The sequence below is a fragment of the Impatiens glandulifera genome, chromosome 8, assembly GCF_907164915.1.
Source record: "Impatiens glandulifera chromosome 8, dImpGla2.1, whole genome shotgun sequence".
NCBI lineage: Eukaryota > Viridiplantae > Streptophyta > Magnoliopsida > Ericales > Balsaminaceae > Impatiens > Impatiens glandulifera.
Genome location: NC_061869.1, coordinates 6,426,503 through 6,497,585, shown reverse-complemented (window position 1 = coordinate 6,497,585; position 71,083 = coordinate 6,426,503). Strand labels below are relative to the sequence as shown.

The 71,083-nt window shown below is 30.9% G+C and overlaps 8 protein-coding genes across 14 annotated transcripts; 3 read left to right on the top strand and 5 right to left on the bottom strand.

Annotated features, from left to right (window-relative positions):
• Window positions 1-11,030: 11,030 nt before the first annotated feature.
• Window positions 11,031-22,399, bottom strand: LOC124911837 (protein CHROMATIN REMODELING 4-like). 4 transcript variants are annotated; one of them, XM_047452363.1, is made up of 11 exons: window positions 21,881-22,399; window positions 20,207-20,410; window positions 19,425-19,526; window positions 18,547-19,299; window positions 16,535-16,636; window positions 13,820-16,456; window positions 13,587-13,729; window positions 13,395-13,497; window positions 13,238-13,335; window positions 12,701-13,115; window positions 11,031-12,495 (listed from the first exon to the last, which is right to left on the bottom strand). In XM_047452363.1, exons 2-11 carry the CDS (start codon window positions 20,384-20,386, stop codon window positions 11,173-11,175), a joined length of 5,856 nt encoding a protein of 1,951 aa, XP_047308319.1. In that variant the 5' UTR covers window positions 20,387-20,410; window positions 21,881-22,399; the 3' UTR covers window positions 11,031-11,172. The 4 variants fall into 4 exon arrangements, with proteins under 4 accessions (XP_047308319.1, XP_047308320.1, XP_047308317.1 ...); XM_047452364.1 differs by having other exon boundaries at window positions 22,119-22,399; XM_047452361.1 differs by lacking the exon at window positions 21,881-22,399 and having other exon boundaries at window positions 20,207-20,488.
• Window positions 22,400-23,297: 898 nt separating this feature from the next.
• LOC124912358 (potassium transporter 10-like) lies at window positions 23,298-30,650 on the bottom strand. 2 transcript variants are annotated; one of them, XM_047452967.1, is made up of 9 exons: window positions 30,403-30,650; window positions 29,837-29,967; window positions 28,142-28,367; window positions 27,179-27,424; window positions 27,017-27,067; window positions 25,855-26,115; window positions 25,598-25,765; window positions 24,986-25,240; window positions 23,298-24,516 (listed from the first exon to the last, which is right to left on the bottom strand). In XM_047452967.1, the coding sequence occupies exons 2-9, from the start codon at window positions 29,960-29,962 to the stop codon at window positions 23,534-23,536; spliced, it is 2,316 nt and encodes a 771-aa protein (XP_047308923.1). In that variant the 5' UTR covers window positions 29,963-29,967; window positions 30,403-30,650; the 3' UTR covers window positions 23,298-23,533. The 2 variants fall into 2 exon arrangements, with proteins under 2 accessions (XP_047308923.1, XP_047308924.1); XM_047452968.1 differs by lacking the exon at window positions 30,403-30,650 and having other exon boundaries at window positions 29,837-30,384.
• A 1,345-nt stretch (window positions 30,651-31,995) lies between these two features.
• Window positions 31,996-35,227, bottom strand: LOC124912010 (glutathionyl-hydroquinone reductase YqjG-like). The gene is made up of 6 exons (XM_047452564.1): window positions 34,926-35,227; window positions 34,615-34,839; window positions 34,357-34,533; window positions 33,405-33,629; window positions 33,175-33,303; window positions 31,996-32,465 (listed from the first exon to the last, which is right to left on the bottom strand). The coding sequence occupies exons 1-6, from the start codon at window positions 35,022-35,024 to the stop codon at window positions 32,229-32,231; spliced, it is 1,092 nt and encodes a 363-aa protein (XP_047308520.1). The 5' UTR covers window positions 35,025-35,227; the 3' UTR covers window positions 31,996-32,228.
• Window positions 35,228-43,526: 8,299 nt separating this feature from the next.
• LOC124911963 (glutathionyl-hydroquinone reductase YqjG-like) lies at window positions 43,527-45,804 on the top strand. Of its 2 annotated transcripts, XM_047452507.1 has the most exons (7): window positions 43,527-43,611; window positions 43,789-43,837; window positions 44,318-44,542; window positions 44,679-44,855; window positions 44,934-45,158; window positions 45,239-45,367; window positions 45,452-45,804. In XM_047452507.1, exons 3-7 carry the CDS (start codon window positions 44,330-44,332, stop codon window positions 45,683-45,685), a joined length of 978 nt encoding a protein of 325 aa, XP_047308463.1. In that variant the 5' UTR covers window positions 43,527-43,611; window positions 43,789-43,837; window positions 44,318-44,329; the 3' UTR covers window positions 45,686-45,804. The 2 variants fall into 2 exon arrangements, with proteins under 2 accessions (XP_047308463.1, XP_047308464.1); XM_047452508.1 differs by lacking the exon at window positions 43,527-43,611 and having other exon boundaries at window positions 43,685-43,837.
• A 513-nt stretch (window positions 45,805-46,317) lies between these two features.
• Window positions 46,318-46,733, bottom strand: LOC124912383. The gene has a single exon (XM_047452994.1). It carries the CDS (start codon window positions 46,673-46,675, stop codon window positions 46,403-46,405), a length of 273 nt encoding a protein of 90 aa, XP_047308950.1. The 5' UTR covers window positions 46,676-46,733; the 3' UTR covers window positions 46,318-46,402.
• A 2,553-nt stretch (window positions 46,734-49,286) lies between these two features.
• Window positions 49,287-55,630, top strand: LOC124911278 (protein NARROW LEAF 1-like). Of its 2 annotated transcripts, none has more exons than XM_047451736.1 (6): window positions 49,287-49,470; window positions 49,941-50,447; window positions 51,162-51,305; window positions 53,431-53,671; window positions 54,265-54,765; window positions 54,877-55,630. In XM_047451736.1, the coding sequence occupies exons 2-6, from the start codon at window positions 49,950-49,952 to the stop codon at window positions 55,311-55,313; spliced, it is 1,821 nt and encodes a 606-aa protein (XP_047307692.1). In that variant the 5' UTR covers window positions 49,287-49,470; window positions 49,941-49,949; the 3' UTR covers window positions 55,314-55,630. The 2 variants fall into 2 exon arrangements, with proteins under 2 accessions (XP_047307692.1, XP_047307694.1); XM_047451738.1 differs by having other exon boundaries at window positions 49,299-49,415.
• A 1,362-nt stretch (window positions 55,631-56,992) lies between these two features.
• On the top strand, window positions 56,993-61,783 carry LOC124911489 (phosphatase IMPL1, chloroplastic). The gene is made up of 11 exons (XM_047451984.1): window positions 56,993-57,434; window positions 57,543-57,610; window positions 58,393-58,526; window positions 58,636-58,724; window positions 59,548-59,605; window positions 59,684-59,736; window positions 60,154-60,252; window positions 60,336-60,449; window positions 61,267-61,368; window positions 61,443-61,563; window positions 61,655-61,783. Exons 1-10 carry the CDS (start codon window positions 57,108-57,110, stop codon window positions 61,539-61,541), a joined length of 1,143 nt encoding a protein of 380 aa, XP_047307940.1. The 5' UTR covers window positions 56,993-57,107; the 3' UTR covers window positions 61,542-61,563; window positions 61,655-61,783.
• A 915-nt stretch (window positions 61,784-62,698) lies between these two features.
• On the bottom strand, window positions 62,699-64,456 carry LOC124912482 (myb-like protein AA). The gene is made up of 3 exons (XM_047453111.1): window positions 64,111-64,456; window positions 63,016-64,025; window positions 62,699-62,941 (listed from the first exon to the last, which is right to left on the bottom strand). The coding sequence occupies exons 2-3, from the start codon at window positions 64,008-64,010 to the stop codon at window positions 62,893-62,895; spliced, it is 1,044 nt and encodes a 347-aa protein (XP_047309067.1). The 5' UTR covers window positions 64,011-64,025; window positions 64,111-64,456; the 3' UTR covers window positions 62,699-62,892.
• Between the last annotated feature and the right edge of the window lie 6,627 nt (window positions 64,457-71,083).

Here is a 71,083-nt window from a genome sequence, read left to right as displayed (position 1 = left end):
TAGGTAGATTATTTTCATCGAACCACTTTGGTAGGGTTTCAAAGTTAATGTTGCGATCATGATAATAAAAAAGTGCATAAATGATTTTTTTTTATATTTTAGTGTCACGTTTTTAAAACCTATCAATATTCAATACGGAACCTTTATACCATCTAAACTATTCACTATATCATTTTAATGAATGTTCCTACAAATTAAGGTTTACAATCTAGGATTACATAAACTTTCATATACAACATCATCGTTAAAGATGGTACATACATATCCTCTCACCAAATCGAATATACTCTGAAGCGTTCTTTCATTGTTGAAAAAAATGAGAGTTTTACTTTGTGATGGTAATTGTTTTCATCTCCCTCTTATGTCGTGTCTCTTGTCTATCTGTCCGGAAACCATTGCTACTGGCCAATAGGTCGGACACCCAATAAATCCCACATTCATTAGTCGTATGAATAAATTTTCAAAAAGACGATCTTGATACCATTTAAATTAAAGCGTTTTTAATTAAAATGAAATGTGATCAATTTTGGACTCATGATAATTAGATTTTGTATATGTATTATTATTTTGTTTTTTGAATTTTTAAGAAACTAACATTTATGTTGTTTTTAGTAAAAAACAAATTTAAGACAATTTATTTGTTAGAGGTAATTTATTTTGTATACTTTTATTATAAGCTTATTGAAGGATATTTATATATGTATTGGATACAAATGAAAACAAAAATTAAAAGATTTTAAGTGCACTATCAAAATAAAAAATTCATTAATTTTAAGTTGGTAGATGAAGATTGAGAGACAATTAATGCTGTCAAAGTTAGACCACAATCCCCATCTAATTTAGAAACATTCTTTAATAGGTCCCATATCTTCTCTCAACAATGGAACTACAATAAATGATTTATTAAAACAAAATTAATACCATTAACAATTTTGATCAATGTCTTTCTTAATATGTAATTATCAATAGAGTACCTAATAAGGTAAGCAATTAATTTATACATGTTCTCCAAAAAAATCATTAAAAAACTTTTGAAATCACACCCATTATTTTTAAGGTAAAATTACATGTTTTAAATCTTCACTATTATACAATATTTTACAGATTAAATAGGGATGATAATGAGGTTGAAAAAGAGTGAGGAAATTCATTTACTATTCCCGTTATATTCTACTTCGAATATTTTTTTACTACAATTTATGTACCATTTGATTTTAAATTTTTTTTTGCCGCACCGAATAAAAATGAAAATAAAAAAATATCCCGAATAAAAATATTTTTATATCTCTGAACTCTTGAAAAAAATGTATAACACTTTTATAATATTATTATATTGGTAACTTATCATCATATAATTAATAAAAATATTTGCAATTTTTATATTGATCGTAAATTGTAATATAAGATAATATAATATATTTTTATTGTTGAAAAGTAAATATATGTGATTTTGTCATGTTAAACAAGAAAAGCTTAGGTTAATGTAAATTAGGATTTTTGTTTTGTTTAAGGTAATGGACAAAATGGAAATGAGTGTGAAATTGATTGGTTGAGTTAAATTTTGTCTCTCAACGGTACTTAAGTTTTCTATCATTATTAATGAGAGTTCTCGAGAATTTTTTGAGAGCTCTAGAGGGATTAGACATAGTGATTCACTATTTTTTTTGTTCGTCATTATTATGGAAACTCTATAAAAATGATAGTTTTCGTAGAAAATTCGGAATTTATCCGTGGAGTGAGTTGTGGGTCAAGAAGATATCATTTTGTCATATCACATTTGTTTTTCGCTAATAACACGTTCTGCATGGTTCAGGCTACCTATAGTAATTTTAAACACCTTTAAAATATTTTATGGTTATTCGGTGCATGTTCAGATCTTCGAGTTAATCTTAAAAGTTAGACATCATTTTTTTCAAATTCTGTTTTGAATAGAAAAGGATGAGGTTCATTGAGGTTCAGAATTTGTGGTCTTCTGTCAACATATCTTGGTATGACATTAAATGCTAAATTACGATCCAAAGTTTCTCGGGACTCGATTATCACTTAAATGGAATGTAAACTTTCTAGATAGAGAAGTGAAATAATCAAAGGGGATCGATTAATCCTCATTAAAAGTGTGTTGTCATTTATGCCCACATATATGATGTCGTTATTCATTCTTTTTAAGAATTTTTGGCGGAAAAATGAAAAAAATAATGTGTAAATTTCTATGGGAAACTTTTAACTCATCGTTTTTTGATCTAGTTAGTTAGGATAAAGTTAAATGTTTTAAAAATTAAGGAGGTCTAGATATTCAAGATCTTATTTCTTTTAATAAAGCTCTTCTATAAAAAAAAATAGTGTAGTAGATTTGCAACGGAGTCGAGGCATCGGTAATCAGATGTAAACATGGTCATGATTTGTCTAGTTGATTCACCAAAATGTCTAATTATCGAGTATGGTGTAGCATTTGAAGGGGAATATATTTTATATGAAAAAGTTTTCGTGAGTAGTCTAAATTCATTGTGGAGATAATTCTTCGATTAGTTTTTGAGACAAAATTTGATGTAGTGTTAAAAGTCTAGCTACGATGTATCTTAAGCTTGCTTTCATTGCTATATGTAGAAATGACACAGTTAAGGACATGTCTGATTATAATTAGTCTAGTGGTTTTACTAACCGAATTAGATATAAAATGAGATTAAATATTATGGAGACTTCGTCACAAAATACAATTTTACTTTTAGTGACGCAAACAAGTGTCCCCGTCTGAACAAGACGTTTTGCGTTGACAAGATATATATAGTTTCCATTTGGAGCATTGTTACAAGTTATTCGTTAAGATAATTCCACATAATTTTTGTTGGGAAAAACTTTGAGAGCCAAAGATTTCATCCAAGATCTCGTTCTTTGGATGACGCATTATTCACGTTGCAATTCTAACGGATGATATGTGCATGAAAAAGTTATATTATAGTTAATCGTATGTGTCACGAAGAGGTTGAACTGGTAATCTCATTTACTTTTTCATTATCGATATGTGACTAATATTTAAAATCTTTTGTGGAGTATTACTGAGATTCATTGGGTGATGCCCGAGTCTTTAGGTAGTTGCTGAGAAGTTTAAATTGATGCGACTGATATGACAGACCTACATATAAATATTTGGGTTACCACATAATTATTTTTTGGTAGACTATCTGGTTGGAGATAAATCGTCGAACTTTCAATGATCATAGTCGTCTGATGCGTATCATTCATAATGTTATTATTATGATATTTTCTGAAATTCGTTCAGGGGTCAATATAGTCTATCGGGGGGAGTTAATCGTTTTTCTCGAAAATTTACGAGCTCGATAATTTATTAAGTACCGTTTTTATTTTTTTCATGTCATGTCATGTTTTGTTGTTGTGTTTAAACGATTTTTTTCATTTTTAATAATAACAATATAATTTTATTTTAATATTATAAATTCATTTTAAAAATAGTAATATTTTTATTATCAATTATTACTATTATCCTTAACATTTATGTTTTAAAATTATTATTATTTATAATCAATTAATAAAGTTTAATTAAAATAAATTTATATATGAACAAAACATTATGTCAAAACCATACATTATAATAAAATTCTATATATTAATTCAAAATCCAATTAATTGTAAAATATATTAAATAATTATATTCATAAATAAAATAGTTGAAAAGAGTGATAAAATCTTTGAATATGAAGAAAAAAAAAAAGTTCATTCTTGATAGTTATTTTAATCGCAAAGATAGTATATATATATATAACAATTTTATAATTTATGACACACTAACTCTATAGCATAATTCAACGATTAAGGCTGGTTCTCGTTAGATAAATAACTCAAATTCAAAAAATATTTTTAACTACTATTTATCTATTATATTAATTAATTTATTAAATAAAATATTAAAATTATTCTTTTTATTTTATCTTAATATATTAATACTCTTTAAATATTTTTACTAAAAATATTATATATCTCCTCAAAATCACCGTTAATCATTATTTTTTAATTCTAGGCCTAAAATTAAATTGTCTTAAAAAAGCAGCAAAAGAATCACTAAAAACACACTTAATTTAAATTAGGTATGAATTTTAAATTTATAATTTTACTAGGTTCATTGAATTATTAATGTTTTTCTTTTAGGGTGTCAATTCAGGTAAGTTTCAGGATAGCGGATTCGGGTTGACAGATTAACGGAATCAACGATTCTAACCTAAATCTGACATGTTTAACAATTTGGGTCAAAATTCTCTAACTTAAACCTGACATGTTTATTTGTGTTTGACCTGAGCCTGACCTGTTTAACCCAATTTATCTAACTCAACTCGAACCAAACTAAATGTAATTTTTTTTATATATCTATATTTTAAATTAAAATGACATCAATACAAAATAAAAATGAAGTTAAATCACAAATTTACTTATACAAAATTTTACAAAAGAAAATGAGTGATTAACTAAGAAAGAATAACACAAAACTCAACAAAAAAAAAACTAATAAACGAGTTATCGGGTCTACTTTGGGTCATGTCAGGTCGACCCAATTTTGACCTGTTTATTAATCAGGTTAAACAGGTCGACCTGATTTTGCCCCGAACAAAAAATACATAACTAACCTTATTTTTTCGTGTTTGGTCCGTGTCGTGTTCAAAATTGTCGGTCCTAGTTTTTTTTTATACTTATAAAAATATATATACATTATTATATATACTTAATGAATAATATTTTTAAGAAAAATTGACAAAATCATAAAAAAGAGGTGAGTGTCAACCATAACCCATCCAAAATAATTAAGATTAAATATTAGAGTACATTATAAACATAAAAAAAATGTAATCTTAAGATAAACAATTTACACTTAATAAAAATACTTTGAAACACTCAAGTCAAAATTTCCAATATCAAAAATCTTCAAAAATATACTAATAAACACTACAAATTCACAATATATAAAGAATAATTTATACATTTTCTCTATTTTTCAAAACTAATCACTCCTCTAATTTGATTATTATTTTTTTCTAAAAAATTGATCATAATAGTTAACACACTGATTTATTAAAATCCTCAATAAACTTGGTTTGACATAATATTGTCAATTTTATTATTAAAAATAAAATAACAAGTTTAATTGACATGATTCTAAATCACTATTATTATTGTTACGAGGTTATAATGAGTCTCAAAAAATGGATCAATGGTCTTCTTCAATAAATTCAATTCATTGTATCATGTCTAATGAAAATGTGTGTGTGAGATAGAAAGTGTGACAGTGTGTGTGAGAGAAAATTTTGAAATTATGAATTTTATGAATAAAGCTGGCGTGCATGTGAACTGTTGAACCCAATGTTTATTTTAATAAATTTTATTTTATTTATTTTTTAATTCATATGTTGCAGACAGACAAATTCCGCTATATCTGGGTGGCAGAACGGATAAATGTTACGTACTTACGTTCATGTTTTTTTTTTTCCTTAAAAACAATATTTTATTTTTACTTTTATAGTTACATGCATGTGATAAGTAGCCTAAAGCCCTCACCCCCAACAAGGCACAAGTAACCAAAAAAAAATTCTCATTTAGTTTAAATCAGGGTTAATTATATTACACCAATATATTATTAATGAATATATATATATTTTTGGATTCTAATTTGAATTTTGAGAGAAAAAAAAAAGTAAAGTTTCTAGCAAAATTTTTTTATAAACATATATATATAATATAAGGGTGCGAGTTAGAGAAAATAGAATAAATGATAAGTAGAGATGAATGAATGAGAGAGAAAGAGATAATATGAATAATGATAGAAGAGAGATTATATTTTCTATGTATATATTTGATATTACATTAACACTATTTATATACATTACATTCATTGAAAAATTAAAAGAATAATAAATAACAACACTAATGATATACACGATTCAATGTGTTGGGAAACAACATCATTTATTAATTGGCAGACCCTTGGTAGGTGTGACGTTTATTTGTGAATGAATGAGACTTCATGTTTTCTAGTCTCATTGGAATGTAAAAAAACATCCTTATCTTTAATAGCCTTCATATCTTCACACACCCTGAGTTTGTTACGAAAAAAATGAACCGAGGTGATGACAATCATTTTGTAAATATGTCAGCAATTTGATCATGAGTCGGGACATACTGAATAAGTAAAGATTTTTTAGTCATTTTCTCCCTAACAAAGTGGAAATCAATCTCAATATGTTTGTACGAACGTGAAACACTGGATTTGCAGAGAGAAATGTTGCGCCGATATTATCACACCACAAAGTCGGTGGATGGATTGATGAAATTCGTAATTCACTCAAAAGAGATTGAAGCCAACAAAGTTCGGTAGTGGCATGAGCTAAGGCTCGAAATTCAGATTCAGTACTTGATCGAGCAACAACATGCTGTTTTTTGGAGTTCCACGAGATGAGGTTATTACCAAGAAAGATACAATATCATGTAGTGGATCGACGATCATCAGGACAACCTATCCAATCAGCATCAGAATAGGCCTCAAGGGTGAGGGATGTCGATGGACGAAAGACAAGCCCACGGTGTGGAGTATGACGAAGATATCGTAATATACGTTTGACCGCAACCCAATGGGTGGATGTTAGAGCGTGCATGAATTGACAAACACGATTGACCGCAAATGCTAATTTAGGACGAGTGAGAGTTAAATATTGTAGAGCTCCCACAATACTTCTATATAAAAAGGGATCAGAAAGGGGATCACCATCATATCTAGAAAGTGAAGAACCAGTAGAGACGAGAGAATTAAGTGGTTTGGAGTATTGCATGTCAGCCCTAATAAAAAGGTCCTGAATATATTATGACTGACTTAGAAAGAGCTCATCAGATTAGCGAGAAGCTTCAACACCGAGAAAATAATGGAGTTGTCCATGAAGAAAGGCGTTATTAACATCAAGTTGGTGAATATGCCAATTTCGGGACACATCAAGTGCAAGAATGGTCCTTATGGTTGTTGGCTTAATAACTGGACTAAAAGTCTCAACACAGTCAACACCAAGTTGTTGATGAAAGCCTTTCGCCATAAGACGAGCTTTATGACGCTCAATTGAGTCATCCGCTTTTCGTTTGAGTTTGTAAACTCATTTGCAACCCACAATATTTTGTCTAGAGTTAGGATGAACTAGAGACCATGTCTGATTCTGAATAAGAGCATTATATTTGGAGTTCATGGCTGAACGCCAAAAGGGATCTTTATTGGTAGAGGAGAAGCATGTCGGCTCAAGGGTGATGGTTGTGAAAAGGGCGGAAGAAAAAGGGAGACGGGACTTGGCACGGTTGCGCATAGGATGATTGGAGCAAGTAGGGGCTTTGAGAATTAGAGTATGACATTGATTGATGATGGGTGAGGGGGTAGTAGGTAGTGAAGAATATGGAATGGGTGATGAAATATTTGAAGTAGAGGGTGAACTGCTTGAGTTAGGTGAAGGTGGAGGTGATGAAGAGGGTGAACCGTTTGGGTTAGGTGAAGGTGGAGGTGATGAAGAAGGTGAACCGCTTGGGTTAGGTGAAGGTGGAGGTGATGAAGAGGGTGATGTGGTTTCAGGTGAACTAGTGTGTTCAGGTGGACTAGGGATAATAGATGTGATAGGTAATAAAGAATGAGGATTTGTTGTTGGTGATGTATATATAGGTTGTGGGTTTTGTGGGGGAGAGGATGAGTTGTAGGGAAATGTGGTTTCATCAAAAATGACATGGCGTGAAATAAACATGCGTCCCGTGGGGATGTGAAAACATCGATAGCTTTTATGTGAGGCACTATAGCCCAAAAATAAGCACTTTGGGGATCGAAAGTCAAGTTTGTGCTTGTTGTAATCTCGAATAAGAGGATAGCAATGGCATCCAAAAGTGCGCAAAAAGTTGTAATTGGGAGTTTGATTTAACAATACTTCATAGAGAGATCGATTACCCAAGACAGAAGTAGGTAATCGATTGATAAGATAGGTACCTGTGGAGAAGACTTCATCCCAAAAATACAGGGGAATAAATGCATGAGCAAGTAGAGTAAGAGACGTTTCAGTAAGATGACGAATTTTACGCTCGGCTACTCCATTTTGCTCACTTGTATGAGGGCATGAGAGTCTATGATGTATACCATTAAGAGAGATAATATGTCCAAATGTACGATATTCGCCTCCCCCATCAATTTGTAGAGTTTTTATCTTTTTACTGAACTGGTTTTCAACTAATGTTTTAAATTGAATAAATATTGTCAACACATCAGATTTGCGTTTGAGCGTATACAGCCAAGTAAATTGACTACAATCATCAATAAAAATAACAAAGTACTGAAAACCATTAGAGGAAAAAAATTGGAGCAGGTCCCCAAACATCTGAGTGAATAAGCTCTAAAGGTGTAGAAGAGCACGTTTTGGATAATACAAAAGGAAGTTTATGAGTTTTCCCAAATTGATAAGCATCACAAAATTTAGTATGCATATTACCTAACAAAGGTAATTTAAAATGAGACATAACATAAGTAGAAGTTGCAGGAGACGGGTGACCCAATCGAGAGTGCCAAACTAATGGAGTTGATTGGGAACTAATAAATGTTTGTTTGGGTGCACTCTTTGAACTGAGTAGTTGATATAATTTCCTTCTTCGTGACCTAATCCTTCACAACACAAAAGGTGGATAAAATTCAAAGAATACATTATTGTCGGCTGTATCGAGCCACACTAAGCAAGTTCTTCGTAATCATGGGACATGCAAAATATTCTTAAGATACATAGATCTGTGCGTACCAGTAAATGACGAATGTCTAATATTAGAAATATTTAGCTCATTTCCATTCCCAACTAGAATTTGTTGCTCGTCATTGTAAGGAGAATGAATGGAGAGATTATCGAAGTTAGCGGTAAATGATCAGTTGCTCCAGAATCAAGGTACCAAGCTGAGTTAGATACAATAGATGGAGTTGTCATCATAGCTGCCGATGAGGAAGATGAACAAAAATTTTGGACGAATCTACGTCGACAAGTTCCCACAGAATGTCCTAAAATATTACAAAGTTGACAAATTAAACCAGAACGACACATATTAGAGAGATGTCCAAAAAGATCACATGTTTGACATTTAGGCCGATTTTGATTTTGATGACCACGATAGGGACGATGAGGGCGAAATGGGCCAGTCATTAAATTAAAGAAATTTGATGGCTGACCTAAAATAGAAGATGTAGTATAGGCACTCTGTTGTGAGTGAAAAGAGCCACCTGGTATCGATGGACAAATAGCAGATCCAAAAGAGGGAGAAAATACAACTTTATCCGTATGATTCGTAGTCGCTAAAGTTTCGCGACAGCTATATACAACATTAGCAGTTAGCGAGTTGGCATAGAAAGACTCAAGTCTGATTTTATGTGTGAGAAGTAATCCAGAAAGATCGTCGACATTAATAGAATATGGACGTGTAGTAACTGCGACTAGAAGGGATTCATACTCAGGTCTAAGGCCGCCAAGAACGTAGAGAATAAGATCTTCGTCTGCAACTTTCTGCCCGGAAGCCGCAAGGTTATCAGTTATGACATTGATATCTTGGAGATATGACTCCATAGATGATTCTCCTTTTTTGATAGTTTGAAGTTGAATGCGGAGCTGCATTAGTCTAGCTTTAGATTGAGTAGCGAAACGTCGGTCAAGTGTTTCCCAGAGGTACTGAGATGAGTGTTCCGAGGAGCCAGCTTAACAAACGTTGATCTTGTTGTTCCCAGGCCTGAAGCTCAGTGGAAGTCGATGCTTCTTCGGTTTTAATAGGAACTGAGAGATCTCCATTGACAATCCAAAGAATCCATACCCTTTAAGAGCAGGTACAACTTGAGAACGCCAGAGAACAAAGTTTTTTTGGTCGAGTTTGATAATAGATGTATGTTGAAGAGAGTAGGCATTATTTTGAGCCATTTGAGAAGGGGATTGATGTAAAAATGTAAGAGGGTTTCCCTGATTCCAAATTAGAGAAGATAGAATAAATGATAAGTAGAGATGAGTGAATGAGAGAGAAAGAGATAATATGAATAATGATAGAAAAAAGATTATATTTTTTATATATATATTTGATATTACATCAACACTATTTATATACATTACATTCATTGAAAGATTAAAAGAATAAATGATAACACTGATGATATACAAGATTCAATGTATTGGGAAATAACATCATTTATTAATTGGCAGACCCTTGGTAGGTGTTGACGTTTCTTTAAAAATGAATGAGACTTTATGTTTTCTAGTCACCTTGGAATGTAAAAGGGGCATCCTTATTTTTAATAGCATACATATCTTTAATAGTGCGAACCATGCAATATCAAAAATTTTGATATATGATAATATCAGTACCCTACTAAAATCTCAATACGATACTAGTAACATACCGACCAGAAACAATAAAATGTTAGATGAGAAAGAAAAGAGATTTACTAGTATTAGAGAAAAATAAATATTTAAGAGTTAATCCTAAATCTTTTCAACTTTTTTTTATATTAAAATTAGAGAGAAAATATAAATATTTATGTATGAATCTCAAATTTATTCCTAGAAACAAAGCTTATAACATGTGTGAATCTAATTCAGGAAAATGAAAATTAAAACTTTGTTATTTATAATTTACATAGTTATAATTTATTTATAATTCAATTTTTTCCATATTTATGTATACTAATAATTTAGTCAGTTATTGCCAAATTTTTATAGTATATTAAAAGATCAATAGTTTATGTTACAGAATTTTAGATATATCAAAATTATTGATAACTTTTTTACCCCTAAGCATATCTCAAATTTTAAATTGAATTTGAATAATAAGAAGTAAAAAAAAATAGAAAAGGATCATTCTTAACTCTAATGCTTAAAACAATATTAGCCTGGTTAGATATTCCTACATAATAATAATAATAAAATAGAGAAAGAAAAACAACCATATTAGCCTGGTTAGATTAGATATATCTACATACATAAATATATAATATATAAGACTAACAAAATAACTAACTACATTTCTCTTGCACAATTCTTTACAAAATTACAATAAAATTATATAAGCTTTCCTTCAATGGATAAGTAGTTATCTTGCTTCTCTAGTCAAGTCTACAAAATTTTAAACCAAAATAAATCACATTCAATCGCAATCGCGATGATCCGACACAGTCCCTTCTGATGATATCTCCTCCTCTACCATATCCCCCTTCTCATCTGACTCGATTTCGCTAGACTCCCCAGCCACTTTCTCCTCGGAGGGAAGATCGGCTGCAGCAGCAGCAGTTATCACATTTAGGTTTAAAGGGTCATCCGAAGGAGCTATTTTCGATTCACTTGACTTGTGCTTTCTTTTCTTCTTTATATTTGCCAGCCTAGGATCCTTCGGTTCTGAAAGGGGAGGACCAGGCACTAAAAAAGGCGGAATAGTTGCCCGATTTTCTGGCCCGTACAAGAGGCGAATCGACTGTGTAATTGCTGATACAGTTGGTGGCAGTTGAGGATCTGGGGATTTCTGAGGAACAGTAATAACTGCTTCCCGAAGCCAATGAGGAAGTTTACTACTGATGTTGGAACAACTGCCCACAGGTTCTTCACGGGCAGTCGACTGTAACAATGATGTACCGGGCACATTCAAACTGGGCGGGCACGGGGTTCCAAATGAATTAAAATGAAACGGGTGGGCCTCGACTTGTCTATTATTGATGATGCCCCCCATAGGAAGAGCGTCGAGGCCCAATTTCATATCTGTGAGGTGACCTTGGAACCTCGATGGACTGAAGAATCTACTCCCCTGCAATGCCCTAGCCATCATTGCGTCCGATATAGATGGAAACATGGACCCAGCTTTTGTCTGTTTCGGAGGAGGCCGGAGGAAAGGTTTCGAATTCGAAACCGTAGGCCCATTCATCAGTTTGGATTGTTCTTCATCCCATCTTGCTGACATGTCTTCAGCGGTTTTTAACTTAGAGAATCTCAACCTAGGATCTCGCAAAATATCGTCCCAGTTTCCACGACCGTGTCTCCTGACGCCAACCCACAAGAAATCGAGTTCTTCTTCGGACCAAATATCCATTCTTGGCCCTGTTCTCATCATGATGGTTTCAAGAACCCTTCTGTGGTTCTCGGGAAACGAAGGGAATGGAGGTTGCATCGGTCCTGCACCTAAACCAAACTTCGAAGTCCAATTCCTGTCGGGTAAGTCTGGGGGGAATTTCAGATTTGGGAACAACGGCATTGTTGGTAAGTCATGAACCATGGCAGCCTCGTTTGGATCTGTAGTTCTGGTCCCAAGTGATAAATTTGGTATAAAGTCCGGAAGTAAATGATTGGTGGGAAAAGGAAACCTTGGCGGCAGAAATTTTTCGTCGAAAGGTAATCTAGGGAGAGACATCTTTCCTTGAGAAGAAGAAGGACCCAGATTATCGAATAGCTCAGGAGCTTTCCCGTGTGAGATTGGTGGATGCTGTTCATAATAGAAAAAAATAAAAATTAATCCGAAATTAGTGATCTAGATATATTAGTATCATGATTGAGATGATTTCATAAACTTTGAGATGATTTCATAAACTAAAATGTAGACTTGTGAGGATTATGAGCAGAGGAATCGAAGAACATAAGAATGAAAAGCCTTTTTATTCAAAAAAAAGAAAAGAAAAAAGGTGGCTAACCTGCAGTTGCAGATGTTGAAATGTCTGAAGAGATGCCTCCAAGGATGGTGCAAGTCCAACCCTATCCGATACTGGCTCATGATTATTAAGATTGATGTCGACACGAAAAGGAAACTCTTTCGGCACCACCATTTGCTTTCCTTGTCTTCTATAAGATTTGGAATACCGGCGATTTGATGAATCGATTTGATTAGCATTTGGAGCACATAAACCCAGGACAGGCAATAGATTGTTGTTGGTTGCCTCAACAAGCTCTGCACTAGCTTTCTCTTCAGCATGTTGAAACACATTATCATGTTTATGGTCAGATACATCAACTTGAAGCGACGTCTTCATGTCAACTGCATGGCTAGCAGCAGAAATTTCGTCATTTCTGCGAGCCAACCGTTCCTTTTGCCGGGCTCGTAGCTTGGTACTGTTCAAAGAGACAAAACAGTTAAAACAGCACTCATTGGGATGACAATTTCAATGTCAAAAGTTAATATTTTACTTTTCAACTATTGCCACATGCAGTTAAAGAATAAATAACAAACTCACTATTTTGTTTTAAGCGCTCTTCCTGCTGCTGAATATTCACGTTCTGGCTCTTGTTGTTCCGCCTCTGGCTCTACTTCTGGTTCATTAACACCAATCTGCTACAACAGAACTCAGTTTTATTTGAAGATGACTTACAAGCTAAGAGAATTGAAATTACCTCAGTAGATTGTGGAGCATAAGCCTCCCTGTATGAAACCGCTTTCCTTAGCCTTTTCCCTCTGCCAAGAGACGCTTCCTCTTCATTTTGATATCTTTCCCACCTAGAGTATATATATATATATATATATATACAAGCAAGGGTAAGAAAAATTACAGACAAATCTGCTACAAAAAAACGCAAACTGTTTACCTCACTCGGAGAAGCCTATCCCATTCATTTTCATCGCTAATACCAACTGAAACGTCCTCTTTTTTCTCTGGCTCTTCAGCCAGAATGCATGGAGATTCAGCTATTCGCGGCTCATCTATCGGTTCACCGTTCCATTCCAGAGACTACTCGGGGATTCAGTAGCCAGAATAATACATGAAACACAGAAAATAAGCACTCTTACAATCAGAAAGAAAAAAAAAGTATGTTCTCACCTTTACGGATCCAAGCATATCATTTTCGAGATCCTCTTCTCCATTTTCAGCTGAATTAAACTGGATATTTGAACGGTCAAGCAATTTGAGGATCGACGTTTCATCCCATGTTATTTTTCCACTACTACCATCTGTACATTTATCTTTATAGACATCCCCTAATCCACCGGTTCTCCTTTTCTTGTGTTCAACATCTGCAACTACTTCAACCTTATTCTCATCATCATTCATGGGATGATCGTAAAAGAGTTCTTCTGTGCCCCATCGAATGATATCCTCAACCTCCTTCTGCGATCCCGATTTGTTCACAAAAAGTTGGTCAAGCATTAATTTCTTCTTTGCAAGTTGTAAAATACGTTCCTCAACACTAGCTCGAACAACTAGCCTGTAAACCAAGAGCCTGTTCGATTGGCCAATACGATGTGCACGGTTCATTGCTTGAATATCCGCATGAGGGTTGAAATCCGAATCGTAAATAACAACAGTGTCAGCAGTCGCTAAGTTAATTCCGAGGCCACATGATCGTGTCGATAACAGGAAGACAAATTTACTCTTGTCTTGATTGAAACGCGCAATTGCTGTTTGCCGATCAGCAACAGAAACAGAACCGTCTACTCTCTCGAACGTTTTTGGCCCAAATTCAAACGTTAAATAGTCTTCGAGGATATCGAGAAGTTTTGTCATCTGGGAAAATATAAGGACTCTATGACCATCTTTATGTAATATCTTGAGCATCGAATGCAGCAAGGCCAGCTTAGCCGAAGCTTTTATACGCATTTCGTGAAGGAATTCAGCAGATCCTGAATCGGGTTCAGTTCCCGGTATAAGATACGGATGGTTGCAAACCTTTCTCAACTGCATCACAATGTTGAGCATCGACTGCTGAGGAACTCCTTTCCCCAAATTCCGTAAAATCTGATAGTTTTTTGTTAACATCGCTCGATAATATTCAGCTTGGATGGACGTTAGTTCAACAGGGACCATTCTCTCGGTTTTTGGAGGGATATTTTGCATGGCATCCTTTTTAAGCCTCCTGAGCATATGCGGAGCTACCAGTTTTTTCAGCTCGTCGACTTTTTCTGCCGTCGTTAGCGCATTAAAATTCTCCTCGAAAGACGAAAGAGAAGGAAACGCAGACGGTTGCAAGAAATTCAGCAGGTTGTACAATTCTCCGATATTATTCTGAAGAGGAGTCCCTGTTAGCAACACTCGGTTTTGAAAAGAAAACGTGTTAAGCAGATTGAAGAGCTTACTGCTTGAATTCTTCAAACGGTGACCCTCATCGACGATAAGAACTTCCCAAGGAACTGCACGCAGATGAGACGAATCGGCGAGAACCATCTCGTACGTCGTTAAGAGAACGTTGAATTTAAAAGCGTTCTTGTATTTCGGATCGTTACTGTGCCACTCGTACTGACGAATCATAGCTCTCGCTTTTGCACATCCATGATACTCGACTACGTTTATATTTGGCGCCCATAATGCAAATTCGGCCATCCAGTTGGGCATAGTCGAAAGGGGAACCAAAACTAAGCAAGGCAGCTTAACCTTGAACTCGAAGTAAAGCGATGACATGAAGGCACAAGCCGAAATAGTCTTCCCGAGCCCCATTTCATCGGCCAATATCACATTCCTTGATTTGAACCAACATTTACGTAACCAATTCAACGCTTCAAGTTGGTGCGGAAACAACGCACCTCCTTCAAGCTCCTTCGGTTGTTCAGTGAGCATAGTGATCTCGGTTTGCTTACTGTTGGATTTAAACTTTGGTTTACATTCCTCTGAAACTTGTCGTTCAAACTGATTGTATAAATCAATCAAATGAGAGGCATTGGAAATAATTACAGGCTCGTCTAGTTTTTCCCAAGTGGATTCATAGTAAGATAGACCAGTCCATTTAACTAAAGCTTCGGAAGAACGCATGGAAATCACTTTCTGTGGGAGCTTCCACCGTTCTTCACATATGTTTATTAGTGTTGTCCCATACTTGGCCTTGTAATTTTCAAGTTTCCTCTTCGCAACAGCTTTCAGCTGAGACTCGGAAATCCAACTGTTGTGAATGTTGGACTTCCCAACCCATTTGACTAAAAATTCATATGATGGGATTACTCCATTAGAGCAAACAGATCCCAATTCATTTTGGACAGTGTTAGGATCTTTATCGTTTCTCACTTCAACAATTACCTCCTTCACTTCACTGGTTGACTGAGGAACATTCTTCTGACTTGAGTCCAAGTTTATCTCATGGCTCGTTGAAGAAGAATCATTTTCCTTGCCCACAGAAGTCACCTCTTGATTTTTCTTGTTTAGAGATATTGAACTAGAGATACTAGTGCATTTCTTAATAGAATCTGGGGGATCTCTATTTTCTTTACTAACAGATCTTCTGTATACCAGAATTTTGTCCACTCGACTACCTTTAGTGCTGCTCTTAACCTCATCAGAGTGATTGACGGCAGTCTGTTCAGCTTCCCTATCGAGAGAAGTATCAGAGACAGGATTGACATTTGCTGCAATATTTGGGTTATCTAGCAGAGAAACGCCATCAATGACCAGATCAGTTGCATCAACAGTAGAGATTTGACATATAGACCGTTTTTCATTAATTGCTAGTCGACAACCTAACACTCGATCAACCTGTGATAGTTAACAATATGGTGTAAGATTATAAAGCTGACACAGACAAGAACGTATAGTAATAGTTTAAATACACACCTGCTGAATTTCACCGGGAAGAGTTGTTTTATTAAGTGATTCATTTTCAATTACTTCCGCTTCATGCAACTCGTTCTCTATGACTACATCTTCCTTAACAGCCTGCAGCTTGGAGTAAAATGATTTCATTAAGCAAAGCCAAACAATGCAAGGAATGATCAAAGAATTTGGAAAAGAAACAAAAAAAAGTATGCATTGTAACCTTAATCTACATCCGGAAACATAGCTCCATTTGGAACAGTTTGTTATTGTTTTGTATATAGTTACAGAAACTAAACTTAGTCAGAGACTATTTAGAAATTTATTTATGCTTCTGTATATTTATCTGGATTCAGATACAGGAATGGAACGGTATCCAGATACAGAAACAAATTTAAAAAAGTATACCAAATGGGGCAAATACAAACAATACAAGGAATCATCAAGAAATTTGGAAATAAACATAAAAATTGCAAATCCAATGTGTTGATGGCACTAATAAACCATGCAACCGAGTTGCCAAACAAGTTCACTAGTATTTGCATACTCAAGTTTAATGATGAAAATAAAGTCCAAATAAGAGAGCATGTAAATATCCGCTCTCAAGATCAAGCATTGTAGCCTTAATCTACATTGGGAATAGCTCCGTTTTGAAACACTTGTTACCTTTTTTTTGTATTTGGATACAAAAACATTTAGAAACTAAACTTAGGGAACAGATTCAAAATTTTCTTTATGTTTTGTATGGATTTAGATTTAGATATAAAAATGGATTTGGATCCAGATTAAAAAATAAATTAAAAGGTATCTCCAGAAGGGGCTATAACAAACATATGCACTTGTTTAAGCTACAAATATTATCCACTAGAAACTAGAAAAACCAGTGAGAAAACTCCCATGATGGAATGGTTTGACATCTCTTTAGATTAAGAAAATATTTAGGCAACTCAAGCTGCTATTATTTCTAATAGGAGAGACCCCAATCAAATACCCATCAAAGCATCCCACTAAGGCATGAACGCATGAGACAAAAACTTTTTTCCTTTTTAGGAGGCATAATGATCCCTTGTTCTTTTTTTGGGCAAATGGCGAACTATTTATTAAAAAAGAAACCCAAGAGTTTACAGACTTGTAAATGAAAAGGGGAAATAAGTTCTTGATGTGTATGGCTACTGTTGGCTTGGTCTTTCTCGATGAGTCTTTAATGAACGTCAAGCTAAATAGGTGTCATTTTTTTATCTAGTTCTCTATGCGCACATAATCCATTCTTATCTCTTCTAATAATGTTAAAAAAAAACGTCTTAATGTATATTTATAGCCGAGGCTGTAACCAAAAGTTTAAAAGGGTAATGTTTTTACCTAAAAAACACAAACAAGCAATGACATCATGTCACATATTTTCAATGTTGTTGTCTCTAACTAGAAACAAAACGAGCTATTGATATAGAGGCCACAAGAGACAAAGCCTATAGAGAGGGAAATGAAACCTGTAGAGAGAGAGACACGAAGCCTATAGACCGAAGACGAGGCATAAGATAAGAGAAAAACAAAGACATTGTTATTAACTTGGATTTAAGGAGATTATGTCATTATAATAATCTCGTAATATAATACAAGATATGATATAATTGAGAATGATTATTTTGATTTGTTTCGGTATGATATCCTATAAATAAGTGATCTCTATGTAAGGCAATACATTTATCAATACATTATTCCAGAAGGAAGTGTGTAGTAGGTATTTTGAACAATATTCTTAATAGATCAAAGGTATTAAGTAGGTGATTTGATTAGGTATGGTATCCTATAAATAGGTGATATCTATGTAAGGCAGTACATTATTCCAGAAGGAAAAGTGTAGTAGGTATTTTGAGCAATATCCTTAATAAATCAAAGGAAGGAATAATTGTCATATAAAACAAGGTTTGCCAAGTAGATAATAACAAATGCACAATTAAACAACAAAATTTAATTCTTTAAAAACAAAAACATCCAATTCCATCAAGCACTAGATAGGAAAAAAAGACTAGTACCTCATCTTTTATGTGCATCTCAAAATTCCTTTTCACAATGTCCTCCTTTAAGCCAGATGTAGAAGGCCGGTGATGAATACTTCTACGTTTTTTGCACAATTTACTCATTTTGGGGCATAAATGGTCGTCTTTCATCCCGAGTTTTGGGGAAATATCACTTCTGCATTTCTTCTTAGCATCACCAATGTGGACCTTGCGTTTTCTTTTTCTATCTTTAATAGTGATAGATTCCTTAGAGAGTTGTTTATCTGGATTTCCATTATGATCAGGTATGTCTGATTTCTTATCTGTTGTAGGGTCAGGATCTGATCTTGAGACCATTAACTCAGATACTAAAACAACCTTTGTTGTAGGAGAAGAAGAAGGTCTCTTTTCTCCTTCACCAACTTGTTCAGGTTTACCATCAATACCATCATCCACACATTGTGCATCCTTAACAGAAGCAGCAGGAGAGGTTTGAACATGCTCTGTAGAGACACTAGTATCGGCGGTCCCTAGTTTTTCTTCAACAGCCTGAATTTTGTGAACAAGCAAAGACTTTCTCTTACTAGACGATCTCTTCTTTCCACGAATAGCAGTCCCAAAAAGTTGAGGTACTTTCCGACTGGTTGGTGATTTAACGGAAGATTTAGAATTTTCTAAGGCTATCTTTGTTGACACTTGTTTGGGTTTGAGATCCTGATGGTCAATGGGTCCATGTGAATCACTCTTCTCGCTGCAAGTAGGGCAATGCCACTTCCCACTTGGAATCCGCTGAAATTAATGAATTAAAGAGGCAATAAAAGTACATAAGAGGGAAAAAAACAATAAAACAAACTGTTACATGACCATAAAATGGAGAATAATGGTATTACTTATAAATGTTTTTTCTTGAATACCTTTAATGGAGGACTAAGACATTGAATGTGATAAGTTCTTGGACAGCGATCACAGCAAAGCAAATTGCCACCGACATCACAGACTACACATTCGTAGTAGTACTGAGAAACAAACAAAGTGTCACTATGCCTTAGAATAAACAGGTTCTGATGAAGAATGTCTTGTTCAATAAAGAAAATAAAAGACAGAAATTCATTTTGCTTCCTGAACTTGAATCAAAGACTCGTTTTCCCTTAATTTGTGTCGGGTTCATTTCGCCTCCTGTAGATGGCTCAAATTACTAACAGATTCCTGCCCGTCTGTTCTTGGTTAAATATGTTTTAAGCCATTAAATTATCTCTACACATTTTTTACAGCTCCATAATTGGCTAAATTATATCAAGACATTGACGGAGTTAACCAAAAAAAGAAAAGTAATTTGAGCCATTTTAAAAGTTGAGGAAGCAAAATGAATATGTGTTACGCATGCTAGGGTATTCCACTAAAGGGACAGAAAGTTGTTTTGAGAATCACAAACATAAATTAATAAAACAAATAATTACAGAAAATAAAGATAGATGAGGGACTGAATAAATAATTTGGGACATGTGTCTTTTTTCAAAAATACCCTCTGTCCTTTTAGTGGAATACCCTAGCATGTGTAACAATATGCTGCAAGTTGAGAAAGAAAAATGAGCTTCTTTTAACCAATATTCCTAGTTTCATCCAAGCAGCCTTGTACTATGTTAAAAGTACTTTAGAGAAATGAGGAAACAAAGAGAAAGTGTGAAAAAAAACTAACCCCATCATTCCCCTTCTTCTTGCTGGAAGCATTTTGACGTGTATTTCTCTTGCGCTTGGACGAAGAACTGCTACTTGGGGACTCAGAAGCAGGAGGATTAGCTTCTTTGTTATTTAGTATATTTGCACCAGATGGAAGCTTCCGTCGTTTGCGTTTTGAGACCCAGTTTCTATTAATCATTTTGCTAGATACGGAAGTATTCTCCTTCATAATGAAATTTTAGATCATGCATTTAGAATCATAAGCCTTCATCTTTTAAGTGATCATGTAACATGCACAGTTTATTAGCAATGTGTGTATAATTTATCAAAGTCCCCTTGCAGAATGATCAAATTCCAAATGGAAACTCATTCTATCAAAATAAAACATCATAATGCATCAATATTCTAATTTAATAGAGAAAAATGGAACATTAAATGAATAAAGAATCCAATTATACACAATATTGTGTTAGATGAACCAATAAAATGAAGACATTAAAGAATGAAAATAGAATGCTCTTAATAGCTGATCTTGAGCAAGAATGGAAATAATGAGATAGGAAATAAAATATACAAAATAATAAATGAAAACTCAAAAATTTCCCATATCAGAAAGCACTAATTAATTGACTCAATAAAGTAGGTGCAATCAAGAACTAAAGAAGAATGTAACCACATCTTGCAACAAAAGAGCATGAAAGGAAGATGAATTGCACAACACGTAGAGGTAAAATAATAGCTTCTCTAGACGATGAATCCTGTTTTAGCTCGATCTATAGCTTGTTTGTTTAGGTTAAATGACTAAACCATCATTTGTCTTTAATAGTTTAAAATGTAATAAAAAAGGAAAGAAATGCATTTGAATAATGAAAAACCCTAAAGTACTTACAAAAATCTTGTGTTTGAGGTTTAGAGAAGCTTAAGATTATTGATGAACTACTGTTCTCAATTGTGGTTTTATCGTGTCTCATTTACTTTATAAGATCTCGTGTTGTAATCGGTTTGCACTTATTTCTTCAGTAAATGCAACATTTCAATCACTAAACAAACGCAATGCAGAATGTAAACTAAACTTATAAAATAGGTGCAATGAAGAACTAAAGAAGATTGTAACCACATCTTGCAACAAAAGAGCATGAAAGGAAGATAAATTGCACACCACGTAGAGGTAAAATACTAACTTCTCTAGACGATGAATCCTGCTTGAGCTCGATCTACAGCTTGTTTGTTTAGGTTAAATGACTAAACTGTCCTTTCTCTTTAATAGTTTAAAATGCTATAAAAAAAGGAAAGAAAGGTATGTGAATGATGAAAAACCCTAAAGTACTTAAGATTATTAATGAACTACGGTTCATAATTGTAGTTTTATCGTGTCTCATTTCCTTTACAAGATCTAGTACATGCAACATTTCGCAATGCAGAATCTAACCTAAACTTATAAACACAGTCTCGTTTCAGCATTCAATCTACTTAAACAATGAACTAACAAACAAACTACATTCAGTACTAATAACCCACCAAATAAACAGTTCCAATACTCGATTGATACAGAATTTCGAACAATAATCATATAAATCAAACACCAATGAGTTCATATAACCTTCATCAAACACAGAAATCATCTAAAACTGCATGCAAACTAAGAAAGATGAGTATAAACAAAAGGAAACAACAGTAGCTAGAGAGAACATACCAAATCAATCTGTAGAAAGAATCGGAATCGAGTAAAGACAGACAGGGAGAGAGATGGATGGATGGATGGGTTTAAACAATTTAAAGACGCCAACAGATTTCGATGAATGGTTTAAAGTTTGAAGTGAAGAATGTGAAGAGGCAGGGATTAGGGCATCGAAGAACTCGTAAACGGGAGAAGAGGGGACAAACGTAATAAATAGAAAGAGAAAAAGAGAAAGTAAGAGAGAGAAGCATACGATACGGATTCGCCGTGGTCATAGAGGACGGGGCTTAACACTGACAGGGCAGCAGAGAGTTGTGTTTTCGTGGGTGCCCGATGAAAAATCGCTTACCCAGTTGGATTTAGCCACGTGGCGTTACAAGGACGCATGTTTCAATATTTTTTCCATTCTTCTTCATCTTCTTACTAATCAGAGCTTCATTGATGATAGATGATGATTATGATGAAGAAGATGAAGTATTTCTTACATTCTCTCACTAGTTCTTGAATTTTTTTTTCATTTTTTTCAAGGAGGAAACTTTATCACTTTTCCTTTTTCTTTTAGCTTATCATCGTTCATCCGTATCTTATATATTACATCTTAAGTTAGAAATTCTTAGGAATCTTGGTTATACTTTTGATAATCTTGTAATCTAGATAAATAAAGTTGCAGTCTTTACATCTTTTTTACCCAATATAAGATCTGCAAATTTAATCATGGCGGCACCCGTTAAGGGAAATTTACTAATTTACTTTTTTTCTTCTATCTAATAAAAATCTTACAAGTTAAAAGAAATAATTTAGTTACTAATACAACTTATTATCTTTTATCACTATCATACTAGTAAATAATAAAACAAAACAAAGATGACTTACACGATATTATCTTTTAACAATATCATACTTTCAAAGGATTCAATGAACTAGGAAAAAGAAGATGACTTACACGATATTATCTTTTAACAATACCATACTTTCAAAGGTGCAAAGAACTAGTAAATAATAAAATAAAACGAAGATAACTTACACGAAGAACTCATCAATGAATGACTTGAAGTACACGTTCAAAGTAGTTCTCTAAACGCTACAAAATATATATACAACTTGACCAAAAAATAAAAGTCAACATTTACAACTAAACAATATACAAGTGAAGTTATAATTTTTAATAGAGATTCTTGCCCTTTAACATTAAGAAACACAAAGAAAGTCTATGCTAAATAGTTCTAGTGTATTCATTTAAAAATCATTAACAATAGTTCTTGCCCTATTACTTAATCTATGTATGCATTCTTATTCTGTTTTTATTTTGACCTTTCTCAAAAAATGAAAACAATGCATAGGGCAACAAGATTTTGAGTAAAAGGTTAAAAAAATACCCTTAATAGAAAATAACAATTAATAATAACTATACATATGCTATTAAACTTCACTAAATCTATACTCCTTTGTATATCAAACATATATGTAAACATATGCTACTCCTAGTGAAACAAGACAACTTAATACATATGATTTATTATCGGGTTTATTCTGTGATAGGAGGAAAGTAGCACGATCCTCACAATTATGATAGGAGGAAAGTAGCACGATCCTCATAACTATGATAGGAGGAAAGTAGCACGATCCTCACAATCACCTAATAAGAAGTTACATTTTCAAGTCTTGATATCATACATAACATACCTGGCCTACATTCAAAAGGCTTTCATGAGGAATGTTAAAAATAACACTATTCTCCCTACACATCTTCCTCAACAAAGCATAAACATGATCCACCGTTATCTTCTTCGCCACATTCTTCAACACATTCGAATCTTGCCTAGCTCTCACCAACGTGTTCCCAAATATATGCACCACCCCCGCATCTCTACACATAGACAAGAACTCCATCTCATCCGACTCCTCACATGTCTCCACCGTGGAGGCCCATGTGACCCGATTCACCCTCACGGACGAGTCCGAGACCATGAGGTCTGTCATAACAGTATCTCTGTCTGTCTCTCCCCCCGCTACCTCAGAGTCCGAGGAGGCTTCCATAAGAGACTCGACCCTGACGAATGTGAATAGGTTCTCAAAAAGCTTTTTCTCGAACTCGTCATCCTTCTTGTGAAGGTCCTTGTAACCGTACCTCGCGACGCAACGGAACATGTGGAAGTTCTTCGGCCCGATCCTTTTAACCAAGAATCTCTCGTCATCGGGGACTGTGTAAACGGGGAGATATTTCACGCAAACAAAAATCACGACCGTGTGCATCGCGGGTAGGTTTGTTATTAAATGGGAGAATATGCGGGGGACACCGCTAGCGAGTTCGGTATACACGAGTCCGATGCCTGGGACTCGGACAAGGCCTAGACTAGGTCCGAGTCCAAGGACCCATCCCATTGACACCTTGCTGTGCATCTCGAACTCGTACCGTTTGAGCGTGCCGTAGTGCCATGCATACATGATGATGAAGAAGGTGGTTGCGATCACTAGGGGAATCCAACCGCCTTGGTCCATTTTGAAGAGGACGGCGCTGAAGAAAGAGCCCTCTATGAGTAGAGATAAGACAGTGAAGAGGATTACCAAAATCCAATGCCAACACCATACTAGTAACATGATTAGAGACATGAGCAATGTGGTCACCAGCATGACAATCATGACAGCCGTACCTGTTAGTTACAAACCAACAGATTTACACGAAAGGAAACATGAGCAAGCGCACAATTAGGAACTTATTTGATGTAGATTTTCTTTTGAAATAAACCAAGTTCTTAGAGAAAACCTTGTTTAATAAAAAAAAAGTTGATTATTATTTGAATTAAATGACTAAAATATCATTTGTCTTTAATTTTAAAATGTTATAAAATGTGAAATGTATTTTAGTTCATGATTTGAATTATTTAATTGATGAGTGATAATGAATTATTTAGATTAAATCCAAATAACCCTTCATCAAATCATCAACTGAAATATCAAATTTTCCTTAATTTTTATAATATTTTAAAATATTGAATAATAAAAAACATTTTGATCATTTTACCCAAATAACCCACTTGAGCTACTCTGGGTGGGTGGGTAGATTTACTTATATTCTCATCCATGGGAAAACATTAAGTAACTAACAAATAGATAGCATACCGTAGGCGTTGCCAATTTGGTTTTGATTTTTGAATCCAGCAGTAACAGCAATGCAAAGAGTCAAAAGGATCCAATTGATGTCTGGGATATAAATCTGTCCAAGGAACTTCTTCGATGTATGAACAACTTTTACTCTCGGAAAACATCCAAGTGCATGACCCTGCTTTATTATTGAGAAGGTAGCGGATATAGTTGCTTGACTTGCAACAATCGCAGCTAAAGTTGCCACGACAAACATTGGCCAGTATATACTCTCTGTAGAATCATATTTATAAACACTATGGTCAGTAGAACATACAAACTATCATCCTTCTCAGTTTGAAGCAGTAAACAAAACAAAAGAAACAATTTTGTTTTTTCTTAACAAGGATGTCTGGGCCAGCTTTGTGCCACCTCGAGAAGGCTAAAACAATATGATGCTTTCATTGAGAATCAAACCTAAGACCTCAGTGTAGTGACTAGTGAGTCCCTTAGTCCAAACCTCTTATTACTGAGGTACCCAGGGTGGGTAGAGAACAAAGAACATAACTACGAAAAAGTATGAACTTCTTTGAAAGTGCAGATTTTTCTATCAGTTTGCAGTATTTTTCAAAAGTAGTAGTTCAAAACTACCTGGAATAGATCTATAGAAAGCGTCTTGAACATGATCATGGTTTTTCATAAGGTAGGCAGCTTGTCCTGAATAAGCTAATAGAAGACAAGGAAACACCACCATAGTGAAAGCAAGCTGTATAGGGGCGACTGGAAAATGGGCTAAGTCAGCAAACAGTGCCTCTGTTCCTGTTGTTAGTTAAATACCAATCAGAAATAACTTTACGTTCTGAACAGTTTTTCCTTATAACAAGAAGAAATAAAACAATGGGTGTTACCAGTGATGCAAAGCATGATTCCCCCAAGAGAGGTCCAGCTCTCTTTCCCACCCCTTTTGAAATATTGGTATATATACACAGGTGAAAAAGCTCTCAAAACACTTCTATCATGCTTCCAAATGTTGTATATGCCAATACCTCCGATTAAAAGAAACCAAAGCAGTACAATTGGAGCAAAGAGCCACCCAACTTTATCAGTACCATAGTGTTGCATGCTAAACACAGCAACCAAAATGATAACTGCGACGGTGACAACTATGCCTGTTATGTGAAAATAAACCACTTTTCAGCATGAACGATAACACTCTGTCCATTTTCACCAAAAGTATGCACATAAATGGAGGGAGTTTTTTTTCTAGATTTTTTCAAGTGTAAACTCATAAGAAAGACCTTAGATTATATTTGGTTCGGGTGGAATTGGAATTATAGTTGTGGGTCCGATTCCAAATACTTTTATTGTTTCAGGACTTAAAATAAATAATTATAATTAAAATTCCAATGGAATTGAATGTATATGATTTTTTCAGTTGCAATTATATCCTTTCCATTTCGGATTTACAATTCTATGATTTCTTCGAACATAAAATTGAATTGTAATTCAATTCCAATTACAATTCTAAATATAATTCTAATTCCAATTATACACATCCAAACATTGCCTTAAAAGTATTTGTTAGCTTTGAAATATGCCTTAAACCTATTCTTATATAAGCCCTTCAATAATAAAACCGTTTTGATATGAACCATTTTTAAAGGGTATTTTTTAACGGGATATTTATGTTCAATCTATCAGCCAAATATGACCATCTTTACTCACCGGACCCTTATATTTTTGGCCACGTCAACAGAAATTGAACTTTAAGAAAACAAAATTCCCTAAACAAATGTTGACGTGACAAAAAATAAAAGGGTTCAATCGGGAAAAAATGGTCTTACTTGCCTATGTTTGATGGCATGATATATGCCAGTCTAGGGATACCAACTGAGAAAAAAATTCCAATTTAAAGATGGTTCATATCAAAATAGTTTCATAGTTGAATGGCTTGTACAAAGTAAAAACAAAAAACAATAAAGGGCGATTTCCAAAATTGACAAATGCTTGAAGGGTTTATTTATGGGTTCACTCTTTTTTCAATTGCAAGTTTTGGGTGTGGGAAATTACCATCATTCAACTTGGGTTGGTTTACTTTTATACCTCCAACAGCTGAAAGAACTGCAGAAAACACATGGAAGTATTAAATGATAAAAATACAAAATAGGAAACATTAACAAATCAAAGTGCAAATCTGGAGACAAATGGAAAAGAGATGAAGATATGGTCTACCTGATATAGCTGGGGTAAGGATTCCATCGCCAATCACCATGCTTGTACCAATAAGAACAAGTATAAGAAGCGCATTCTTTCTGGAAGTATACCTCTCCAACCATTTCTTGGTTTTTGCTGCAAAAGAATGCTCATGGATTATCCTGCGGCTATATGTTGTCAATTCCTCATCACTCTTATGCTGATTAGGAATCATTCTGACTTTAGCATGTCTACATAGCAAGGAGTAAAGTGCGAATGTTCCACCTGCCCATAGAAATGTTAAGCGTTTCATTGCCCAAGCATATATGAATAGATCGGATCTATGTTTTAATTTTTTTTATATATAACACAAAAGAATGAAGGAACGTCAATCAATGGAATTTTGAGGCAATTTTATAGGTCCATAGAGTTAAAGTAGATAATTGAAAAAGAAACAAATTCAAGTGAAAAACAAAAAACTAACTAGAGACGTATAGTCCTCGATGGAAGCCAACAACAGAGGCATACGAAGAAACCCTTAAATCACAACAAAAAGCTCTAATACTAAATAGAAAACTAAAAAGATGTCAAGTTAATGAGAATGTGTTAACTTACATGGTAGAGATTATTTATTTATAGAATGTCACAAGGGAATAGTAAATAAATTGCAATCATATAGATTATTCTCAATCATATTATATTAAGAGTCATTATTTTAATCTGATAATTTAATATCATATCTAGTATTTCAACTCTTATGTGAAATAAAAATGGGGAAGACATTATTATTAAGCTATTCTTTTGGGAGGCTAAAACACCTTTATTTTTAACAAAAGCTCTAAAATATTTTCACATTAGCATTGTATATTGTCGGAATCGATGTTCAACTGACTTACCAAAAACTTACATAGTACTATTGACTACACTAGTTGCAAATCCAACTCTAGCATGTATGGCTACAAATTCTACAAAACAAGATCCCACTTTGTGTTTTAGGCTTACCTTGACCATTATCGTTTGCCTTGCAAACTATGAAAACATACTTCAGCAATGGAATCAGAGTGAGGGAATATATAATCAATGAAAGGGCACCTATAACATCCTCCTGGTCTTTGATACCATGAGGGAAAGTATTGTAAAATACATATAGAGGAGAAGTTCCCAGGTCTCCATAGACCACTCCAAGACTTTGAAATGCAAGCCGAATAAACAATATAGCAGATAATTTCTGCAAGAAACAAAGCTATCAATTAGTAACAAAAAGAGAGGGTAAAAGGAGTCATTTCATATCAAAGCCCAATATTAGGAAGCAAAACATGCAAAACAATAGTCTTATTTGAATGGTATTTTGAAATACACAAACATTGTTAATTAAGCCTACTTTTAATAATAGTATTTGCAATTTCATCTCATGACATACCACATCTATTTCAAATTCAGATGAGGTTCAACTAATAGGGAATGACCTCTTCCAATCATCTTTTGTTACGTAACAGCCTAAAATTTAGGATTTAGAGGCATTTAGTGAAGAACAAATGGCCTAAACCTATGAGATGAGAAACCATATATCAGACCATTTCATATTCAACAAGACTGCACTCATATAATATCTCTACTATTTATTATATGAGATGAGAAACCATATATCAGACCATTCAAAGGAACGCCTTTGCCTCTCCAAGAAAGTGGATGGAATTTGTATCTTCCCAAATCCCAACAAAAATCATTTATGTAAACATGTAAGAAGTTGTTCTATCATTTAGTTAGCCTCTTTTATTTTTCCTATAAATTGTAGTCCTCTTTGTAGTTTGACCAATTCAATATATGAAGAAAACCTTCCCGCCTAATAAAACATAATGTTTCATATTTCAAGTTCGCCCGAAAGAAACGAGCCTACAAAGGACTCTAGGGGCCATATCTTGTTTCAGACATCTGATTTGGAGGTAAGGTATCTCATATTGACTCACCCCAAAAAATTAGTGCCCATTCTAGATTTTGGCCGAAGTTTTGGCATCACCTACGCATACACTGAGTGTCGTATCTCTTAGACTCTTACAGAAATTTTAGCACCGACTATGTCAATGAGCGGTAGTCATCCTACACACACTATGTGAGAAATTTGACATCGACCCTCTCTTCGGCCATTGTTTCCTTAGCCACTCATTTTGAGTTGAATCAAGATGAGTCTCCTCGTTTAGACTATAATTTATCACCTAGCTTGAAGGGGAGTGTAGAAATATTGACCTATGCCTATTCCAAAGCACTCATTTTCCTTTCCAAGAAAATGATTGGGAATTGTTTGTCTTCCCAACAAAGATCATTTATATCTATCCAGGAAGTTGTTCTATCATTTAGTTAGCATCTTTTGCAGTCCCTATTCTTCAATCCAACATAAGAAGAAAATTATCTTCCCTGCACAGTTTTTCGATTACAATACTAACCTCGTAACACATTACTAATCTATCCAGATACCCTAGTACATAACACCTCCTTACATGAAATGCACGTAAACAAGAAAATAAGTCAATTAAACACTTGATCTTATCAGAAACGCTTTTACTTCCAAGGATCAGGTTTTCTTTTCTCGAATTAATCCCACTTGCTTGATGAACAGAAAAAATATCAAAAACTGGCATATTCTAGGTATGTATGTCTACACCTATCTAAGTAAAAGAGAGTTAGACAGAAATACCAAACCTTTTCTCCGTGCATGTTCTTAAGTTTTCCAGCTTCATCATCCATGGGTTGGTCAAGCGTCTGCTCCAAGTCCCACATACTACCTTTGTTTACACTTTCATCCTCAATTTCCATTCCAGAAGCCATGTCAACTTGAACCAAGATAGAAAAATTAGATCAAAGTTGATTATCCGATGAGGGCAACCAATTACAAAAATACTCAATTCCCAGATTGAACATCCTACAACACCACCCAAATATCAACCCACCAAAACTATGGACTCAAAAAATAAAAGCTTGAAATAGGTTCTATCTCGCCTAAAGCATATCCAACAAAGTGCTCACACGTGATTGATAGAGAATACAATCGTCATCTATCATGGTTTTACAACTTAAAAAAATAAATGTCGGACCAATAAAAAAATATGATCTATAACTACTCTCCCCAATAACTCTATGGTGCGGTCAACTCAATTATCACTAGAATCAAAAGCTAAGATTTTATTAATCCTTCCCCTTATATATATATTACCTTATTGGAATAGTCAATCAATTGAAATGAGCAAAACAGTAACAAAAGAAATCACCTAGCTCGAGTACTAGTCAGCGGAAGACTTGAGAAATAAACCAAAGCGCCCTAGCTCGATTGAGAGGTGGAGATGAATGTATGAAGTTCCAACTGCGTTTCCTTCCCGGCGATGGTGACATTGCAAAGGATATACCGGAAATCTGTTCGGAATCATGTGCCGGTGACGGAGCGACGGCGGCCGGAGATGAAGCACCAATGGATGAGGGCGAACCGCCGGCGGCGAACGATTAGGCTTGATTGTGAGCTTTTCAGTACAGAGTTCAGACATATGCTGGATATTTTTTTGAAAAAGAAAGTTAATTATGGAATTATTATAAATTAAATTACTAAATTGTAAATAAAATTAAAACAATTAAATAATATGATAAAATTTTAATAAAAAGATACATATATATTAATTTACCAATTTAATTGTAATTAAGTCTTCTCCTCTTATGACAATATTTTTTATTTGGAATAATATATTATTCAAAAATATTTTCTCTTTTATCTTTTTCTATAATTTTTTTTATTTCATGATTGTTTTTCTTACCATCAAAATATTTAACACATATTTTATAAATATTTTTTTTATCCATCTTCTAATGATATGTATAAGGGAGCATTTAATTAATAAATTTAAAATTTAGACTGATCAGAATTTGAAATATTTGGATTAGTTATTTAGATTGAAATTGGATTATTCAAACTTATATTTTTTAATTTTGTATTACTAGATTGTATTTCACTAAAAATATATTGTTTTTTTTTAATTTATTTTTTATAATTGTAATAAATAATATAATTTTAAAAAAATTGCTTTACAAAATTTTTGTTATAAAAATAATAATAATAATTTTCTATTTTAAATTAAGTGATTTATAAAAAGAATGTTAACTGAACGTTAAATAACGAACCTTTTAATTTAATGTATTAAACAATGAGATAAAAGAAAGGTTAAACTACATTATTCAAATTATAATCATATTTATTAATATAATATTTAATTTGGTTACAAATTTGATTAATATAATTTAGATTTAATATGAATAAACCTAATAAAAACAAATAGAGTGAAAATGGTCAAATTCAATTTGTTTTATTTTATTCATATTAAATCTAAAATATATTAATTCAATACTAATTGAATTTAAATTTGAATAATTTAATTTAATATTTTTTTATCTAATTGTTTAATAAGTTTATTTATTTTATTTTATTTTTATATATTATAAATCACTTATAAATAAAAATATAATTGACAAAAAAAAAATACCTAAATGATGAAAAATAATAATAATATATATATATATATATATTAAAAAAATATTGTCTAAACATTAGGTAAAATTAAAAAATAATAAAATATTGAAATGAAATAAGTAAAAAATATAAAAATTATATCTTATTCCAATTTAATGCTTAGCCAAAATTACTATTTTCTTCAACTAACATACTCTTATTTTATTTTTATCAGATATAAAAATATATTTTAATAATTAAAAACTCAAATAATCTTTTACTTTTTTACCAAACAATTTATTTTTATTTTTTTTAATCCTAAAAAAGCTTGTTTGATCTTGCACTCTGTTTTCACTTATAAACACTGTACTGCAACCACAAAAACTTCTCATTATAATAAACAGTTACATTCAATATTGAGGATTATAATCCTCAATATTCACTCTACCCACAAAACAAACAAGTGGATATTCTAACACATTCTTTTATTTCATCCCAAAACATATCTAAACACCAAACCACAACAAACAACAACTTAAAAAATCCCATTATTGCACATGACAAACTTGTAGCACACTATAAAACCATGTTTCAGTTGTTTTTTCAGTCAGAAAACCTCGACCTGTCGTGGGAACCCGCAAAATAGTCGATGCTTGGACCAACAGGAATGATCCCATGAGGATTAATGTGAGGATGGCTTCCATAATAATGTTTCTTGATATGCACCATGTTCACAGTGCTGCTCACACCCTCAATTTGAAAGATGTCTTTCGTGTAGTTGAACAGATTTGGGTACTCACGCACCAGTTTCTTGTTGCACTTGAAGTGAACGTTATAAACCTACGAAAAAGTGGATTGTTTTAGACTACGACCAGAATACCCTTGCTATTTGATATTTTAACTGTCACAATTCACTTTCTTAGCTATTTATATGCATCTAACTTGCTATACTAACTAAATTAGAATAGTAAATACTACATAACAGTTTCTTTGAGAAAAAAATAAACTAGAGTAAGGCTTTGTATGATGTGGGTTATAAGGTCAAATAACCCACTATTCAATCTACCATCACATCATTCAAAATATCAAGTAAAGTACAAAAATACCCTCCATATTTTCTAACTATTTTATTCATTATATGTTTATACCCACATCAAACAATTGTTTATGCCCCTGGTGTATTTTTCCTTAAATAACTTGGTTATTTATACTCTTTGTCAAATGGAGTTATTCAAACAACCAAGATCAAAGTCATCAAACAATGCCTAAAAGTAGCTTGTGTAAAACCCTGTAGTCAATTCCAGTAGGGCTTGTTTGATAAGGAGTTATTTGGAAATAATCAGATTATTTGAAAAATATTTTGTTTGATGAGATTAATTACTTGGGTCAAATGACTAAAATAACTAGCTAATATGATTTGAATGATTTTTTTTGAAATAAAAAATAGTGTCCATAACTGGATATGATAAGCAACAAAAAGTGAAAAAACAGTAAGGGTGGTCAGATTCAGTAACAATAAATATTATCAATTGTGAGTAGAAGCCATTACCTCGTCGAATCTAATAAGGGTAACAAAAAACCGAATATCGGCTTCAGTCAATGTGTTTCCACATAGGTATCTCTGCTTACTCAATATTTCCTCACACTTGTCCAGAGACTGAAACAACTTTACAACAGCCTGAAGAACACAGAAATCTCTTTATTAGTCAAAAAAAACAGTCACAGAATGATGAACTCAAGTTTTTTTTTGTCAACTAAAATTAAGAAAAGATCTCTTACCTCATTGTAAGGCTCTTGCTTAGTTGCAAATCCACATTTATACACACCATTATTTATTCCCTCGAGTATCCACTCATTAAACTCATCGATCTTGGCTAGCAAGTGAGAAGGACACAGGTCCACATCTGGTTTCTCGGCAATGTCATTGAACTCAGAATTTAACATGCGGATTATTTGTGCACTCTCATTACTGACAATTGTTTTGTGTTTCTTATCCCACAGAACCTAAAGAACACAAGCAAAAACTGCATAAGTAAAATTACAAACAGGACCCAAAAGAAACTGACAAAACGGCAAACAAATAAAGAAATGTTTTGCTTCCAGGAATTTTAAAAATAGCTCAAAATTCTCCTCGCCAACATTTCTTGATTAATTTCTCAAATTAATGGAAACAATGACGGACATAAGGAATTTTAGTCATTTTCTAAAGTTCTAGAAGCAAAACGAGCATTTAGTAGCCTTTGTGCAAGTAAGAAAAACAAGCTTCTTTCCAAATCTAATTTAAAACTTGTATTTTTCGTTTTTGTCACAATCACAATTCTTTGATCTAGAGTTATATAACTGATTTTTATTGCTTCATTTAGATCTTCTTTGATCTAGAGTTATTTGAATATCCAAGGGGGTATTTCCAAATAATTTATTGTTTGACATAGGTGATTAATAAGTTATATGGGTAAAAAGACATTAGAAGTATATATATTTATCAAAGAGTATTTCGATTGATAGTTTGAACGATGTAACTGTTGATTCATGATTGGATAATGAGTTATTTGAAATTAATCTCAAATAACCCAAATCAAATAAGTCCTTAGTATACAGATTATTTTTGAATCATGATCTAAATTTATCTTTTGGATCACAATCCATATTATTTTCTAGATCAATGTGATTTTCTGCAAACATAACAAATTTAGATTGATTGGAATCACAAATAGGTTGAATCTATACTTACAGGAACTGTAAACTTCCCCTGGTAGTTTGAAGAAGCTAGCTCATATAAATCCCTGATACTTTTAGCTCCATTAAGTGGATCAATCTCAGCCCCCGGTTCTTCCTCATTAGAAACCGGAAACACCCATCCCATATGACTATCTCCCTCTTTCGTTTTCCCCCATTTAGGTTTAACAGCCTGAAACATAAACAAATGCTTAAAAACTTTATCCATTGAAGAACAACAGTTCAGCAAATTTCAAATAAGTATGCAACATACAGTGTAACTAATTGCTTTGTCAAGTCCCTTAATCTTCAAGTAAGCAAGACATCTAGATGCCCATGGACAAGCATAAGATACATACAAATGATATCTCCCAGCTTCAGCATTAAAAAATGAATTTGGATCTTTTGACACAGTGTTCAAAAACGTTGATGGAGATCTAACGTACGCACCCGATTCTGCCATCTTCGTGAATGAAAGGCTAGTGATTTCGAAAGGAGACTGAACAAGTTACAATTTCAATCTAGGTTATCGAGGCTATTAATCGATGAAAAACATGAAAGAGATATAATTGCGATGTGCCATACCTTGGGAAAAGCTTGGATGAGAGGAGAGAGAAGCTGCTTCAATGAAGAATCTGTACAAATGCGATGGCGATGGTTCAGTTTTATAACAAAAGACATCATCTTCGTCTAGAATGGAGGATTTGATTTGGCAATTTGAATATCAGTGAAAAGACTAACAGAATATTATAGGTTCCGTTAGGCATCTGATAATTGAGTTGACCTAATTATTAGAGTAATGGGGAGATAGTAGATGGATAGCCATTTTTTTATTCTAGCATGTGAAACTTGAGCAGAAGCTTTGAACAGTCATCAGCCATGGATGATGAAAGCTGAAAGCTTAAGATAGAAAGCCCGGTCAAATTTGATAATAATTTTGAAAGATTAAGATTGAATTAGAATTTCATTTTTAATTTTAAAAAGTTGGATTAACTCCAAAACCAAAATAAATTTGAGAATCGACACCTAGTTTTCTTGTCCTAGACGCAAATAGAAAAAAATTTGTCATATATATATATATATATATATATATATATATATATATATATATATATATATATATATATATATATATATATATATATATATATATATATATATATATATATATATATATATATATATATATATATATATATATATATATATATATTTTTTTTTTGGTTAGATTTATTTTAAAAAATTAATAAAAAAAAATAATTTTTATTGAGATTTTAACCCATAATTAAATAAAAGTTTTAAATTTGATTTTGAACCACTAAGAAAGATAAAACATGTTTAAAATTATAATAAATTTAATTAAGAGGAGTAATAGAAGAAGGAAATTTGAGAGAAATAATGGAAGAGAAAATGATGTGTCAACTACATGGTTGAAAAAATAAAAAAGTGTGAGTAGGGAGAAGAGAGAAAAAATTTGTTAATTTTTTAACGAATCAAATTACGCCACGTTATTTTCTCTAAAATTCTTTCTCCAAAATTTCATCAATTTTTCGAAACGAATCTCAGAAGGCGTCATAATAATATATAGCATTACGAATGAAGGCGTCATATTACAAATGATAGTATGATATACGTCGTACGACTACAATTAGGGATGAAAATGGATATCCTACCCGTCGGGTAGTGAAGTACACATCCCCAAATTCGATTTTCAATTTACTACCCGACCCCGAACCTGACGGATATCTCTATTTATATTCTCATCCCCGATTCGTCTGATACCCGATCCCGACGGGTATCCCATTACCCGATACTAAATATTAAAGTTATAATATTTTAATTAACATATTTAAATTAAAACTATATATAAATTTAATATATTATATTAACTAATATGTGAATTTAAAATATAATTGACCTAAAATTATTAATAAATATTTTATTCTTAAACAATAGACAATTAATCATTCATACTATATAATATAAATTCATCTATACTATAAAAATACAAATAAACTTAAAATTGATAGTACAAAATTCTTAATTAAACACAAACTTAAAAATTCATTAAATCGATTTTCTAAAAAAAAAAAAACATCTTTCTTAAATACATTCTTCAACACATATAAATTACAACCTACAAAATTAATAAATAAATAAACAATCAACATTAATAAATAAATAAAATAGAATTATAATTAAAGTATTTAATTAATAACATACCTCAAATCTTTAAAAAAAAAATCATTACTTATATATAATATTTATAAAAATAATATATTAAACTTTTATTCTAACTTACTAAAAAATAAGGTGAATTGACCTTTATTTTTTGCTTGAAAAAAATAACTCTTTATTTTTGTTGTAAAAAATTAATCTTTATTTTTACCTAAAAAATTAACTATTTTGTTTTTCTTAAAATACTGAGTTTATCTTAAACGAAAATAATATAGGAAAATAATAATAAATAATTTTAAAAATAGTAATATCAAATTGAAAAAATATATAATAAAAGTATTAGTATTCCTTACTATATATGTATATTGTAGTCGTGTAAAAGTTATTAAAGAAGAAACTACAAAATAAAAATTGAAAATTAAGTTAATAAATAAGTATAAGATTGTAAAAGTTGAAAAACAATTATAACTTTATTAAATAAAATTAAAACAAGTAATATCAAATTTTAAAAACACAAATGAAAACTTTACTTTTTGCAATTTGTTTTGTTATTGAAAATTTAAAGTTGAACAAAATTTAGAGAAAAGATAAAGATAAAAGTTGAAATAACTAGTAAGATTGAATTTAAAATGAATAATGAAAATGAAGATTAAGAGTATTTACTTATGAGAGAAACATTTATTACATTTGTAATTAATGATGTTAAATGATGTGTGTAAGAATAAAATAATTAATATATTTATTTAATGATGGCTATCACTTGTTATTTGGAATTTAAAAAGAAATTTAAATTTTATCAATATATATATATATATATAGATTAATATATTCGGGTATTGGGTTTAGGTTTTCAATACTCCCCATCTCCGATCCCGAATCTGATCGGGTAACATTTTTTACTCTCCATCCCCGACCCCAAACCTGATACCCGAATATATAAGGACTGGTATATACGTTATGGGAAAGTAGAAGGACTACATTTTAAGTTTCTACATAGGTGCTATTAAAGTATAATCATATTATAATAAAAAGTACAATTAATTATTTATTTTATAATAATTGAGTTAAAAGTATCAAATAAAATTATTTAAAAACATATTAATTTATAAGCACAATTAATTATATATATATAAGTTCTGTTTGATTTGGATCGGCAATATCTGGGGTAGGTATTTTGCTATTTTAAAATATGAAAAAAAAATCAAATAGACAGCAGGGACGAGATTTTGCCAATCATATATTGAGCTATTTATATATGTTATTTTTTAAAACTTAAATAGAAGTTTATTCTATAAAATAAAATGAGCATGACTTTTCTTTGTTATATTTTTAAGTGAAAATTAAAAGTGTTTTTAATAATTAAAATAAAAAATACTAAGTTTAAAAATGACATTAATTTATAAAATATTTTTATTATTATTTATAAATAATCTTTGATTCATTTTTTAAATCAAATCAAACTAAATATCACTTATATTAAGATTTATGATCCAAATAATTATATATTAAAATTTAGAAATCACTTTAATTTTATTTTAATAAATCCTAATTTTTGATAAAATGACAATTTTTTAATAGGCTAATTAATTTTGTTGTATTTTATAATAAGAATTTGTATAGTTTTAACTAGGGGAATATAATTATACTTTGACTATTGGGTTTTCAAATTTCAACTCTATAAGTTTAGTTATTTAGAAGTTGGATATTAGAATAAACTAGAGGATTTATTTTTAAAATTGTAAAAAAAAATAGTATTAATAGTGTTTTTTCTCCTTCTATTGCTCTTTTTCTTTTTTCAGATTTTCGGATAACACGATGAGAATGCATTTTTTGTCTTTTTATTTATTTATTTTTACGATATTTTGTTATTAATGTTTATAAAGCATAAAATATTTGTAAATTTGTATACCTACTAAATAGTTTAAGAGGTAAAAATGGTTCATATGAATCAAATATATTGATAATTTTCACTTAAAATATTTTAAGTTGAAGGGAGGATATGATTATGGAGTTATGCTCACTTTTAACATTAAAATATAAATTATTTTTTTTTTTTAAAGAATTGTTTATTTTTTAAAATATTTATGCATTTTTTAAATAAAATTGTAAATATATATTAATGTAACAATACACATTTTTAATAATTAATTTAGTGTAGTTGAATTAATACTTACAACTAAAGAGTAAGTCTCATGATGTTTTGTACTATAAGGAAGTTTATCCTTTCAATTTTAACAAGATAATTTTGAAATGGTGAGAAATATTAAGGACGTGTGAAGATAAATGTTTGATCATATTTTGAACATTTCATAAAACTATAGGTCTCACTTTAATATTCAGCCTTTTAAAAGTAAGCATTTTTTAATCAGAAACTATTAATAAGTTTATTGTGGGTTCATAAATAAGTTTCCTCATAAAAAACACAATTAGTTTCATTAATCATTACAAAAGCAATTAATTTACTTCAATATAATATCAAAAGCTGCTTTTCAAATCAAGCCATTACGTTTAGAATTTGAAAAAAAATAAAATCAAACAAGCTTTAAAAGAAATATAAAATAGTTAAATTTATAGAAAAGCATCTTGTTTAATAATACTCAGATTTAGTTTTTAAAAAAACTAGCATTTAGGCTATGCATTTACACGAGTAATAATATAAAACTGTGAAAAAAAATTACGGATAACATTTTTTATTTTATTTTTAACCGTTTAAGTTTATGGGTGAGTCAACCCACAATCCGACCCAAGTATCCATTTACTCAACGTCATTATATATTAATTAGTTAAAAAGTTGAACTTATATTAATATTAAAACGTCTCGCGTTTATCAAATTTGGTGTTGAATTTAAAATATAAAGTCTTTGTAGCCTAGTTGGTTAAAAAGTTGTACTTGTTTTGTTAAGTTGCAAATTCGAAACATACCTCTAGTATTTTTAATTTTATTTTTAACCGTTTTAAATTTAAAAACGGGTCAACCCACAATCCGACCCAAGTATCCAAATTAACCACAACTCTCGACCCGACAATCCGGACACTTTAAAAATTAAGCATCATTATATATATATATATAGATTAGTTAGTTAAAAAGTTGAACTTATATTATTATTAAAATATCTCGCGTTTATCAAATTTGGTGTTGAATTTAAAATATAAAGTCTTTGTAGCCTAGTTGGTTAAAGACTTGTACTTGTTTTGTTAGGTTGCAAGTTCGAAACATACTTCTAGCATTTTTAATTTTATTTTTAACCGTTTTAAATTTAAAAACGGGTCAACCCACAATCCGATCCAAGTATCCAAATTAACCACAACTCTCGACCCGGCAATCCGGACACTTTAAAAATTAAGCATCATTATATATATAGATTAGTTAGTTAAAAAGTTGAACTTATATTAATATTAAAACGTCCCACGTTTATCAAATTTGGTGTTGAATTTAAAATATAAAGTCTTTGTAGCCTAGTTGGTTAAAAAGTTGTACTTGTTTTGTTATGTTGCAAATTCGAAACATACCTCTAGCATTTTTAATTTTATTTTTAACCGTTTTAAATTTAAAAACGGGTCAACCCACAATCCGACCCAAATATCCAAATTAACCACAGTTCTCGACCCGACAATCCGGACACTTTAAAAATTAAGCATCATTATATATATATATATATATATATATATATATATATATATATATATATATATATAAATTTATTTATAAAAAAATTGTTTAAAAACATCTCAAATATTAACTTTGATAAAATAATTTTATTTTGAATATAATTTAATTATATATATATATATATATATATATATATTAACAAATTTAATAATATTTCTTTATTTTAAAAAAAATAATTTTCTTCAAACAAGCAAAGCCGATCTAAATTATTATGACACAAAACAATGGTAAGTTGAAATCGTGTCTAAACAGTTGTATTTAACTCAGACAATTCGTGTCAAGCTTTCAATTATGTCGTGGCGTGTCAAAATTGATTCTCATATGTATTGTATCGTGTATTGATATGTTCAAATATCACGATACACAAACTCAATTATGTCGTGTTAACTCGTGTTCAAATTCGTATGTCGTGTTGACTAGAACTAATTGTCGTATCAACACGATCGTGTCGTGCCTATTAATTTATTAATCAAACTAAATTAGTTAAGTTAGTTTAATATGTTATTTGTTATTTTAAATTATTAATTAATATAGTAAGATAGTTAAATATGTTTTTTTTAATTTTAATAAATATGAGACGAATTAAAATTATTCGGAGACATGCTTAGATATGGAATGCACTTCTAGATTTAATTCACTCATGTTTTCAATATCATTCACACAAATATCAACATATGAGAGGATATTGTAAAGGTGTCCACAAATTGATAACTTCTAGGACTACCATCAAGAAATAATAATAATTAGTGTTGCACATTTACATGCCTAGATATCAAATTCCCAGAAGATATAGTTAAAATCTGGCCCAATTGGTAACTCTTGAAAATAAATAATAGCTTAAAAACTCAGTTCGTGGAATTAATAGTATAGTAAATATAATCCTGATTCCAATCTTTTAGAGATGTGTAATATCATTTTCTAAACTTATAAACTGACGAAGAAATGACACAGGAAACCGATCATAAAATATATGGTCGTGAATGAGAAATCAAATTGGAGTGACAAAGAGAACGTCATAATAATATTTGATTGTTCAAGTGACGTGTTTGTCTAACAATGTAATAGTCATAACGCATAGCTGCAATAAAAAAGACAATAAAAGCGATAAATAAAGGACTCATCCGAAATAAGCACTTCACATCTTCAATCTCTTGAATGGTGCGCAATTTCCACGGATATCTTGATTCATCTAACTTGATATCGTCATCTAGCTTGATATCGTCATTTTCCACTATGTATAAGATAAAGAAAAATTACTAAGAAAACATAAACAACAAAGCCTGTACCATCTTATATAGAATATATAGTTCACAACTTAACATCATATTCTGTAGAACTCATATTCGACTCGGATAATTCGTGTCTGACTTTTAATTGTGCGGTGTCGTGTCAAAACTCATTTGCACGTGTCGTATCATGTTTTTTCAAAATATTATAACCTACGGGCTTATTCATGTTGTGTTAACTCGTGTCAATGTTTATTTGTGTTGTATTAACTCGTGTGTCTTGTTGTGTGGATTAGAGTTAATTATTGTGCTGTGTTTATTAATTTATTAATCCAACTAAATGAGTTAAATTAATTTAATAGGTTAGGTATTATTTTAAATAATTAATATATTAAGTGAGTTAAATATAATTTTTTTAATAAATATCACACTAATTATTTAGAAAGTATATGATATATATTAAGAGATATTTTTATTTATTATTATTTTATATAAAAAAAATTAGGTAAAGTTATCTTAAATAAAAGGGGAAAGAAATTAAGAGACTCTCATCAATTTATTCATATAATATATTTTTGTTAATGTTTATATAATGTATTATTTATGTTAATTTTTTAAAATTATTTAATTAGTTGTTTAATTTTAATTATATATATTTTATAAAATTAAATAATTTATTATTTAAAAAAATGGTAGGTATATTTAGAGAGACGTGAGTAGTTTAATGAAAATGTAAAAGTGAATGATTTTAGAAAGAAAATAAAATGAAAAATGTGAGTAAAAAATAAATAGATTTAGTGTTTGTGCCCTTCTATTTCTTAATCGTGTTATGATTTTGTTAATTTATAATTGTGTCGTATTGTACTTGTGTCGTGTTCAACTTACAATTTGAGTGAGATATTATCATATCGTGTTAGATTATGAATGACAATAAGTACTTTACCTGCCGGATAGTGAAGTACCCATCCTCGAACCTGATTTTTATTTTACTACCCGATTCCGATAGGTATATTTATTTATATCTCATTCCCGATTCGTCGGATACCCGATCCCAACAAGTACTTCGTTACCCGATTAAAAATATGAATTTATATTTATTATTTTCTAAACATACTAAATATTAAAAATACAAATAAAAATATTATTTATTTGTTATTTGTATAGTTATATGGTAGAAGTTGAAAAATATAACAATTTTGTAAAAATTAAAAAAATGTTGAGTTAAAGGTTATTTGAAGAAATTTGGTAAACTAAACAATTTTGTTGAGATAAGGTTAAGAAAATTAAAATAATGTTGTATTTGAAGTTTAAAATGTGAAGATGTTGTAGAAAGAGAAAATATTTTGTTATTAAAGAAAATAAATATTAAATATTTATTATAAATTTGTAATGATATGGAATTTGAAAAATTATTTTGAATTTTATTAAATATATTAATATTTCAGGTATCAGGTTTGAGTTTTGCACATTTCCCATCATGATCTCAAACTTTAACCCAATTGACTAATAATTTTAACTATTCATCTTGACCTCGACCCAACCATCCGGGTACCCACAAACCATCCGGGTACCCACAAATATAAAATAAATGGGTACCATCGCCATCCTATGTTAGATCTTCTTTGCTTATATTGACTCAACTTATGCCCAACTTTAGGTAAAGCCATTAGTTATATAAGTTTTTCTTATAATATATATATATTTGTAAACGCTAAATTAAAACTAAAACAAGTACTTCAACAAACAATATTACATAATGGTCTTAAATTTTTTGAAAAAAATAATTAGAGAACTAGCTTTTAGGGGAATGTAACAATATATAAAAAAAAAGAACTGAATCTATAAAAGAAAAACTACATGAGTTATAACCTGGTCCATTATTTTCTATACCAAATTTGACTGATTATAAATAAACATTTCACAATTTTAATATTTATTTATGTATGGTTAACTATTTGAATTTTATTTACATTAATGTTCATATATTAGAGTTTTATGTTTTACTTTATTGTGCAATTTCTCTAATTTGTTTTTTTATCAAATTATTTAATGAATTTCAGATTATAAAGCATATCAATCTTTTACTTAATTTAATGAACTAAATTATAAAGTGATTTTATTTCTTTTCAATTGAATTTTTTAATCAAAGTAGAAGCAAAGTTTCATTTCGATTTCGTCTCTCTCATTGAAATCCAAGGTATGCCGCCTGTTCTTCACTACAAATTTCTATACGAATTCAAATTGATGATTTCCTAGACTTTTGGTGCAAGATCGTCACTAATTTTGATTTCTACTGTCTGTTTAGTATTTTAGCGTCTGTTGATTGCTTTCTTCTCTTAAGATTTTGTTTAGAACTCAAAATTTCCTTCTCCAGATTGTTGCTGTTGCTTATTGAACTTCAATTCACCTCTGTTCTTCTTCAGGTTAGTAACTGATTGTTGTTAACTGTGAATTTTGATCTTTGTTATTGTTTCCTATGTAGATCAGGATGATTCTTTGATATATGTAGATCGATCTGACATGACAGATCTTGTTTCGCTAGTAATCTATACGAATTAACAACTATTATTATTATAGATTCAGCTGAATTTGTCCAAATGATCTCACTTAACAGATACTGATTCTTTGTATTAATAAAACTAGATAATCTTTAAGTACGATAATCCACTCAGCTCCAAAACACAGTAAAATCCAACAAAAATAGTCATAATTACCTAATCCTAATGTATAGTAATTCTCGATATGAAAACACAGAGACAAATGGCTGATCTTTGAATAGGAAAAAGAGTGGATCTGCAGGGTCCCAAATGAATTGGCTTATTCGAAAAAGGCCTTCTTCTTTGGAAGATCTATCTCGTGTCTGGTTTTTTATCCACTGGTATAATAATGTTGAAATTCTGCAGAACAATTTCCAAATGGCTAGATCTGCATTGGCTGAGGTTTCTCAATCGGGGGCCTTTGTTAGAACACCTTCGACATTTAGAAACTTAATTTCAAGGGACCAGAATTCAACTTTCCCAGCTGAAGTTGGGAGGTATCATCTCTATGTGTCTTATGCTTGTCCTTGGGCATCCAGGTGCCTCATGTACTTGAAGATTAAAGGTCTTGACAATGCCATCAGTTTCTCGGTATGTCAACTTTGCATCATACCATGGTTTACCTAGTTCATTTGAGCTTGAATTATGGTTTCTTATCTGGATCTGGATTTGAAAGTGTTTGAAAATAAACTTTCTTCTTTTTGCTGTATTTGCAATATGATATCAGTCTGTCAAACCAGTATGGGAGAGAACAAAAGATACTGATGATCACAAGGGATGGGTTTTTTCTACATCTGATAACGAGGAACTTGGAGCTGAGCCAGACTCGTTGAATGGAACCAGAACTATTCGGGAACTGTATGAGCTAGCCAGTTCAAACTATTCCGGGAAATACACAGTTCCTGTGCGTATACCCCCTTGTAATTTCATATTTTTTGGCTAATATTCCTCGTTAGATTTGAAATCATGTCCATTTCACCAGGTTCTTTGGGATAAAAAACTCAAAACAATTGTCAATAACGAGAGTGAAGAGATAATACGCATGTTCAATTCTGAATTCAACGAAATTGCAGAGAATCCATCTATTGACCTTTATCCTCTTCACTTGCAAGATAAGATCAATGAGGTCAATGGATGGATATATGATGGTATTAACAATGGTGTCTATAAATGTGGATTTGCTACTAAGCAAGAGCCTTACAATGAGGTGATTACTTTTTCTTTTCTTCAAATTATTATGAAAATTCATTCCATTACTTTCTTCATCCTTTGATGCTTACACTACAGGCTGTATTGAGATTGTACGAAGCTTTGGATAAATGTGAGGAAATTCTCGATAAGCAGAGGTATCTTTGTGGTAACACATTGACTGAAGCAGATGTTCGATTGTTCGTCACCCTTATTAGATTTGACGAGGTATGAGTTACTTTATATCCGAGTCTCAATTATAACGTAGATGAAAACAACCAACTTTTGTTACCTGATATGAATATGGTGCAGGTTTACACAGTCCATTTCAAGTGTAACAAGAAACAGTTAAGAGAATACCCAAACTTATTCAATTACACAAAAGACATCTTCCAGATTGCAGGCGTTAGCGCCACTGTTAACATGGTACATATCAAAAAACACTATTACGTAAGTCATCCATCCATCAATCCTTATGGCATTGTTCCGGTTGGACCCAATTTGGATTACTCGATTCCTCACGATAGAGACAGATTTTCTACTTAAAGAGTCGATACGCATTTGGATCAATCCTTACTCATCTTTCAGTTTGTTTCTTCTCAACTATATTATATAGTATTGTGGATTGTGTGTCGAGTCTATTGTATACTGATGCGTCTTTGGTTTGGTATAAAGTTATCGTAAATGCAACTTCTAATAATACAAATAATGCTTGATTCCTACACTCCTAGCAATGAACAATGCATCGGAGACTATCAACACTCACCCATATAGGATAAATGTTCTTCGATAATTCTATGATAAAAACCCTAGTTAAGAAAAACACTTAAATTCCCTAACAATTATCTTTTTGTCATCAAAACAAATGCAACTAATTGCAAAGTGAGAGATATCATAACATATAGCTCGATTTTGTAACTTAGCAAGTGTTAAATATCAAAGAGACAAAACGTTACAAGTTTAATTTCCTCGGATTCGCGGTAACCCCTAAACCCGAAAACTTAATAAAGGAACATAATATTTAAACAATCTTATTATCATAACCAATTCAATTAAGACTTATTGAATGAGTTGTTCAATCTATACATTACAAATTACAAAATAATATTAATACAAACTTTTTAACATTTTGAAAACATTATTATAGACAAAAAAAAAAAAAAAAAAAAAAAAAAAAAAAAACTTTGATCGAGTCAATTATGTCAATAAGAGTATCGAACCTAGGGTTTCAGTATCAAACCAAACCTAGGATATCGAATTGAGTCAGGATTGATGAGATGAAAGACAGACGGAGAGAGATAATCGGGCTTGCTGGCACTGAGATCTCTTGAGAGCGGTGCCGGAACTGGAACAAAGGGTCCGAACAGCATCGACTTCGTTAGGGCAAGCAATGGAGACGAGGCACTCCGCTAGCGATCGATTGAGATGGCGACAACCGGAATCTCTGGCGTGGCCGGAAGGTATTCTCTTGTGACACTGTAATAGAGCCGATTTCAATCTCTCGCATTCTCCGGCCAACTCATTCGTAGTTTTCATCTCTTCTGATACATCGATCGATAACTTCTACCACCTCCGTAGAGATCGCCGTCCGGTTAATACTCGACTTTCTCTTCCTCCTCTGAAATAAAACCCTTTTATTTTATTTAAATTACGATCTAAATATATATATATATATTTTATTAAAAGTTATTTAAAAAATAAATTGTATGTAACATAATAATGGAACAACAACAATGAAACTATAGTTTGTAATTGATATTATGATTCAAAATTAAATGGTAAAAATATTATTTTTAATTTAATTTTGATAATTTATTTGGTTTAAGATAATGGTTATGGGTGAAACATTTTAATATATTTTATTATTAATTACATTATTTAATTTAATAATTAAAATATATTTTATTTTAAAAAGTTAATTTATTATTATATATTAATAACTTAAAGTTTTTTTATAAAAAAATCTAAGGTTCTAATGATTGATAGTTATTTTTGTGGAGTTCAATTATTTTTTTTGTTTTCATTTTTGTGAAATTTAATTATTTAAAAAAATATTTAAATTAATCATTCTCATTAAAAACAAAATTATGAATTCGGTGTAAAGATATTATCTCAAATAAGAAATACAGTTATTTCCTTATTAAAATATAGAGTAATCTTATATATTACTTTTGTATAGTGTCTATCTCATTTGGAAAGAAAGAGAAAATATATTTTTTTAAAAATATAAGAGAGAGAAAAATATTTTATTTTTCTTTCCAAATGAGGTAGGTGTGTATAAGGGTGTTGTATATATCATTATTCTAAAATATATTATTATATTTTTCAAATAATAAAGATTTTAAGATGATATTGTCAAATGTGTTTAAGTTTAAATTGGTGATCTTTCATTAATAAACTACGATTTAAGGTCTCTTGGGACCCGATTATTACTAAAATAATATGTATATTGTCTAGTTAAAAAAGTAAAATAATTTCGAAAGAGATCGATTAATCCTCATTAAAAATGTATTGTCATTTATGTCTACATATATAATGTCTTTTATTCAATCTTTCCAAGAGTGTAACAGTGAAATTGAAGATAATATTGTGTAAATTTCTATAGGATCCTTTAACTCATCGTTTTGTCATATAGTTAATTAAGACAAGATTAAATGTTTTAAAAATTACTAAAGTTTAAATATTCGAGATCTTATTTCTTTTAATAAGTTTCTTCTATCAAAATAGTGTTGTAAATTTACAATAGAACCGAATAGTCTTTGGGCATCGAATCGATGATCAAATGTAAGTGTGATTATGATTGATCTACTTGGTTCACAAAAATGTTTAATTATCCAACGAGTATATCATTTTAAGCGGAATTATTTTATATGGAAAAATTTTCGTGAGCAATCTAAATTTATTGTGGGGATGGTTTTTCGATCAGTTTTTTGGACGACAATTGGTGTAGTGTCAAAAGTCTATCTACGATGTATCCTAAACTTGATTACATTGATATATGTAAAAATGGCACAATTAAGGACATGTTTGATCTTCGATCTAATGAGTTTGCTAATCGAATTAGATATAGAAAAAGATTAAACATTATGGAGAGTTCGTCTCATAATATAATTTTACTTTTGGTATGACGCAAATAAGTGTCCCCGTCTGAACAAAACATTATACGTGGAGCATTGCTACAAATTGTTCGCTAAGATGAGTTTATATAATTTTTGCTGGGAGAAACCTTAAGAGTCAAAAATTCTAGGAAATGAATTGATATCAAGGAAATGACCATCTTAAAAGTTAAAGGTAATCTTTTTTCATTCAAATATGTTTAAATGTGGTTTTGCTTCTACAGTTTACCATATTTGGATGGAAAGAAATTCAAGAGTATTCACGAAGGTGAGAGGAGGTGTTGATGATGTTTGGAATAGCATAAAGTTTGATTGTAATTCCCTTTTCGGACTTGGAGGCGAATTCCCCAAAATGAGCAAAATTGGTGTTTATGTCAAAATTGGGGTATTAACTACTATGAAGTAACTTCAAGGCGAGATCATAAAACTATTATTGTTTGTTTGTTTGAAAAGTTATAATTCATTTTGTGTTTACTCATTTGATTTGTTATTCCGTTTTTTTTAAATTAAAGCAAATGTTTGTTTTGCTTTAATTCATGAACTCATGTAATTTTTTTTTTCTTTTGGGTTTTTTTAAAGAAATGATTTTATCGTTTTTTTTTTAAAAAAAAAATTATTATTTTTCTGGTTATGATTTTGTTTATTTCTTAAAATGTTAGTGTGAATCTTAATCAGAATCATGAGAAATATTCACTAATTCACTATTTTAAACTAGAATGGAATAATTGTTTATGTACGACATAAGATTTTAACATTATCAATTATAAGTCTTTTTCAAATCTACAACAAATCGTATTATTTTTAGTATCCAAAAACACTTTAAAAGAATATAATAGAAAGTACCAACACTAAAAATAAATAAATAAATAAATTTAAAGGGTCCAATAATAAAGTTATGTAAATGGACAAATTTTTTATTATTAAATTGATAAATATTTAAAACAATTTAATATAAAAAAGGTCTATATCAATTAAAAAAATTAAATAATATTTAATCTATTTTTGTCTAGAACTATTGTCACTGTACAAAATCGCTTCTCTCTCTGAAGCACGTACTGACCATCAAAGTTCCAGCCTTTTTCGCGAAACGAAGTCTCTCTTTTTGAAGTGACATTTTCTATCCATTTGGAAGATGATTATGGAGGGAATTCGGCTTTAGGGTATGATAGTATCCAAGTTCTTGTTCTGGTTTGAATCTCAATTCCGCAGCTATAGGTTTGTCTGTTCTTTTTCTACTAATTTCTTTATAAATCACTGTTTGCTATTTCTTATCCATATCTCTAATGATATGATTTCACTCACGAACGTTCTAGATATCCATTGATTTTCTGGGTTTATCTTATTCGTCGTTTTCTTTCTATTCTTTTTACTTAATACCCATGTTCTAGTTTTCATGTTTTGATTATTATTACATGGCAATATGATCTTCAAACATCTAATCCTGCTCCCCATTTTGAATCATTCATATTTTTGGCTTTCTATATGTCTCAAGTAAACATTCTCCACCTGATCACACTAAATGTCTGTTGGTTTAGTCTCTAATTCTCTTGTTCTGATCATTATTGGGTTCATTCATCAGTCTTTATGCAATGAAAAAGATCGCCTTTAATTTGTATTGACATGTACTTATTAATGCAGTAACAGTGTTATATGACAATATTGAGTGTATTGGTAATTTGGTATAGGTAGGAACAATGGAAAGGGGGGGATTAGGTTTAAGATTTCATCACTCAGGGACTACACCATCTGCAGAATCGGCTTTGGATTTGGAAAAGGCATATGGAAACCATCCAAATCAACCCCCTTCTAGTACTAGTCCGCCGCCACAAACTTTTACATCAAGTGGACAACACTCAGAAAGCAATGCAGCTTATTTCTCGTGGCCAACTTCTAGTCGATTGACAGATGCTGCTGAAGATCGAGTAAACTACTTTAGTACTCTTCAGAAGGGTGTTTTACCTGAAACATTGGGCAGATTGCCCTCTGGACACCAAGCAACGACTTTACTTGAACTGATGACCATCAGGGCATTTCACAGCAAGATCTTGCGTCGTTTCAGTTTAGGAACTGCAGTTGGTTTTCGGATTAGTCGAGGTGTATTGACGGATATACCAGCTATTCTAGTCTTTGTTGCTCGGAAGGTTCACAGACAATGGTTAAGTCACATTCAGTGTCTTCCAGCTGCTCTTGAGGTCGGGAAGGCTTAGCATTATCATATTTAGCTTTCTAATGTGTTCGATGAAACGATATATAATCCATTTATACCAGAAAAAAGCTCAAAATTATAATTCATGTGAAGACTATTAGTCAAAAGTATTTACAGAATCTTAGGTCAAACCTTTACCTGATTCGGACTGAGTAAATTCACAGAAAAATCAATTTTTCTACACAGGTTTTTGCATCTTGCTCTAGTTTTGAATAGCATTAGCATTCCTATAAGAAGAGGTAATCTTAGGCCTTGTTTGATCTTGGGTTATTTGTATAACCAAGCGGTTCTTTCCAAATTACTTTGTTTGATGTATGTTATTGAAAATGGGGTTATTTGTATAACCAAGCGGTTCTTTCCAAATTACTTTGTTTGATGCATGTTATTGAAAATGGGGTTATTTGAGTTAAAAAACCTTAGGGGTATAAAATGTATTTAAAAATAGAGGATATTTGGTTGATAATTTGAATGATGTGATTGGATAGTAGATTATTTGAAATTAATCTCAAATAACCCACATCAAACAAGGCCTTAGGTGATATCAATTAAAAAGAAAACATTGAGTCGACATGATTAGTAATGTCTTTCTAAAATTTTCATATGGTCTGGTCTTTAGTTCCATGAAATTGCAAAATATTGTGAACTTTTTCTTTATACCCTTGTTAGTAACTAAAAAACTTTGCCACATTCTCATAAACAGGGACCTGGTGGTGTATGGTGTGATGTTGATGTGGTAGAGTTTTCCTACTTCGGTGCACCTGCAGCTACTCCAAAAGAACAAATATATAATGAGCTTGTGGATGGGTTGCGTGGTAGTGATCCATACATTGGCTCTGGCTCCCAGGTTGGTGGTTGCTATCTTCTACGGTTGTGGGGTAGATGTTTAGTTGAGTCCATGTGTATATATTACTTGATAGACTAGATTTCATGTCATTCGAATACCCTTTTGACCATAATGTTAGTCCATAAGATTTTTTGAGGTGATCGGAAAGGTGTTCATAAACTAGGTTAAGGGTTTTTCTTTTGGGAAAACGGCAAACCATTTTATCCAAAAAAGGAGTTTACAACTTGAACTTGAAATGGAGAGCAAAATAGGTTTTGTCTCAAACACAACAAAAACTAAAGAAAAATTCAACTACCAAGCAAAGCTTGAACACAATTTGTAACAAAACATTAAACAAGGCATATAAAATTTTTCTTTTCATATGATCAATATTCTTAGTCACTTGCTCAATATCAATGCTCCACTCTTTGCAAATGAGCCAATTCTGAAATATATCTGGGACCCTCCAGTTACTACGGTTAAGGGCTTTTAGCATTGCTTAATGGTTGAGAACGTTCAGGTTGCGCGTTACTTGGTACAGACACTGCTTGTATTATTAGAAGTCGCATTTGTGGACAACTCTATTAATGCAAACTTTAACATTTTAATCTTTTTCCTACATTCCCTCTATATTGGATGGTAGAAATTTTGAGTTACTCCTTTCTTATAATCACCCCAGGTAATACACTTTTGTTTTGTATGATAATGTTAGTTGGATCATGTGTATTATATGTTGGATTAATAAATCAATCTCAGTATAAATAGTTGTTCGTTTTTCTAACTGATATTCAAAACTATTGTATAGTATCAAGCGAGATTATCAGAATCTGGAGGTGGAATTTTATTAGTCTGGTAATACTACAAGCTTATTTGGATACTGATATTTTGTCACAATCAATCTTTCCACAATCACAATTCCATTGGAAAATCGTGAAAGTTAAAATTGAAAATGATTTGCTGTTTATTTTTTCGTTTGGTATAAGATTGTTTTTTATATTATGATTCAAATTATTTGTTTATATCATGATTAGATTATAGTGTGATTTTTTGGCTTCATTTGGCATAGAGATTATTTTATAGATCATGAGCCATATTATAGTGTGATTTCTTACTTCATTTGGCAAATATATTATTTTCAATCATATTCCACATTCTTCTATAAATCATTGTGATTTTTGTAAAACATAACGAATGTAGTTTTTTTCTAGATCATGATCTGGATCATAAATTGTGATAACAAAATAAGCTTATCTGTCATTAGCTTAGTAGATTCATGCCCAACATTAATGTCATATTTTTCAGTGTAAATGGAATATGGCCAACAGGAGTTAAAGGTATAAATGTAATAAGTAGGCCTCAGTAGAGTTGAAATACATTATACAAGGGGTTTGAATTTTTATTTAATCATAATGTCACACTTCTAATAATCCTCCATGCTCTCTTCTGTTGTTATTTGTGACAACAGTGGAAGTCCCTTCTCTTTTTAAACTAAAAATTTGGCTTATAATTGTTTTCCAAGGCCAATGCAGTACAAAACAAAGAAGTTAGTATAATCAACTGATATGAGGAGGTTTTAACGCCAGTAATTTTGGGCAATCTCAGTTCTAGAAAAGATATGTTTATCTTCTTAGTGGACTAACTTGGGTTTATCTTGTACGTTCAGGTATCTAATACGAACCCTAAATTGGGTTTGCAGATTTTATTTAAAAAGGAGTAGATTTAGAGAATCTGAGAGGAGACTTAAGATAATATTTCTTCATATTAACCAAAGGACTTTATGGCACTATTTTATAGAACTCAAATGTAATCCTACCAAATCAAAAGAATACTAACAAAGAAGATAACCTAAAAAGTAAAAACTATTTTCTTATCCTAACCAACTAATTAGCTCGGTTACGTGCCAATCACATGATTTGCCATCGGAAACCTAATAATAGTTTTGTAAACTTTTTTTTTTGAGAAACAGAATTTTTCTTGTGAAATAATTTGCTTACATATTAATAATCCATTGTTTTTGCACAACGACAAAAACATTTACAATAATAAAAGCAAACGATTATATTCCATCCAACCCAAAATAATAGTTATGTAAACTATTGCCATTTATTACATTTTTTAAGTAAAATATTGCTTCTCGATTATATAGGTTGCTAGCCAGGAGACATATGGGACATTAGGTGCAATTGTAAAGAGTCGAACAGGAAACCAAGAGGTTGGGTTCCTCACTAATCGGCATGTGGCTGTTGACTTGGATTATCCAAGCCAGAAAATGTTTCATCCCTTGCCCCCAAGCCTTGGACCAGGGGTATACCTCGGTGCTGTCGAGAGAGCAACATCATTCATAAGAGATGACCTTTGGTATGACATCTTTGCCGGAACAAACCCAGGTATTCTTTTTTATTGTGAAAATGGTCAACTTTTTTTATTGTACTCACCCAAGAACATCTTTGTTTTGCCTCCTTGGCTTTGGGCATGGCAAGTTTTATACAATGAAACACCATATTGAGCCTATTTGAAAGCTGTTATTTTATCATAATATTTGTCACAGGAAAGACCCTATTGGAAAATCGACAAAGTTGAAATTGAAAGTGATTTTTTTGTTTGGTATAAGGTTTTTCCTAAATCATGATTCAGATTATAGTGTGATTTGTTTGTGCTTCATTTGGCACACAAATTATTTTCTAGATAATGATGTAGATTATAGTGTTTTTGGATCATAATCTATATTATTTTTTAAATCATTATAGTTTTTGGCAAATATAACAAATGTAGATTTTTCCTTATCATGATCTATACATGAAATATATATATACCAAAACAATTTGTTTAAGTAGGAGATTGTTAGTTCGATCCATATTAAATACATGTGTTCCTATTTAATGATGTTATTCTAGCCTGAGCTGACTTGATTCAAATAGTACTATATTTTAAAAAAAGTTATACAAAAAAGAAACTGAATGTTAAATAATTCTTTATACAGAAACATTTGTTCGAGCTGATGGAGCCTTTATTCCATTTTCTGATGATTTCAACATAACGAATGTGACCACAATGGTCAAAGGCATAGGTGAGATTGGTCAAGTGCATATAATAGATTTGCAGTCTCCAATCAATAGTCTTATAGGGAGACAAGTTGTGAAGGTTGGAAGAAGCTCGGGATTAACTACAGGAACTATAATGGCTTACGCCTTAGAGTACAACGACGAAAAAGGAATCTGTTTCTTCACTGATTTCCTTGTTGTTGGTGAGAATCAACAGACCTTTGACCTTGAAGGTGATAGTGGAAGCCTCATTCTTCTCACGAATCAAAATGGCGAGAAACCAAGGCCAGTTGGAATCATTTGGGGTGGAACAGCCAATAGGGGTCGTTTAAAACTAAAGGTTGGGCAGCCTCCGGAGAATTGGACTAGTGGAGTTGATCTAGGACGCCTTCTTGATCTCCTCGAGCTTGATCTTGTTACAAGTAATGAAGGGTTTGAAGGTTTGTCTCCAGCCAATTCTTTTTTACCTCCTAGAGAACTATATGTATAAAGATTTGAGTCAAGTTATTTCCAAATAATCTTGTTTATCTTCTTCTTTTTTCTTTCTGCAGCTGCACTTCAAGAGCAAATCAACGCATCGGCCTTAGGAATGGATTCGACGGTGGGAGAATCATCTCCACCTTTCCGGATGCGACTCAACGATAGAACAGGAGAGAATCTTGTACCCATTGATATGAACCTGGAGCAAGTTCCTATTGAAATTGAATGTCAAAAGGGACAGAACTCTGAACACGTATACAGTGGCAGTGAGTTTCAGTTCAAGACAGGTTCTGAAGCAACTGCAAACGTAGAACACCAGTTCATTCCGAGCGTTGCTAGTATTTCTCCAGTTCGTCAAAACAGCCTTAGATTATTTCAGGACCACGGAAAATCAAGTACACTTGCAGCCTTGAGGGATGGAACCGATGAAGAAGAGATGTATGTTTCGCTGCAATTAGGCGAGCCTCAAGCCAAGAGGTTGAAAGAATCCGATACTCCTCCTCCATGATAGCGATTTAAGTCAAAATATCGCGATGATTTCTAAGGCGGGGTTAATTGTTCAATCGAGATTACTGAAATCCAGCTTAGTAAAACAAGAATGTTCAAAAGACCATCTTTTTTTCCCACTTTAAGTACTTGTTATGTGTTCAGTGTTGTTCATTTTGTCTTGTAACTTTTTTTGTATAACTTTTTTTCACCCATTAGGGTTTCCTATTTATATATATATGGGTATAAATGTTGGTATCTTTGTAGATGAACCCTATTTGTAAGTCTTTGGAAGGTACTTTGTATATTCCTTCATTAATTTATAAATCCTTTTGTCAATTGCCTAAATGACAGCATATTCTAATATATATTTATTAAAATTATGATATACAATTGTTTTAAAATGTTATGTGATTGTTTATATAATTGATTTTATTGAATTGTTTTTTTAAAATTAATTTATAAATATATTTAATATGAATTATTATATATATATTGGAATATCTAAAATAGTCTCAATTCTTGAATATTTATTTTCTTCTATTTATTTAATATGTATTTAGTATTTACTTGAATACAATTTTAAATACAATTCAATATCTAATTAAAATTAATAAAGACTATTTAGGAAGTAACTATTATTTAAATTTAAATAATTTCAAAGTTAAATAAGATTGAAACTTAAAAAAATATATACATTTTAATTCATTATTTTAGTTATTAAAAGTATTTGAATTGAATTATCTATTATAATTTGTTTGAATATTTTAAAGGGCAAACTGAGACTATTTATTGGAGGTAAAAATTTTTAAACATTATAATTTTGTGGTTATGTTTAAACATAGTTATTTCAATAACTATAATGCATGACATTTATAAATAAATAAAATATTATTGTCATTAATTTAACTATCGAAATTAAAATTTTAATTAAAATTCGATAGTAAAACATTTAATTAATAGATCCATGTTTACGAGATTCTCCTGATTCGGCCTCGTAAAGAGGGGAAAATGGTAGAAAATAAATAATACATGACCATTTTACCTGTGAGATGAAATAAGAAAAAACTGAGATTCTTCTACTTGATTAGTTGAAAATTGGAAATTAAATTAATGATATAAATTTTTTATTTATTTAATTATAATTGTGAAGTAATTAATAAATTAACGCTTTTACACGACTTCATTTTTATATAATTTTAATAATAAAAAATTAACTCTCATTTTTTAAAAAAGATTTATGAAATTTTATTTAATAAACGTACTTTTAATAATATATTTTTTTATATTTAATTGACCAAATAACCGTACTTTTGACCAATATTTTTTATATTTAATTTAGCAATAAATCTGAGATAATATATAATATGTTTTATTTAGGAAATTGAATTAAATGACCCTCATAAAGCCATAAAGGTTGGAAATAACCATTGTCCAATAAAATTTACAAAAATGATCACTTTCCTTGTGTTACGACGAAAATACGTCGTCGTGTGATATGACATAACTTTAATTCGTTGGGATGACGAATTGGGATTCTGCTGAGAATTATTTGCGCAAATTTTATTAAGCGATGGTCTCTTTTATTTCACTTATATTTATTGTAATTTAAGTTTTTAAAAAACAAATAATTTTTTTTTTCTTGGCAAATTCCAAAAACGAAGTAAGCCAAAAAGACTGCACATGGCTGATACCACACATAACTGATTTTGCTTAAACAGCATAATACTCTTTAGGCCGGGAGTGGAGAAGACGAAGGTGGCTCAAATCCTCGATAGCAGAAGATAATCCGATCGCGACCGCAATTTATCCGAGAATGAGTGAATGTATGGTCTCATCCATGGCTATTCCTTTGCGAATTCCTCGAACACTCACGTCATTTCTGCTGCGTACTCACCAGAACTCCTCGTTTCATTTTCTCTCTTCAAATCTCTCCGCACAAAGTAATTCGGTCCAGAAGGTGAATCGAAATGAGTTTTCTGCAAGACCGCAATCCTCCGGCTATAGTCGACTGAAGACATTGTGCACCAAAGCTCAGCTATCCGAGAATCGGTTCTCCAGTGTTGCTGCTGAATCAACCGGACCGATTCCATCCGATCAACTACTACGAGTGGTTGAAATAGCTGCTAAGACTGGTGCCGAGGTGAAATAGTTTTCTCTTCTCTCTCTCTCTCTCTCTCTTACACACATGTTACAGTTCTTATCTATTTCCACTCTTTTTTACATTTTACAATTGTTTTCTCATGATCAGGTTGTGATGGATGCTGTAAATAAGCCTAGGAATGTCACGTATAAAGGACTTACTGATTTAGTCACAGAGTAAGGTTTAGCTTTTTGCGGTTGTTTTATAATTTGCTGCAGTTTTAGTGGCAAATGTAATTAGATATTGGATTAGCAAAATGTAGTTAAGCTAATTAGAATCAGTGATAAGATTGAAGATAGACAAAGAGACTTATGTTAAATTAGTTGAAGATATCAGCATATTTTGCATATCCAAATGTTCATGATAGATAGTTTACCAATGATGATCTTAAACACTTGAAGTTTTAGTATGTGATATGTTGATTAAACTAGAACTGAAGCTGTTACCATACATGACTGCTAACATTATGCTAGGGGTTTAATGTGTGAAATCAGATGCGGGCATAGATTGGGTATGAAGTTTTGAATCTAGTCACTTACAACTTACTTGTTCTGAATTTTGTTGGCTGATATCCTTGGAGGATGATGCTCCTCGTTAAATTACCTCTTCATATCGTTTTATGCCTCGTTGAGTTTATGATTTGGTCTTTCTTTGGATTTGTGAAATTTTGGGGGAGGAGTGGGCCTCTTTATTGTTTTAATATTAAAAAAAAAATATAACTATTTAGCAAAACATCGCTTATGGTAGTGGAACAAGTGAGTTAAATTCACAACACAAAGAGATCTGGATAACAAAGAACAGATAGATAAGTCTCATTGCTTGGTTTTCCAGTGTGTTATATTACTTTATATTGGCTTCCTGGAACACTTGTGCTTCTTGTAACTTCTTCCTTCCTAATGTCTCTTGATGTCAAAGAACTGAAAGTTATGTAGTTCTGTTGACTTGGATGCATTTGCAGCACAGATAAAATGAGTGAGATTGCTATATTGGAAGTAGTAAGAAGGAATTTCAAGGATCACCTCATCCTTGGAGAGGAGGGAGGGCTTATTGGAGATTCATCTTCTGATTATCTTTGGTGTATAGATCCATTAGGTTATGTTCTGTTTTCTACTTTTCAATTTGGTTTCTACATTCACAAACTAGTAGGTCCTTCCATGGTAATTTATACAAAAGCTTATTGGAATTTATGTTTTATATACAGATGGGACAACTAATTTTGCACATTGCTACCCTAGCTTTGCAGTATCAGTGGGAGTTCTGTTTAGAGGGAAGCCAGCTGCTGCTGCGGTGGTATTTGATTTAGTTTCTTCGATGCATTCATCTGTTTGTGACCTGCATAAATCCTGATACACATTCAATTTATCCTTTGATGGCTGATTAGATAAGAGTGAATAAATGAATCTTAGATCATATGCTTGAGAAAGTTTAAATTGTATGTCCAATTGACTATATACAAGCTAGAGAAGTTGAGAATTGAGAGGATAGGCATTGATTTATTTTTTGGTTTGAGTTTTTGTTGTGTTGTTGCTTATGTCTTTGTTTATTACCCACCTGCTACGTGACAAATGTCTATTTTGATGCTTATAATCCCCATATTTTCTTATTATGCGCAAATGCTGGCCAGTGTCAATTCTACAACAAAGAACTTATCCTTCATGAAGCATAAGCATGTTATGATTGTTATCCCACTGATGATGAATCCATGTGGATATCTTTTTCAATATTTAGTTTTACCCCTTTGGCAATAGACTATCAATTTATAGAACTTATGGCAGAAGATAAGTGCTGAAACTTTCAGATAGCCATACTAATTACCATGTTAAGATATGTTGGTTCCATCATATATCGAGTATATTGTAACAAAAAAGAAATATTCCTCTTTCTCGTGGCCTGCAATTTTCTTCAGCTTTCCTGGCTCCTTTCTTCTTGTTTGCCTCAATATGCTATTATAGTTGTCGTATAACCTCTATAAATTCAAGAGAGAAAATCTTAGACTTACCTTATACACTCAGTCTAGAAAATTTACCTTATGTTATCTTCTTTATAGTTTAATCAAAATGTCAGTAACTTCTTGAAAAGGACAAAAACATGCCTACGTTACCTTCATTTACAGGTAGAATTTGTTGGAGGACCCATGTGCTGGAATACGCGCATATTTTCTGCAACTGCTGGTAAGAATGCTGTAATTTTGTTATTAGAAGTTCCATATTTTTAGACAAGTAAGAGTTACATGTTTCAAACAAATCCAGGAGGAGGTGCATTTTGTAATGGGCAGAAAATACACACGAGTTCTACTGATATGGTGAGACTGTATGTTGATCTATGCTCTTGAAGTGTAAAACCTTTGAAATCACGATAAAAGTTTTGGGAGCTTATATCATAATCATGAAATAGTCTAGAGCCTTATTTACGAGTTTTCTAAAAATATAATAACTTCTATTCTTTATATCTTAATCACCTGAAGAAGAAGCTCAATATGCTTTGCATGCTAATTTCTCCTTGTTTGTCACTCTTTAATTTCATAAATTGATATTTTATAAAGAAGAGAGTATGTATGGATTATAAGCAACTAAATACTTGCTTGATCCATCTCATTTTCCTTGAAAGTTATTAAAGTTACTCGAAAATCTGATGGTTAGTAAAGGGAAAATTAAAGAGCATGGTTAATACCTTGAATTTCTTGTCTATAATAACTAACATCATTTGATGGCTTCTCAAGATTGAACGATCTCTTCTGGTGACTGGCTTTGGGTATGAACACGATGATGCTTGGGCCACAAACATCGAATTATTCAAACACTTCACTGATGTCAGTAGGGTATGTATGTATGGTGATTAATAACTGATCACTTGTAGAATCTTTTCTGTATATTCTTGTCTAATTTTATATTAAACAAATAGGGCGTGAGAAGGCTTGGTGCTGCTGCAGTTGATATGTGTCATGTTGCTCTTGGAATCGTAGAAGCCTATTGGGAATATCGTTTAAAACCATGGGATATGGCTGCTGGTGTACTGGTAATGCTTTCTTCTTTCTTGCACTTTTAACTGTCAAATATTTCAGCAGCACTCACTAGTTGCAAGTTTAGAAAAGAAAAACAAAAAGAAAACTTATTTCTTAAAAAGCTGAATTAATTATAGAAATCGTGTCAAGTTCGATTCCCATTTAGAAGGACTTGAGTTGAAATGGTTAAATTCTCACTTAAAACGACTCAAGTAGAAGTGAAAGTGAGATCATATTAATTTTAAATAATGATAAAAAGCACATCAAATTCTCAAATTTTAGATGCACAAGAAAATAATAGTGATATATTGGTCAAAGAAGTGTTTGTTAACAACTTATCACTTAATTTAAAGAATTAGTGCTTGTTTGGATTAAGTAGCGAATAAACACAACTTTAATCCTGTTAATTAGTGCTTCGTTGAATTAAGACAATTTTATCTCTGTAAATTAATCAAATTGAGTTATTATAAGGCTAAAATAATCTTTTAAAAGTGTTTTTTTTCTTCATTACTTCCATGTTATACATATATCAAAGACTTGGAATTTAAATATTTTTATTTAATTTATTCAGCACATTTACTTTTCACACTAACTTGTTCTCACATCAAACTCAATATTATGTGATAAATTTAATTCTCACTAAAAACGTCTTAAATTGTAGTCGGGACTCGGGAACTATAACGTGTCAACTTCATAGAATTCAGAAAAGGAAGTTAATAGCTAATTACTGATTTTATCCATATTTATTTATTTATCTAAAAAGAAGTAAAATTATCTTATGTAAATGGTAACAGTTTGTTGTTTATTTAAATAAATAATGGTTATAAGCAGATAGTTGAAGAAGCGGGAGGGAGAGTTTCGTGCATGGATGGAGGAAAATTTTCAGTATTTGATCGATCTGTATTGGTATCAAATGGCATATTACATGACAAGGTAATTTAATAAGTTTTTATATTTAATCATTTTTTTTCAAATAAACTCATTTTTCAAATAATATATATAAATAGATTGTGGAGAAAACTGGTCCTGCAACGGAGAGTCTAAAAGGGAAAGGGATAGATTTCTCATTGTGGTATAAGCCAAATGATTATCATACAGACCTTTAATAAAAACAACCACAACAAGAAGGTTCCTTTTTCTTTATTTATTTATTTTACCACCCATTGGATTCTATATTTATCATTTTTAATTAACTTTTTCTTCTTTTCTTCAAAATCAGGTTCAAAAACAGGGCGGTTGCGTTTCGGCATTTTATTTGGTTGAAACTTCCCATTTTAAAACACCTATATTTTGTCACAATTCTAAAATTGTTCAAACTAAAATTTAAAGTTATTTTTTTATTTTTGAACCAGACAACCTTTCTAGAAAAACAGGAATAGACCAACTTTAATTTAAGAGAAAAACAGGAATAGACCAACTTTAATTTAAGGTCAGAATGAAACTTAGGTTTTGTTAACATAAATTTGTTTAATCCCCAGTTTTTCGAAATCCGCTCGCCTGATCAAATTAGTTGAGTAGATTTGCGGGTTGCTTAACCCGCCGGGATTAGTCACATTCTGATTGAGAAATGGAACCCTAGATTACATGATTTTTGCGTTTTCAGTTGGATTGTTTAGTATAATGAGCCAAATTAAATAATTTAAAAAATGGAAGAATACCTCATCAATAAAAATAAAAAAAAACTTTGTTTTATCATCGGAATGAAAGTTAGGTTTTGTTAAAATAAATTTGTTTAATCCCCTCTTTGAGAGAAAAGGAGGTGGATACAATTTCGCTGGTTGGGTAGATTTGCGGGTTGTTTAACCCGTGGGGATTAATCGCATTCCGAAGGAAAAACGGAACCCTCGATTACATGATCTTTGCATTGAAACGCACTACCCGAGTTCGGATTGTTTAGTATAATGAGTCAGGTTAAATGATTTTAGAATCAAAATTTTCAAAGTTAAATCGATTATTAAAAGTAGGGAAGAATATTTTTTTTATGATCAATAAAAAAATGTTCACATTTATTTAACCATAAAAGACTAACTGGATAAGGTGTAGCTCAAGTGAATGAAATGTAATAAATGTAGTCTCTTGTTTCAAGAATTTTCTTGAGGACTTGATAGAAAAAAAAACAGATTAATCAAATAGCAGCTCATAAATGCTTACAAAATTTAAAAATTCAGAAACTTTCTGACTAAAATTATATAATTTATATAAAAAACATGAATTCCAATAATAAATAATACATAAAAGTTTTTCCATATGACAACATACTCAGAATATAAAAACGGTCCTCAACAACTACTCACTATTATATGTGTTGTGGAACCTAATTCTCTTCTCATTCTTATTATTCATGAAATTTTGCCAAAAGTAGAAACCCCAACTTAAATAATAATAATAATAATAATGTTCAACAAAAACAAAAGACAGAACAAACCTTCTAGAGATATTATTAGGGCGCCATCTTGATCAGCTTAGCCACTCCCCATCAATTGTTTCAATCTCTCCAATATCCATACTACAAAAACAAATAAACAATCATACATTAGACAAAACAAAAATTTAATCTTTGTAAAACTGTCTGAAACTAACCATGGCAATGAATGATCATCATGTGTTGTATGATCATGGAAACAGCTTGATTCCTCTTCACTCGACAGCCAATGTGGAACAAAACCATTAGCACTTTCATCAAACAGATAATTGCAATCCGGTTCTGTTTCTTGTTCTAGTTCTAGTTCTAGTTCCATTTCTGGTTTTGTCACTGTTGTGTTTTTAAACACCTTAAACCACCAAGCAGAAGCAGATGTTACCAAATTCACCTCATCATCATATTCTCCTCCTACTGTCTCCACCTCCTCTTTCGATAACTCCATCTTCACATCACTCGATATCATTACAGCCGACTCAGCTTTCACTCCATGATCCTGAACAACACTGGGGGAATTCGTATTCGTATTCGAATTGGAATTGGAAGAAGACGAATTGGTATTATCCATTTTCCAGCAAACAGATGTTTCCAAGTTAGCAAACTGATTAAGGTTGAGGTTTAATCCCAAGGTTTGATTCGGCAGTGGGAAATCAATCATGTCATCATTAACTGCCGTGAATGGATCAATTGATGAAGAACCAAATTGGTAAATGGAAGAAGATGAAGATGGCCATAAGTAGTTACAACCTGAATTGGGTTGTTGTTGTTGTTGTTGTTGTTGAAAATAAGAACAACATGAACTAATATTGCTGTTGTTGATGTAGCTGCTGCTTTGTGTATGAGGAGGGTAATAATAAGATTGTTGTTCTTCTTCTAGTACTGTTGGTGGATGTGGAAGATTATTTGAAATCTGTAAATTACCCACCACCACCTCTGTTGTTTGTTCTTGTTCTTGTTGTTGTCTTGGATTGGATGATTGTTTCATGGCTGCTCTATGAAACTTAAGTGCAGCTACAATTTCTCTTCTAGCTTCAGCCATATTTAGAAGTCTTTCTTGATAAGGTCTACTAGTATGTAACCTTCTCCTAACTTGCTTCTTATGATTATTATTATTATTATTACTATGGCTTTGCTCATCTTCTTTAGCAACATCCATCTCTAAAATCTTCAACTAGAGAAAACAAAGAAACACAAAACAAGGTTTATAAGAGGAAAAGGGTACAATAATATATAACATTTAAGCAATTTGGACTTACTATGAGATAGTATGAGTTTATGAACAAGATTTATATGAGAGAAAGGTGATTGGGTGATGGGTTCATCTTCTTCATCATCTTCTTTATCATCTTCATATGTTATGAATATGAATCATTTCATTTTCTTTCTCTCTCTACAGTTAGATGTAAGAAGCCATTGATGATGCTTAATACATGGAATGTAGAGAAAGAAAATGGTTTCCTTTTATGAATGAATGAATCAATGGAAGCAACAGCATCAGAGAGAAGAGAGAATAGGGTAAGTGGGAGTTTCAGTTGGGGCCCATATTAAATTACGGCTGACGACACTACGTACTGTGCTCTGTTCTGTTCCGTTTGATACTGTTTTTTTTTTTCAAATAAAACATTCTATTCTATTTATATTACTTTTATTTTAAATATTCTAACCATTAAATCACTTATTTCATTTATTTTATTTTTATTTTATAAATTTTACTAAACAAATCTTGAATAACCCATTATTTTGTTTTTGAAATATTATGAAAATAAAACAAGTTTGTATAAAAATAAATAAAAATGTTTTTTTTTTTATCTTGCTAGTGGATTATTATTATTATTATTATTATTATTATTATTATTATTATTATTCACTAGCAGGTGAAGGACGCCGCCACCACCGCAGAGCTCTCTGTATTTTACTATTGTGGTCCTTAAAGATAGATAGCAAAGAAATTTACTCAGCATTCATTTTTCATAAGTCTTGTTTGGAATTTGTTCAATTGTGTTATTTAAATAAATTGAACATTGAGATTAATAAATTAAAATTTCGTAAATAATAAGTTACCTACATTTAAAATATTTAAAGACAACATAATTTTATATAACTTTAATCATACATATCCACAAATTTTGAGATTTAAACAAATATGTTCGAAATCACCGTAAATACCCAATAAAAAAACTCAATATATTAAATATATATAATGGTTTTGAGAGGTTAATATTTTTTTTATTAAAATAATTAAAAGTTACTACTATATCGGTTTAAATAGAGTAATTTAATACTTTATTACCAAAATTTTGAAAAAAAAAAATCAAATCAAGAGTGTCGTTTATTTTAGTAAATTCAAATAACTAATATTAAATTATTAATTAAAATATTAAGATAATAATAATAACTTTCATTATATATTTATACAACTAATATATTCTATTCAAATAACTTATTTTTTAATATATATTTATATAAAAAAAAACTTCATTTTCAATACTATTTTCTCTTCTTCTAAATATAAAGATAATTTATTGTATTACAGTATATAAGGATTGCTATTGTACTAAATCTTTGTTTATGTATTATATTACTCTCAGTTTATATATTAAAAAAACTAAGAAATTAAGAAACTCATAGTTACTTTAATTTTATTTTTGCTTCATCTACTATTACAAATAGCTCAAGTTACCTTGATTAAACTTTAAAATCGATTTTCCATTTATTTTGTCTCTTCAATATATGATGTTACTAATTAAGAATCAAAGATAGTATTATTGTTTTAACATTATAACATGCCAGAATGATAAAAAAAAAATCGAGTGTTTGCGTCATTGCCTGGGCTTTAAAAATTTATGACAGACTTTAAAAACAAAATAAAAATTATGAATACAACGAGAGGTTTTGCTCCCTCCAAACAAATAGTAAATTAAAGTAAAAAAAATTATGAGATCATGTCACATTTCTACCATAAAAAAAATAATCGTGAGTAGAATTTAGCTCAGTCGAATTCTAACATATATCCGCCAAATTTAATATATATATATATATATATATATAGGGCCGACCCGAGTTTTGAATTACCCCATCTCCGGAAGAAAAAAATTGTCTATATTTTTTATTGCCCTAGGTATAGTTTAAAATTTTGATAAAAAATAATGATTTTGGTGAAGTTTGAACCCATAACCAAATAATAACTCTAAATTTTTATACTAAACCACTAAACTATAATTTTTTTTTTGTTTAAAATGCAATAAATTTGAATAAACATTTCACTACTCGAAATAAATGGGCTCCCTGATCCGAGGGCTTGCCGGGCTTACCCCAGGAGAGAGCCGGCCCTATATATATATATATTATTTTAAGAAACAAGTTTTGTCACAAATTTAAATAGAAGTTCAAAAGCAGAAAAAAATTCAATATAAAACAATAAGTCTATTTTGAACTATTAGTTCAGGAATTTGAATCCCATCCTTTATTAATAATAATATATATATATATATATATATATAATATAAATAATAATAACTAATATGCATTTTATCCTTTATGGTATCCTATATCCTAATAAATAAAATAGAAATTAATAAACAGATCTAATTAACCGTAAATGCAAACTATCACACCAAAACTTTAGCTGATTTAATTAGGTATCTTTTATAAATAATAAATTAGTAGATCAGTTTATTTAATTTATAATTAAAAATATAGAATATGTGATTTTAATTTTTGTTAGATTCAGTTTAGTTAAGGTTAGATTTATTAATTAATTAATGATTTATTCAGTGATATAACAGGAGTCAGAAACTTATTCGAAGAATTTGGCGGTGGATCTACAATGGCGATGCACCGAATGAACAATAATAATAAAACTGAAGAACGCGCATGAATGAGAATTGATAATTGATAATGGACAAAAAAAAGTTGAATCCAGCATAATTAAGACGTACGATACCTGAATCCTGAATTCCTGATCAGTTTGATCTATCGATCGATGACGAAACCTGAACGTATTCGTACTCCTATGCTTTTACAGCACTGACGAATTTGCAGAGAGAGAGAGAGAGAAAGAAGAAGAAAGTAACGAAGAAGAGATCTAGTAAACGAAACGAAGAGATACGGTACCTGTGAATGCGCGACGATTCCGTTGTTACGGTGGATTGATTTGTGAAGAGAGAATTGAAGTTTCGAAAAGGATGAGACAGTTTACCGACAATCGTGTCAAATATCTGCGGTGGTGGCGTAATCGCATCATCTCTCCTTTAACATCATCATCATCATCATCATTTTGGTTCGTTGATGAAGATTTGCTTGCTTGCTTACGGTGCCTGAAACGAACGAACAGTGAGAAATGAGGAAGAGAGAGAGAGAGAGAGAATGGAAGGGCTTGAAGTCTCTGGATTTTATAGTTCGACGGTTTTCGCGTGAGAAGGGAAGGGGGATTCCTTCTAACAAATTCTTTTTCTTTTTATTACGATGATCAGGATAGAATTTATTATTATTATTTTTATGGTGGGCCGGACCCCTTTTAATCAGACTATTTATTAAATAGACCCTCTTTCTTTTTTCACTTTTATTTATTTTTATATTTACTTTTAATATAAATTATAGCTGAATATTTAAAATAATAATAATAATAATAATAATAAAAATGATATTTAGTTGGAATGGATTAAAAAAATGTAACGAAGAGAAACTCATTTGAATTAAATAGCAAGTAATGAAGTAGAGTAAATTGAACATTATCAGTATTACAAATCTAAGAGATTGGGTAGTTTCTTGGTCCTTTGTCTTTACTTGTAAACTAAATAAGCAGTGTCAGAAGAATCTCTACCTAAAATTTTGAGCAGCAGTAAAATTTATCTGTATCCCCGATAGTTGGTAATCAATGTTAAAAAAATTCTATCAAAATGACTAATCATCTACAAACATTTTCAAAATAGTGAGAAAACTCATAAAAATTATTAGAAGATACATGTGAAAGGCCTCCAAAAGTTAATTTTAAAAACTCCTTAAAATAAAAATAGTAATTCATATCCAACATCATCATCTCATTTGATGCAAATAATGGAATGAATATTGATTCGAAAAATATATGGTTCCCAACACGATTTAATTAAGTTTGAAATATCTATTTATTTATTATTTTATCGAAATTGTTTATTGTATATTTATTTTTGTTTGAAATTGTCACTTATATCTTATTTTTGTAAGAATTTATATTATAAATATGTAAACCATTTAAAATAGTATAAAAATAGTTAATTTGGGTTGAAAATATGCATAAATTTCTTTTATAAGTGGTATATCTATTTTTTATTTTCCAAATCTTATTGCGAGCAAATATTTCACATTCATTTTGAGATATCTTTTTCAACTCCATTTTAAACGACAATCCATATCTTTTGTTATATTTTCAGAAAACGATGTTCAAACTATGGTGACGATGACGATGACGATGACGATGTTACTAATTTGTCTCCTCTATATCTATATCTAGATAATGTGAGTTTATTGTGTGCATTTAAAATCGTCTCTATGTAATAAAAAATATTTATGTTGAAAGAGAGGAAAATGTCGAAAATAATATAGTTAAAATGTATATATAATATGATATAAATTACGAATTATATATAAAATATGATATTGTAATACAAAATCCGTAATATTTTTAAATCGGCCGATTAGACGAGATTTATACTAAAAGGGAGATTATCCCCTTAGTAATAATAATTTGAAAATGAGAATAAATGTAATTTGATTTAAAGATTAAATTAATTTATAAGTCAAACTAAGTTCAAATGTAAATCTAATAAATATAACCTCGTTGAAACATTAGAAAATCCATGTTAATTAGTTATTAAGAAAGTTCATTTTAACTTTAGATTCAAATATTTAGAGTTAGATTTTTCATTTTATATTTTTTTTGAAATAGTCTAACTATTTTAAACAAAAACAAATGTACATAATTTAAAAAAAAAAATACAAAAACAATTTCAAACAAATTAATATTTATGAAAATATTTAATATTTAATTAAATGTATTCAGTATTGTATATATTATTCATAATATTAAAATATAAATATTTATATAATAATATTAATAAAGGATATATTTAAAAATTAAAATTTTACAATTTGATAGGACATTTCTTATTCGAAAAGCTATAGTCTTATAGTCTTATAGTCTATACCTACTAAACAGAGGTCTGATTCGAATGAGTGTTTAAAAAAAATACTGATTATTTAAATAAAATAAATGAGGGTGAGGAGTTAGAATTTTATTTATTTATTAAAAGATTTAAAATAATCATATTTAAGTATTTTATTAATGAGAATTAAGTGATATGATAAACGAAAAATCATAAATAATTTTTTTTTATTATTCAAATAAACCAAAGATGAATTAAAATAACAAATGTGTTAATATAGATCAATTAAAAAACCTTTTATTTTAGAAGGCATAAATAATTGAAGTTAACTCTAATAAGAATAATTTAATTTAAATATATTTTTTTACCTAAGTAATAACATAGTTGATGAGATCTCCTCTTCCAATTTAGTCACACCAGTCTCTTTGGAACATCTGTGTTCAAGTCTAACAGGTGGTAAGTCCGTTTGATTAAATATATTTGCAGGCTATGTCTGTTTAACCTAGGCTATGTCTGTTTAACCTGTGAGAAACGAAAAACAACATTAACATTATGAACTATATATAGTTTATGAGATAAAAAAATCTTAAAATTTTCATTTAAAAAAAAAAGAAAGAAAGCAAAAAATATTAATTGGGTCTTTAATATATTAGATGAGGTTAAAATATATTAAAAGTTAAAAATATATAAAATTTGAATCATACACATCTACCACATAATTAAAAATTATATATATATATATATATATAAATAACTGACTCATATTTTTTCATGTCTTTTTATCCTTTCGATAAACTAATTGCTAACTGTCATATTGTATCTCACACTTTTTATACTTTTTATATGTCTTTTTATCTTTTCGACCGATAAATCACCCATCACCCGACCTCCATCTCGTGATTTCATATTTTCAAATACTCGTCAAATTAACCACTAATTATGACATCACACTCGACAAATCACCCACCAGCCAACCTCCATCTCTTGATCTCACACTCTTAGATGTCTCGTATCATTTGTTTAAAATTTACGCCAAAATATATTATAGTCTAGAATGCATTCTTGTAAATCTAAATTTGCTATTTTGGGATTCAAACTCTGGTCTTAAACATAAAATATAAACATTTTAACCGTTAAACCACTTGAGATTATTAAAATAATTTTATTGTTTTGCGTATGTATTTAATATTATTATCAATTAGTTAATTTTTATATTAATTAAAAAAATATTTATTCTCGTAAATAAAATATTATATATATATATATGATTAGAAAAAAATGTATGATAAAAAATAAAATGTATTTATATAAAATTAATGATAAAATTAATAATATATATAAGATAATTCTATATTTAATATATTATATATATATATATATTAAAAATTATAGAGAAAAAAAATATATTTTATATGATTAATTTATATATAATTATTGAAAGAGAAAATAATTAAATAAAAAAATTATATATATATATATATATATATAAAAAAGAATGAGAGACTAAGAAAGTGGAGAGAAAAAAATATATATATTATATATTTAATTTATTGATAAAAAATATTATATATATATATTTAATTAAGAAAGAGAGTAGGGAAGAAAGAGAGAGGAGGGAGGGAGGGGGAGAGAAAATATGTATAGCTTTATTAAGTTTTTTAATATAAATGCGTGTAACTTTAGATTTTTATAGAAAAAAATACTAATTTTTATTTAATTATGAGTTTTGATATCACTAAAAATAGTTTTTTTTAATACAAATTAAAAAGAATTTACATTTTTCTACATGGGTATGGCCTCGTTTGGGGCAAACCCGATTCTCGGGCGGTCACTGGTTGAACTAAATTTATTAAAACGGTGTTAGCTAAATTAAAATTTGCTACCCATTTAGAGATAAAATTATGTTCAATCTGAGTCAAAAATATATTAAACTAAAAAATATGGTTGATGTCAACTTATAAACTTTCTACCCTTCTTGATTGAGACAAGTTGTTGGTAAATTGTAATATAACAATGGATAAGTCATTAAGTGAACAACATTTAGATATAGTTTTCAAGAACCATAAAAAATTAGAAGAAGAATTGAATA

Bases quoted from the DNA above. Each gene is read 5' to 3' on its own strand.
- LOC124911963 (XM_047452507.1), top strand. From the start codon at position 44,330: ATGGCTAGATCTGCATTGGCTGAGGTTTCTCAATCGGGGGCCTTTGTT. The intron at 44,543-44,678 runs GTATGTCAACTT...ATATGATATCAG, and splicing joins ACAATGCCATCAGTTTCTCG to TCTGTCAAACCAGTATGGGA. The intron at 45,368-45,451 runs GTATGAGTTACT...AATATGGTGCAG, and splicing joins CCCTTATTAGATTTGACGAG to GTTTACACAGTCCATTTCAA.
- LOC124911837 (XM_047452361.1), bottom strand. From the start codon at position 20,416: ATGAAGGAGAATACTTCCGTATCTAGCAAAATGATTAATAGAAACTGG. The intron at 13,336-13,394 runs GTAATTTCAATT...GTTCTGTTGTAG, and splicing joins ATGCTCCACAATCTACTGAG to CAGATTGGTGTTAATGAACC. The intron at 12,496-12,700 runs GTTAGCCACCTT...TATTATGAACAG, and splicing joins TTCAACATCTGCAACTGCAG to CATCCACCAATCTCACACGG.
- LOC124912482 (XM_047453111.1), bottom strand. From the start codon at position 64,010: ATGGATGTTGCTAAAGAAGATGAGCAAAGCCATAGTAATAATAATAAT. The intron at 62,942-63,015 runs GTTAGTTTCAGA...TTGTTTTTGTAG, and splicing joins GATGATCATTCATTGCCATG to TATGGATATTGGAGAGATTG.
- LOC124912010 (XM_047452564.1), bottom strand. From the start codon at position 35,024: ATGATGTCTTTTGTTATAAAACTGAACCATCGCCATCGCATTTGTACA. The intron at 34,840-34,925 runs GTATGGCACATC...TAACTTGTTCAG, and splicing joins TCATCCAAGCTTTTCCCAAG to TCTCCTTTCGAAATCACTAG. The intron at 32,466-33,174 runs GTAATGGCTTCT...ACTTTTTCGTAG, and splicing joins CCCTTATTAGATTCGACGAG to GTTTATAACGTTCACTTCAA.
- LOC124911489 (XM_047451984.1), top strand. From the start codon at position 57,108: ATGAGTGAATGTATGGTCTCATCCATGGCTATTCCTTTGCGAATTCCT. The intron at 57,611-58,392 runs GTAAGGTTTAGC...ATGCATTTGCAG, and splicing joins CTTACTGATTTAGTCACAGA to CACAGATAAAATGAGTGAGA. The intron at 59,737-60,153 runs GTGAGACTGTAT...TGGCTTCTCAAG, and splicing joins ACACGAGTTCTACTGATATG to ATTGAACGATCTCTTCTGGT.
- LOC124912358 (XM_047452967.1), bottom strand. From the start codon at position 29,962: ATGGCTTCTGGAATGGAAATTGAGGATGAAAGTGTAAACAAAGGTAGT. The intron at 28,368-29,836 runs GTTTGGTATTTC...TGTTTCTTGCAG, and splicing joins AGAACATGCACGGAGAAAAG to AAATTATCTGCTATATTGTT. The intron at 26,116-27,016 runs GTAATTTCCCAC...TTCACATAACAG, and splicing joins CCAACCCAAGTTGAATGATG to GCATAGTTGTCACCGTCGCA.
- LOC124912383 (XM_047452994.1), bottom strand. From the start codon at position 46,675: ATGAAAACTACGAATGAGTTGGCCGGAGAATGCGAGAGATTGAAATCG.
- LOC124911278 (XM_047451736.1), top strand. From the start codon at position 49,950: ATGGAAAGGGGGGGATTAGGTTTAAGATTTCATCACTCAGGGACTACA. The intron at 51,306-53,430 runs GTTGGTGGTTGC...TCGATTATATAG, and splicing joins ACATTGGCTCTGGCTCCCAG to GTTGCTAGCCAGGAGACATA. The intron at 54,766-54,876 runs GTTTGTCTCCAG...TTCTTTCTGCAG, and splicing joins AAGTAATGAAGGGTTTGAAG to CTGCACTTCAAGAGCAAATC.